Source organism: Vulpes lagopus, chromosome 7 (assembly GCF_018345385.1).
Source record: "Vulpes lagopus strain Blue_001 chromosome 7, ASM1834538v1, whole genome shotgun sequence".
In the NCBI taxonomy this organism is placed as follows: Eukaryota; Metazoa; Chordata; class Mammalia; order Carnivora; family Canidae; genus Vulpes; species Vulpes lagopus.
In genome coordinates, this window is record NC_054830.1 from 113316784 (window position 1) to 113388872 (window position 72089).

The 72089-nt window shown below is 36.0% G+C and overlaps 1 pseudogene; it reads right to left on the reverse strand.

The window, feature by feature from the left end:
- Positions 1-20357: 20357 nt before the first annotated feature.
- LOC121495244 lies at positions 20358-35629 on the reverse strand (annotated as a pseudogene).
- Positions 35630-72089: the final 36460 nt, after the last annotated feature.

Sequence of the window (72089 nt, forward strand, 5' to 3'; positions counted from 1 at the left end):
ACAAAGGCAGAAAAAATGTAGATAAAATTAAATGTCCATATAACCTGCAGCCCCTTGGCAAACACTTGAGGCAGGCTGAGTATAATGTTCCTCCAGGAAGCTCCTGTCTGAATGTTAATGCCTTGCTAGAGGGAAAAACAACCTTGGTTTGACAATAGCAAGGCCTCTGTGTCTTCTTTAGCATATGAAGATCCTTTTGAAACTTTCCTTATTTTTACTTCCCTCAACCCCAAAGTATAGAATCATTAGCTCCTAATAATCCTGAGGAGCAGAAGTGTCAGAGAGCAACAGGAGCAGCAGACAGCAGCAGCTCCTTCTGCCCAAGGAGTCCTGTTTCCATGCTTTAATAAAACCACCATTTTGTATCAAAGATGTCTCAAGAATTCTTTCTTGGCCATTGGCTCGGGACCCCACCAAATCTCACCTATATATTCAAAAACTACAGTATGAGGTAGGCACGTTGAAGTCTCACTTAAGGGTAATCTCTTAAAGGACATGCTACAAGTCAGTGACTTATGGTGAGAGTGCCAAGAGGATACCTTCTGGACATTTAAAAAATGTGCTCTGACATATTTGCAAAAAGTCTAAAGGGTCATTGAACAGTTTCAACAATAACAACGAAAAAAAAGAGAAAAAGGACATGATTTATTTAGGCTGCAGATTTAAAAACTGTTATTAGAACACATGTGACAAAAATTATAATAGAAATTACTGGGGGGGGGCAAGATGGCAGAGGAGTAGGGTCCCCAAGTCACCTGTCCCCACCAACTTACCTAGATAACTGTCAAATCATCCTGAAAACCTATGAATTCGACTTGAGATTTAAAGAGACAGCTGGAACGCTACAGAGAGGAGTTTGTGCTTCTAACAAGGTAGGAAGATGGAAAGAAAGAAAGAAAGAAAGAAAGAAAGAAAGAAAGAAAGAAAAAAAAGAAAGAAGAAAGAAAGAAGAAAGAAAGAAGAAAGAAAGAAAGAAAGAAAGAAAGAAAGAAAGAAAGAAAAAAAGAATCCGGGGGAAGGGGGGGGGGTCCTGCAAGGAGCCAGGCTAAGGGGGGATGGTGAAAACCCCCAGGACAGGAAAGCCCAGTCTTGGAGAAGCAGGAACTTTGAAAATCTGCACTGGATTCTTCCTGGAGGAAAAGGTGCTCACAGGGAACTCTGGCAGGATCCCAGGAGGGGCAGTGGAGCCTCCAGGTTCCAGGGGTCACTAACAGATGAAGTGTGTCTGGGGGGAGGGCGCCCCACACCCCACGGGCTGAGCGTGGTAAAGGGCTGGAGCGCCCGGCAGGGCCTCAGGGAGCAGCTCAGGCGGCGGCTCTGGGCGGAGGGGGCTGCGGCCCAGGAGCGCGATTCCAGCAGCGCAGGACCCAGATCCCAGGGTGTTGGGGGTCACAGCCCAGGATCCCGCGCTCCCCTCGGGACAGGCAGAGGTCAGGAGGGCACAGGACAGTGAAGACGCAACTGCCACCAGCACCCCTGAGATGTGCTGGTCAGCGCCCCCCGCCCACAGAGCATCCAGGCCAGTGCAGACAGGGAGCTGCGGTAGTTACTGCGGGAGCTGACTCCAAGGCTGAAGGCTGGCTGCCGCCTGTGGGGTTGTTCCTCCTGGTGTCACCCTGTGACTGGGACAGAGTGGGGCGCCAGGGAACAGGGACCTCACGGGGTAAACAGCTCCCACTGAGCCCGGCACCTGGCAGGGGATGGGGCAGCTCCCCCAGGTACACACATCTGAGAACCAGCACAGCAGGCCCCTCCCCACGAAGACCAGCTGGAAGGACAAGGGAAGAGCAAGTTCTTAAAGATTTATTTTTTTTTTAATTTTTTATTTATTTATGATAGTCACACAGAGAGAGAGAGGGAGGCAGAGACACAGGCAGAGGGAGAAGCAGGCTCCAAGCACCGGGAGCCCGACGTAGGACTCGATCCCTGGTCTCCAGGATCCCCCCTGGGCCAAAGGCAGGCGCCAAACCACTGCGCCACCCAGGGATCCCGGAAGAGCAAGTTCTTGATCCAGCAGTGCTGGAAAGCTCCAGGAGAAGTCCAGGGACTCACAGTATATAGAAACAGAGGATACTCCTCCTTTTTTGTTTGTTTTGTTTTTTCTTTTTTTCTTCCTTTTTTCGAGTACAACTCGTTTTAGCCACTCGGCACTGAGCAAAATGACTAGAAAGAAGAACTCACCACAAAAGAAAGAATCATAACCAGCACTCTCTCCCACAGAGTTACAGAATTTGGATTGCAATTTGATGTCAGAAAGCCATTTCAGAAACACAATTCTAAGGCTACTGGTGGCTCTGGATAAAAGCATAAAGGATTCAAGAGACTTCATGCCTGCAGAATTTAGATCTAATCAGGCCAAAATTAAAAATCAACTAAATGGGATGCAATCCAAACTGGAGGTCGTAACGATGAGGGTTAATGAGGTGGAAGAAAGAGTGAGTGACATAGAAGACAAGTTGATGGCGGGGAAGGAAGCTGAGGAAAAAAGAGAAAAACAATTAAGAACCCTCGAGGAAAGGCTTAGGGAAATAAAGGACAGCCTGAGAAGGAAGAATCTACATTTAATTGGGATTCCAGAGGGTGCTGAAAAGGACAGAGGACCAGAAAGCATATTTGAACAAATCATAGCTAAGAACTTCCCTAATTTGGGGAGGGAAACAGGCATTCAGATCTAGGAGATAGAGATTCCCCCTCTAAAATCGATAAAAACCATTCAACACCTCGACATTTGGGGCAGCCCTGGTGGCTTAGGTGTTTAGTACTGCCTTCAGCCCGGGGTGTGATCCTGGGGACTCAGGATCGAGTCCCACGTCAGGCTCCCTGCATAGAGCCTGCTTCTCCCTCTGCCTGTGTCTCTGCCTCTCTCTCTCATTCTGTGTGTGTCTCATGAATAAATAAATAAAATCTTAAAAAACAAACAAACAAAAAACTCCAAAACACCTCAACATCTAATAGTGAAACTTGCAAATTCCAAAGATAAAGAGAAAATCCTTAAAGCAGCAAGACACAAGAGATCCCTAACATTTATGGGGAGAAATATTAGATTAACAGCAGATCTCTTCACAGAGTCCTGGCAGGCCAGAAAGGGCTGGCCTAAAGGAGAAGAACATGCAGCCAAGAATACTTTATCCAGCAAGGCTCTCATTCAGAATAGGAGAGAATAAAGAGCTTCCAAGATAGGCAAAAACTGAAAGAATATGTGACCACCAAACCAGCTCTGCAAGAAATTTTAAGGGGGATGCTGTAAAAGAAAGAGGAAGTCCAAAGACATAATCCCCAAAAACAGGGACTGAATAGGTATTATGATGACACTAAATTAATATCTTTCAATAGTAATTTGAATGTGAATGGGCTTAATGATCCCATCAAAAGGCATAGGGTTTCAGACTGGATAAAAAAGCAAGACCCATCTATTTGCTGTCTATAAGAGACTCATTTTAGACCTAAAGACACCTACAGCCTGAAAATAAAAGGTTGGAGAACCATTTACCATTCAAATGGTCCTCAAAAGAAAGCAGGGGTAGCCATCCTCATATCAGATTTAAAGTTTATCCCAAAGACTGTAGTAAGAGATGAAGAGGGACACTATATCATACTTAAAGGATCTATCCAACAAGACAACCTAACAATCATGAATATTTATGCCCCGAATGTGGGAGCTGCCAGTATATCAATCAATTAATAACCAAAGTAAAGACATACTTAGATAATAATACACTAATACTGGGAGACTTCAACACCGCACTTTCTGCAAATGACAGATCTTCTAAGCATAACATCTCCAAAGAAATAAGAGCTTTAAATGATACACTGGACCAGATATTTACAGAACTTTACATCCAAACGCAACTGAATACACATTCTTCTCAAGTGCACATGGAACTTTCTCCAGAATAGACCACAAACTGGGTCACAAATCAGGTCTTAACCAATCCAAAGGACTGGGATTGTCCCCCGCTTATATTCAGACCATAATGCTTTGAAACTTGAACTAATTCACAAGAAGAAATTCAAACACGTGGAGGTTAAAGTCCATCCTGCTAAAAGATGAAAGGGTCAACCAGGAAATTAGAGAAGAATTAAAAAGACTCATGAAAACTAATGAGAATGAAGATACAACTGTTCAAAATCTTTGGGAGACAGCAAAAGCAGTCCTTAGAGGGAAATACATCACAATACAAGCATCCCTCAAAAAACTGGAAAAAACTCAAATACACAAGCTAACATTGCACCTAAAGGAACTGGAGAAAGAACAGCAAATAAAACCTACACCCAGCAGAAGAAGAAAGTTAATAAAGATTCGAGCAGAACTCAATGAGATAGATGCCAGAAGAATGTAGAACATTCAACAAAACCAGGAGTTGGTTCTTTGAAAGAAATAATAAGATAGATAAACCATTAGCCTCCTTATTAGAAACAAAAGAGAAAATAATTAATAGAATCATGAATGAAAAAGGAGAGATCACCACTGATACCAAGGAAATACAATTTTAAAAATATATTATGAGCAGCTATACACCAATAAATTAGGCAACCTAGAAGAAATGGACACATTTCTGGAAAACCACAAACTACGAAAACTGGAACAGGAAGAAATAGAAAACCTGAACAGGCCAAACACCAGGAAGGAAATTGAAACAATCATCAAAAACCTTCCAAGACACAAAAGTCCAGGGCCAGATGGCTTCCCAGGGAAATTCTATCAAACATTTAAAGAAGAAACAGTACCTATTCTACTAAAGCTGTTCTGAAAGATAGAAAGACATGTAATACTTCCAAACTCGTCTATGAGGCCAGCATCACCTTAATTCCAAAACCAGGCAAAGACCCCACCAAAAAGGAGAATTATAGACCAATATCCCTGAAGAACACACATGTAAAAATTCTCAACAAGATACTAGCCAATAGGATCCAACAGTACATTAAGAAGATTATTCACCATGACCAAGTGGGATTTATCCCCAGGGTGCAAGGCTGGTTCAACACTCGTAAAGCAACCTATGTGATAGATCATATCAACAAGAAGAAAAACAAGAACAATATGATGGTCTCAATAGATGCTGAGGAAGCATTTGACAAAATACAGCATCCATTCCTGATCAAAACTCTTCAGAGTGTAGGGAGAGAAGGAACATTCCTCAGCATCCCAAAAGCCATCTATAAAAAGTCCACAGCAAATATCATTCTCAATGGGGAAACACTGGGAGCCTTTCCTCTAAAATCAGGAACACGACAGGGATGTCCACGGTCACCACTGCTATTCAACATAGTACTACAAGTCCTAGCCTCAGCAATCAGACAACAAAAAGAAATAAGAGGCATTCAAATTGGCCAAGAAGATGTCAAACTCTCCCTCTTTTCAGATGACATGATACTGTACATAAAAAACCCCAAAGACTCCACCCCAAGATTGCTAGAACTCATACAGCATTTTGGCATTGTGGCAGGATACAAAATCAATGCCCAGAAATCAGTGGCATTTCTATACACTAACAATAGGACTGAAGAAAGAGAAATTAAGGAGTCAATCCCATTCACAATTGCACCCAGAAGCATAAGATACGTAGAAATAAACCTAACCAAAGAGGTAAAGGATCTCGACCCTAAGCACTACAGAACCCTTCTGAAAGAAATTGAGGAAGACACCAAGAGATGGAAAAATATTACATGCTCATGGATTGGAAGAATTAATATTGTGAAAATGTCTATGCTACCCAGGGCACTTTGCACATTTAATGCAATCCCTATCAAAATACCATGGCCTTTCTTCAGAACGTTGGAACAAATCATCTTAAGATTTGTGTGGAATCGGAAAATCACCCTGAATAGCCTGGAGAATATTGAAAAAGAAAAGAAAGAATATTGAAAAGAAATATTGTGATGCCCCCATAGCTGGGGGCATCACAATGCCGGATTTCAAGTTGTACTACAAAGCTGTGATCATCAAGACTGTGTGGTATTGGCACAAAAACAGACACATAGATCAATGGAACAGAAAAGAGAACCCAGAAATGGGCCCTCAACTCTGTTGTCAACTAATATTCTACAAAGCAGGAAAGACTGTCCACTGGAAGAAGGACAGTCTCTTCAATAAATGGTGCTGGGAAAATTGGACAGCCACATGCAGATGAATGAAACTAGGCCATTTTCTTACACCATACACAAAGATAAACTCAAAATGGATGAAAGATCTAAATGTGAGACAAGATTCCATCAAAATCCTAGGGGAGAACACAGGAAACATCCAAGTTTTTGAACTTGGCCACAACAACTTCTTGCAAGATACATCTATGAAGGCAAGGGAAACAAAAGCAAAAATGAATCATTGGGATTTCATCAAGATAAAAAGCTTCTGCACAGCAAAAGAAACAGTCAACAAAACTAAAAGACAGCTTGCAGAATGGGAGAAGATATTTGCAAATGACCTATCAGATAGAGAGCTAGTATCCAAGATCTATAAAGAACTTATTAAACTCAACAGCAAAGGAAGAAACAATCCAATCATGAAATGGGCAAAAGACATAAACAGACATTTCACCAAAGAAGACATAGACTTGGCCAAAAAGCAAATGAGAAAATGCTCTGCATCCCTTGCCATTGGGGAAATACAAATCAAACCACAATGAGATACCACCTCACACCAGTGAGAATGGTGAAAATTAACAAGACGGGAAACAACAAATGTTGGAGAGGATGTGGAGAGAGGGGAAGCCTCTTGCCCTGTGGTGGGAATGTGAACTGGTGCAGCCACTCTGGAAAACTCTGTGGATGTTCCTCAAAGAGTTAAAAATAAAACTGCCCTACAACCCAGCAGTTGCACTGCTGGGTATTTACCCCAGAGATACAGATGCAGTGAAACGCTGGGATACCCACACCCCAATGTTTATAGCAGTAATGTCCACAGTGGCCAAACTGTGGAAGGAGCCTTGGCATCCATCGAAAGATGAATGGATAAAGAAGATATGGTCTATGTATACAATGGAATATTACTCAGCCATTAGAAATGACAAATACCCACCATTTGCTTGACGTGGATGAAACTGGATGGTAATATGCTGAGTGAAGTAAGTCTACCAGAGAAGTATAAACATTATATGGTCTCATTCATTTGGGGAACATAAGAAATAGTGAAAGGGAATAAAGGGGAAAGGAGAGAAAATGAGTGGGAAATATCAGGGAGGGAGACAGAACATGAGAGACGCCTAACTCTGGGAAATGAACAAGGGGTAATGGAAGGGAGGCCGGGTGGGGGGTTGGGGTGACTGGGTGACAGGCACTTAAGGGAGCATTTGATGGGATGAGCACTGGGTGTTATGCTATATGTTGACAAATCAAATTCCAATAAAAAATATACAAAATACAAAATTACTGTATTTTCCTTATGAATAATGTGCATTGAGCATAAGCAGTATACGACCTTATAAATGTGAAAGCTGAAGTTATATTCAAGCATTAAAAATTGATGGCAATTATGTCAACTATACTAAAAAAAATTCAATTAAGAAGAATGATGGAGATCAGAGGTTCCGACCCCATTGAATTTTTAGGCCTTAGCAGATTTTAAAAAGTTTATATCATTAAATTGTTTTTGTTTCATTTTGTTTTAATAATTCAGATGAATACAGTTAGGCTCTTATTTTTTTAAAGATATGTATACAGTCCCAACTCTGGAAGTAATAGATGTTTGTTCACTGGTGAAAAACTAAAGATCAAAAAGATGCAGTAACTAGCTGAAAGTCATCTAGTAAGCAAGCAGAAAATTCTATATGTGACTATGACTTTATTTGAAGTCATCTTGTCTTAATCCACTACATAAAGCTGCTGACAAAGCTGAGTTATCTCAGCAAATCTCTTTCATGAACATTAGTGCAAAATTGCTTAACAAAATATTACTAAATTAAATTCAGTACTACAGAAAAAACATGATCAATTTGTGTTTTTCCTAGGGATAAAAGCCTGATTTAACATATCAGAATCAACTAATGTAATTCACCATCACTATATCAACAGATTAAGGAAAGAACCCATATAATCATTTCATTAACTGCCAAAAAAAGCATTTGACAAACACAACATTAATTTATAATATAAGCTCTCAGACCTGGAAATAGAATAAAACTTTCTCAACTTCAAAAAGGCATCCAGGAAAAATCTATAGGTAATACTACACTTAACAGTGAAATAATCACTTCTCTCTAAACATTAAAACATCAAACATCAATACCAAGGTGAAATCTTTGTTCTCACTATTCCTGAATTCAGTATTGAACTAATGATGTCCTAGATGTCCTAATCAGTGCAATGAGACAGGAAAAGAAACAAGTACAAAGATTAGAAAGGTAAAATTTCCATTATTTCACATGATTTGGTTGTGTATTAAAAAAAATCCCGAGGAAGAAACCAGAACACTACAAAAAAATTTTTTTTTTCACTACAAAAATTAATAAGCAAATTTAGCAGGGTGGTAGAATATAAAGTCTCTATTCAAAAATAAATGACTAAATCAATCAAACAACCAACCATTCATCTGAAAATGAAATTTTAAATATTTTATAATAGCATCAAAACATCAAATATTTTAAACTTCTGAATTTAGAAATATTTAAAAATATTAAGAAATTATGTACAAATTTCTGCCTGCTAAACTATAAGGCATTCCTGACATAAATTAGAGAAAACTTAAATAAATTAATAAATATTATATTCAGGAATCAGAAGACTCAGTGTTGTTAACATATTAGTTCTCTATAAATTTATCTGTAGGGTCAACGTAATAGTAATTAAAATCCATAAAAGGGCAGTCCAGGTGGCTCAGCGGTTTAGCGCCACCTTCGCCCAGGGCATGATCCTGGATCCCAGGATTGAGTCCCACGTCGGGCTCCCTGCATGGAGCTTGCTTCTCCCTCTGCCTGTGTCTCTGCCTCTCTCTCTCTGTTTCTCATGAGTAAATAAATTTTAAAAAATCCATAAAAATTGTTTTTAATTGGCAAGACAATTTGTAATTTGTAAAGGAAAAAGGGTGAAAAATAGCTGAACATTTTGACATAAAAAATAAAGATAACAAAAACAAAAACAGACAAATGAAACTATATTAAACTAAAAATCTTCTGCACAAGATAAGTAATATTCTTTTTTTTTTTTCAAAGATTTATTTATTTATTTATGATAGACATAGAGAGAGAGAGAGAGGCAGAGACACAGGCAGAGGGAGAAGCAGGCTCCATGCACCGGGAGCCTGACGTGGGATTCGATCCCGGATCTCCACGATCGCGCCCTGGGCCAAAGGCAGGCGCCAAACCGCTGCGCCACCCAGAGATCCCAAGATAAGTAATATTCTACAAAATGAAAAGGCAACCTATGGAATGGGAGAAAATATCTGCAAACCATATATCTATGAAGAGTTTAATATCCAGGGGCACCTGGGTTGCTCTGCTGGTTAAGTGGTTAACTCTTGATTTTGGCTTAGGTCTTGATCTCAGTGTTATTGGATCAAGCCTTGCATCTGGCTCTACCCTGAGCATGGAGCTGGCTTGCAATTCTTTCTCCCTCTCTGTACTTCCCCACTACTTGTGCTCTCATTCTTTCTCCCTAAAACACATAAATAAATCTTTAAAGAAAAAGAGTTTAATACCCAAAATATAGAAAGAACCCATAAAACATATACCAAAAAAAATTCTGAATAAAAAAATGGGTGGAGGAATGGAATAAACATTTTTGCAAAGCCATACAAATAACCAACGGATACATGAAAAGGTGCTCAAAATCACTGATCATCAGGGAAATGCAAATCAAAGCCATAATGAGATATATCATCTGTTATTATCAAAAGATAATTTAAAAGGATATTATTGAAAACACAAGAGATATCCATCAGAGTTGGTAAAGATGTGGAAAAAAAACCCTTGTGCACTGTTAGTGGGAACATAAACTGATATAGACACTTTGGAAAATAGTATGTGGATTCCTGGAAAAATTAAAAAGAGAACTCTCATATGATCCAGTAATCCCATTTATGGATACATATTCAAAGGAAATATAAACAGGATATTGAAGATATAGCTGTACTCTCATGTTTGTCACATTACTCACAATAGTCAAGATATGGTAACAACCTGAGTGAAAAGATACATAAATGGATAAAAAAGTATATATATATATATATATACACACATATACACATTTATATATATATATATACACACACATATACACATTTATATATGTATACAAAATATTCCATTTATATATATACATAAATATTCCATTATATATATACTATATATAGTATATATATAAATAATATTCCAAAAAAGGAGGAAAAAAGACAGAAAAAAGAAGGGAATCCTCTTACTTTCAACATGAATAAACCGAGAGGACATTTTGCTAACTGAAATAAGTTAGAAAGAGAAAGATAAACACTAAATGATCACACATGTGGACTCTTAACAACAACAAAAAAGGTAAACTGATAGAAACAGAGACCATGAAGCTGGTTGCCAGGAGGTAGGGGATAGGTGAAATGAGAAGCTCATAAAAACAAAAACAAAACAAAACTATATTTAGTTGTAAGATGAATCTGTTTTGAGGATCTAATATATAACATGTAGCTACAGTTGATAACACTGTCCTGTATAAGTGAAACTTGCTAAGGCACTATAATGTATATGCCCTCACCAGTCAATCAATAGGATGTTAATTAAGTAGATGGGGTAAATCCTTTCCCACAGTCTATGTATATCAAGTTATCTTGAGATACACTTTAAATATCTTATAGTTTTGTCAATTATACCTCAATAAAGCTTAAAAAAAAGTTTTAAAAGGAAAAATAGCTAATACAAAAATAAAAGAATAAAAATGTAGGACTTATGCTACCTAACTTTAAGATTTATTATAAAGTTACAGTTACTAAATGAGTACAGTGTTGGCAAAAGGACAGACCAAGAAATCAATAGAACTAAAAAGATATCCCACAAATAGATACTTGATTTTTAACAGAAGTGCTAAAGTGAATTAACAGAGAAAGGCAAATCTTTTTAATAAGTGACATGGGAAAAACTGAATATACCTTTGGAGAAAAAAACTTCAATATCTACTTCATACTATATTCAAAATTAAATCAAAATGCCTTACAGATTCATATATAAAAACAAAAATAAAAAAGATATTAAAAGAAAATATAAGGGAAACATTTTCTAACCTTGAGGTAGGGAAAGATTTCTTGACAAGGACACAGTCAATAAAGCTGAAATTTAAAAAAAATTAAAAAGAATCTCCTACATTCTTTCCTAGAGGGGATCTATGACTTTGAGCATTTCAAGCTTTTGACAAAATAATCTTTTCTTTTTTCAATTTAAATTAAAGTTCATTGACAAACAGTGTATTATTAGGTTCAGGGTGGAGTTTAGTGATTCATCAGTTACACATTAACACCCAGTGCTCATTACATCAAGTGCCCTCCTTAATGCCCATCACACATTTACCCACCTACTTCTTCAGCAACCCTCAGTTTGCTCCCTTAGAGTTAAGAGTCCCTTATGGTTTTCTTCTCTCTCTGTTTTTTATTTTATTTTATTGTTTTCTTCCTCTATATTCATTTATTTTGTTTCTTAAACTCAACACAAGAGTGAAATCTTATGGTATTTGTCTCTTACTTCACTAGCAAAATACACTCTTGGTTCCATCAATGTCATTGCAAATAGCAAGATTTCATTTTTTGATGGCTGAGTAATATTCTGTCACATCATGTCTTCTTTATCCATTCAATCATTGATGGACATTTAGGCTCTTTCTACATTTTGGCAATTGTGGACATTGCTGCTATATAGATTGGGGTAATGTGCCCCTTCAAAACATGATTTTTGCATCCTTTGAATAAATACATAATAGTGCAATTGCTAGATCATAGGGTAGTTCTATTTTTGAAGAATCTTCATATTGTTTTCCAGAGTGCATTCCCATCAACATACTTGCATACTTGCAACATCTGCTGCTGTTTTCTAAGTTGTTAATTTGAGCCTTTTCGACAGGTGTGAGGTCATAATTGTGGTTTTGATTTGTATTTCCCTGAACATTTTTTTCATGTGTCTGTTACCCATTTGTAGGTCTTCTTTGGAAAAATGCCTGTTCATGTCCTCTGCCCGTTTCTTGACTGGATTTTTGTGTTTTTTCAGTGTTGAGTTTGGTAAGTTCTTTATAGATTTTTGGATACTAGCCTTTTATCTGATAGGTCATTTTGTATACATCTTCTCCCATTCCATAGGCTGCCTTTTAATTTTGTTGGTTTTTCCTCTGTTGTGCAAAAGCTTTTTATCTCAAAGTCCCAGTAGTTCATTCTTGCTTTAGTTTCCCTTGCCTCTGGAGAAATGTCTAGCAAATGTCTAGACATGTCTGGAAGTTGCTGCAGCAGGGGTCAAAGGGGTCACAGCTAGTGTTCTCCTCTAGGATTTTGATGGATTCTTGTCTCACATTTAGATCTTTCATCCATTTTGAATTTATTTTCATGTATGGTGTAAGAAAGTGGTCCAATTTGATTCTTCTGCATGTGGCTGTCTAGTTCTCCACATCATCCCTTGAAGAGACTGTCTTTTTTTTCCATTGGATATTCTTTCCTGCTTTGTTGAAAATTAACTGACCAGAGAGTTGAGGGTACATTTCTGGCTTCTCCATTCCTTCCTCTAATCTATGTGTCTGTTTTTGTGCCAGTACCATACTGTCTTGCTGATTACAGCTTTGTAATACAGTTTGAAGTCTGGAATTATGAAGCCACCAGCTTTGGTTTTCTTTTTCAAATTCCTCTGGCTATTCAGGGTCTTTTCTGGTTCCATACATATTCTAGGACTGTTTGTTCCAACTCTGTGAAAAAAATGCTGATGGTATTTTGATAGGGATTGCATTGAATGTGTAGACTGCTCTGGGTAGCACATTTTAACAATATTTGTTCTTCCAATCCATGAGCACAGAATGTTTTTTCTTTTCTTTGTGTCTTCAATTTCTTACATAAGTGTTCTATAGTTTTCAGAGTACAGATCCTTTACCTGATCTTTCATTAGGTTTATTCCTAGTTATCTGATGGATTTTGGTGCAATTGTAAATAGGATTGATTCCTTGATTTCTCTTTCTTCTCATTGTTTGTATATAAAAATGCATTGACTTCTGTGCATTGATTTTATATCCTGCCACTTTGCTGAATTCCTGTATGAGTTCTAGGAATTTATGGGTGGCGTCATTTGGATTTTCAATATAGAGTATCATGTTATCTGTATAGAGTGAAAGTTTTATCTCTTCGTCTGCCTATTTGGATGCCTTTTATTTCTTTTCATTATCTGATTGCTGAGGTAGAATTCTAGTACTATGTTGAACAACAGTGATGAGAATGGACATCTCAGTTATGTTCCTCATCTTATGGTCTCAGGTTTTCCCCCCTCAGGATATCAGCTGCAGGTCTTTTGTATATGGCCTTTAAATGTTGAGATACGCTTTCTCTATCTCTACTTTATTGAGAGTTTCTATCAAGAAAGGATGCTGTATTTTGTTAAATGCTTTATCTGCATCTATTGAGAGGATCATATGGTTCTTATCCTTTCCCTTACTAATGTGGTATATTACATTGATTGATTTGCAGATGTTGAACAAACTCTGCAGCCCAGTAATGAATCCTACTTGATTGTGGTGAATAATCCTTTTAATGTATTGTTGGATCCAATTAGCTAGTATCTTGTTGAGAATTTTTGCATACATAATCATCAAGGATATTGGTCTGTAAATTCTTGTTTTTAGTGGGGTCTAACTGGAAGGACGACAAATACATGGAAGGGGATGTTCTTTAACCTCCATGTATTTGTGGTCCTTCCAATTTTTTCCTTATGGTTGACTTTAAGTTTCAAGGGATTGCGGTGTGAAAATATGCATGGTAGGATCTCAATCCTTTTGTACTGGTTAACTCCTGATTTGTGACCCCAGTATGTGATCTATTCTGGAGAACATTCCATGTGTACTTGAAAAGAATGTGTATTCTGCTGCTTTAGTATGAAATGTTATAAATATATCAATGAAGTCTATCTCGTCCACTATGTAATTCAAAGCCCTTGTTTCCTTGTTGATCTTCTGCTTAGATGATCTGTCCCTTACTGTGAGTGGGGTGCTGAAGTCACCTGCTATTATTGTATTATTATCAATGAGTTTCTTTAAGTTGATTATTAACTGATTTATATATATTTGGCTGCTCCCAAGGGCATAAATATTTACAACTGTTACATCTTCTTGTTAGATAGACTCCTTTATTATGATATAGCATCTTTCTTTATCTCTTGTTAGTCTTTGTTTAAAATCTAGTTTGTCTGATATAAGTATGGCTACTCCAGCTTTCTTTTCATGTCCATCACCATGATCAGTGGCTCTCCATCTCTTCACTTTCAATCTAGAGGTGTCTTGGGGTCTAAAATGAGTCTCTTATAAGTAGCATCCTGATGAGTCTTGTTTTTTCTTGTTTTTCTCTATTTTGATACTCTATGTCTTTTGATTGGAGCATTTAGTCCATTTACATTCAGAGTAATTATTGAAAGATATGAATTTAATGCCATTGTATTCGTTGTAAAGTCACTCTTCCTGTAGATTGTCTCTGTTCTGTGTTAGTCTTTGTTACTTTTGATTTCTCTTTCCACTCAAAGGGTCCCTTTTAATATTTCTTATAGTGCAGGTTTAGTGTTCATAAATTCTTTAGTTTTTGTCTTGTCTCCTTCCATTTTGAATGATACCCTTACTGAATAAAGTATTATTAGCTGCATTTTTTTTCCATTTAGCACATTGACTGTATCATGCCAGTTCCTTCTGGCCTGCCAGGACAGGTTTGCTGCTAACTTATGATGTGTCTATCCTTGTAGTGAAGGATTTCTTTTCCCAACCTGCTTTCAAAATTATCTCTTTATCTTTGTAATTTGCAAGTCTCACTATAATATGACATGGTGTGGAGTTGTTTTTGTGGATTCTGTGGGGAGTTCTCTGTGCTTCTTGGATATGAATGCCTGTTTCCTTCCCCAGATTAGGAAGTTCTCTGCTATAATTTGTACAAATAAACCTTTTTCTCCTTTTTCCTGCTCTTCCTTTTGTGTGACTCCTATGATACAAATACTATTTCTCTTTATGGAATCGCTGAAGTCCCTAAGTCTATCTTTGTGATCTAATTTCCTTTCTCTCTTCTTTTCAGATTCATTATTTCCCATAATTCTATATCACTGATTCACTCTTCTGCTTCGACCATCCTCATTTTAATGGACTCCACTTGGGAATGCCTTTTGGTTATAGCATTTTAAACTTTGGCCTGACTAGATTTTAGTTCTTCTATCTCTACAGTAAGGGATTCTCTAGTGCCTTCTTTGCTTTTTTCAAGCTCAGCTGGTATTCTTATAGTTGTTGTTTTAGATTCTATTTCATACATCTTACTTATATTTGTATTGATTCAATCTCTGGCTGTACTATATTCTGTACTTTCTTTTGGGGTGTATCTCTCAATCTAGTCATTTTTGTCCAGACAAGGAAAGAAAAGAAAGAAACAACAAGAACAACAGAAACTAGAACAGTGTGTTTTGGTCTTCTCACTAAAAGAAAATAGATCCCAAGAGAAGAAAAAAATAAAATAAATAAATATATAAAATAAAACTAAAGAAAACAAAAAATTAAAAAAATATATAAATTATCTATAAAAATAAAAAGGAATTGAATAAAATAATAAACGAAAAAATAATAATAAAGAAACAAGGAATAAGAGTATAAAGGAAGCTAGATAGTATTTTCCCCTAGAGTTGAAGCTTTGCAGAAAACGGTGCCAGCAAGTTGTGTGGGTCTTCTGGGGGAGGGGCCTGTTGTGTTGATTCTCAGGTGGATTTGCCCTAATAGAAATGCTCCTCCAGTATGTAGGGAGGCAGAGCCTGGTGTAAGTAGCTCTTGACTCCACTAGGTGCCGCAGTTTTGCTCCCTGAAGACTTTTAGCATTGATGGGTGGGATGAATATGACCATGTCAGGCTGTCTAGCCCTCCACTCTTCAGTGAGCCCTTAAGAAGAGCAATCAATCATTCTTGTCTCTCTGGTTTAGTCTGAACTCTGTATTCATGCTGCCTGTGTTGAGCTTTTTTATCTCGGGCATGCAGCTGAGCTATAAACTCTAAAAGCTAGGGACTCCACCCCTTTCCACTACCCGCCCCCAGGTGAACCCCCAGCTATTCCTCCTGGGAAAGGTCTGGCCAGGCTTCTGCCTTTTGCCGGTCCTGTCCCAGGAAAGCGGTCTATGGCAATACATAAAAACTTTTGCTCTTTAGAGATACCATCAAGAAATACATTTAAAAGCTACAAGCTGAAAGAAAATATTCACAACATATAAAATCAGCAAAGGAATTATATGTAGACCATTACAAAATACCTGTATCAACTAACTAAGAAGATAAACAAGAGGATTGCCTGGGAGGCTCAGTGGTTAAGTATCTGCCTTCTGCTCAGGGTGTAACTCCAGGGTGGGGGATCCAGTCCTGCATCAAGCATTGACTAGGAAAGGGTGAGAAGCAGTTTCTGAAATGATAGAAATGTTCTGTTTATTGATTTTGTTGATGGATTTATCAAAATAGATTGAATAGTACACTTAAGATCAGAGTATTTTGCTGTGTGTGATCTTTATTTCAATTTGAAAATGGAAAAATAACATGTATTTGTAAGGCAAAATTAACCGTGAACTCCAAGACTTTTTCTGCTACTGTTTTTTTATATGTAACAATATATTTAATCTCTATGTTACTGGAGAGGATAAAGATACTATTCCTTTAGTAAGGAAATATTGTATAATAGTATATCTATAGTAATACTATATATAATATCTATATATAATAGTATTAGTATTATATGCTTTCAGTATTAGATTGGATAATCCATTAAGCTAATAACATGTGTTTCCATACAGTAAGATCTACACTACTATAGCTTTTTTTCTTTTTTTTTTTGGCCATAAGCATTTTCAAAAATTGAGGACATAAAATGCTCTTCTTAGCTGATAATAACATGTGTTTCCATACAGTAAGATCTACACTACTATAGCTTTTTTTCTTTTTTTTTTTGGCCATAAGCATTTTCAAAAATTGAGGACATAAAATGCTCTTCTTAGCTGATACAGTGTCTTTCTAGTGATACAAAAATTATCCCCACACAAAAAAGTAGAATAAACATAATGTGATAAATAGGACCTTATTATAATGACAAACTATACATAATAGAAAAAATATTTCAGAAATAACACTTTAAATACCCTAATGTACACAATTCAGTTCAATTCAACAATTCTTGATTTGATTCAATTTCAAAGAGTTTCACAGCCACATTCAGGCAAATTAGTTGGGTGACATTTTACTGGCCTGACATTTCAATGGTTCTGGTTGAGTAAAACAAAAATAGACTCCTGGAACTGTGCTTCAGGATCTACTGGAGTCAAGGAAAACCAAAATCAGTGCATTGGCATGGCACCACTAATTTGCCCAAAAGGTCCATTAGTTCCTCAATTTTTGTCTTAGCCTTGGCCTCATGTCTTTCTGGGCCAAGGGATTTACAGGGTAGAGCTCTTATGGAGAGCTAATGAACTAGAATTGCTTTGTTCTGTATTGGACATGCACAGGAATGCCATCAGCTGGTTAGAAGGCTAACGATCAGACTGCATACTCATCACAGCTTGGTCTATGGCCAGGCAATCAATAGAAACATGACCTATGTAGAATGCAACCCCAGTATTTTAAGAAAAGTTATAAGAAATGGTTTTAAATAAAGGCAAATGTTACTCATTTTGTTCACATCAATTTCACAAGAAAGTCAAGCACCACTAAGAAGATCATTCTTATACTGTGGTATCAGTGTTTTAGTATGTTTCAGTAACTTAACCACATTTATAATTCATTAGAAGAAGCCAACAGTAACAATACCTTTTTTATAAAAGACCTTTAGAAGATGAGGTGCCCCAAATACTATATTCTCAAGGGGCAACTGGTATAGAATGCTAAAGATTTAAGGAAAGAATGTAATGTTGTAGGTCCATTTCCCTTATTCATTTATTACCAGTGGAGGTTTTGTATCACTGAAAACATCATGTTTAAGAGTATGCATAGAAAAAATTTATTTGATTCCTTTAACTATCATAATCTCAGTCACTGTCATCCCAAGGGCACCAAAGGATATCACAGGTTTGTCTTCAAACTGGCTATGAAACCTCACACCATTTATATCTGCTTTAGACATCTTGCTCTTAGGATATCCTGAATTTCATCATTTCTGGAAACTGAACATCAAGGAAGTCTGTTAGTGTGCTTTAGCGACCAAGGATTTCAACTGTTACTGCTAGATTTTATTGAAGGCCAAAAATTTTAAGTGCCCAGGGCCAAGCTTCCAGAAAATAGAGTTTTCATTCTGTGTAGCAGCTGAACAATTTACTTTTTAAGGATGCTTCGGTTGCTTGGAAACACCTTTTGTTTCCCAAGCCCATACTAACCTTAGATAGGCACAATTTAAGTCATGAAGTTGCAACAAGTAGAAGCCTAGGACCCTAAGGAATCTAAGTCATATACTTTTATTGATGTGTTCATTCATTCAGCTGTCATTATTGAGTACTTACAATGAGCTAGGCATTCTGTGCTCTTTGTCCACCTGCTCCAGGTTCGATTGAATATCTACACAGGGAATTCCTCCAAGGTTAGGAGCAGAGTCTGTCCCCTTTTATATTTGTTGCAGTGTTTTCATTCCTGTAAGTGAAAAAAATACCACCAGTTCCAAAGTTTTCTGTTTCTGCTAGGAAGCCCAGTAAACTGTAAGACAAATATGAGGCTCATATGCTACCTCAACATCCAGACATTCTCTAGGTAAGCATAAACATGAAGTAATCCTCTGCCCCTAGCTATTCTACTGTAAACTTGTAACTGTAATATGAGATTGGCATACAGATATCATTTTTCTTTTTTGCCACCATATATTTTGGAATATTTCTTTTTTGACCAACAAGCTGATTGTTATATTTGTGAAACCATAAAATAATTCTTCTCAAAACTATTATGAAGAAAGTGAAAAGTCAACCCACAGTATAGTAGAAAATATCTGCAATCATATATCTGATAAGAGACTTATAAACAAAATATGTAAAGGACTTTTACAACTCAATAATCAATAGATCAGGAAGGTTTTCTTTTCTAAAGATTTTATTTACTTTTTAGAAGGAGAGAGAGAGAGAGAGAGAGAGACAGTGACAGAGATTGTGAGAGAAAGCACAAGCAGGGAGGAGAGGAAGAAGCAACCCCCCACTGAGCAGGGAGCCTGATGTGGGGCTTGATCCCAGGACTTCAGAATCATGACTTGAGCCAAAGGCAGATGCTTAACTGACTGAGCCACCCAGGCACCCCGAAGCAAAAAGTTCTTAATGGTCCAACAATTTTAATAAGGACTTCTCCAAAAAGGAAACATAAGTGGCCAGTAAGTATATGAAAAGATGCTTGATATCATTTGCCATTAGGAAATGCAAAGCAAAACTACAATAGGATACTTCACATCTGCTACGATGGCAATAATCAAAATGACAAACAATAACAAGTGTCAGCAAAGATATGGAGAAACTGGAACCATTATAAATTGCTGGTAGTAATGTAAAATGTTATAGCTTCTGTGGAAAGTAGCTTGAATACTCCTCAAAAAGTTAAACATGGAGCTCTTATATGATCCAACAATTCCGCTCCTATGTATACACCAAAGAGAAATGTAAACATATGTCCATGCAAAAACTTGTACCTGAACACTCATAGTGTTATTCATAATAGCCAAAAAAAGTAGAAAAATGCCTAGTGGCCAACAACTCATGTATGATTAAAAAGACCATAAGACCATAAACTGTAAGATTCCACTGTTGTGAAATGTCTAGCATAGGTAAACCAATATAGACAAAAAGTTGATTAGTGATTGCTTAGAGGTGGGTGGGGGAAAATAAGGAATAATAGCCAATGGTTTCTTTGGCAGGAGATGAAGACATTTTATGATTAGACTTATGATAATTGTACAACCCTATGAATGTACATTGAATTAGATGCTTAAAATGATTAATTTTATGGTATGTAAATTATATCTCAATAAAGCTTCCCTCCCCCCCCGCCCCCATAGCTGGCTGGCCTACCAGGTCCTTTATGCAGTTGAATTTATAAGGTGACACCAAGGTAAGACAAGTTTGACGGCCTCCATCTCCCTCTCCTGAATCCTGATCCACTGGCTACCAAAGCCGGAAGGGTTTTGGGATAGTGTGCTTGGTCACGGGAAAAGCTGCTATGGTTGGCCCAGCAGGTGGGCAGAAGGGAAGGTTTCACTTCTTCACAATCTAAATTACATCCTTGTCCTCCAGCGTATGGTCTTTACCCACTTTTTGAGGATTATGTTTCACAGACAGACCCCAGACCAGAGCGTATTTAAATTCTTTGATAAGATTTTTGTGAATTTTCATGCAGAAATCCTCCACTGTAGTAGTGGATAATTGGGCAACTGGCCTTTGGGTTTGGTGTAAATCCTCACTAGTTTCAGATCGTATTAGATTTTTTCCAATAGGTCATCAAAATTCCAGTGGTGATGGGCAGAAATGGGTACACAGTGAGGCACCTTATAGATGATATCCAATTCTTCAATGGAGATCTGATCAATCTTATTCAACATATAGATACAAGGGATATAAACTCTGTTTCCTTCCACCATATCGATGAGGCCGTCTGCTGTGGCATCACGCAGAGTCACATAAACATTGTGAATTTTGTATTCAGCCAGAATACAAAAAATCTTCATAGTCTCAGCATCCAGCTCACTCTGAGGGCAAGTGGCCGTGAGATTAATGCCTCCTTTATCCTTCTTCTTAAAGCCAATGTTGGGGGGTTTGCTGTTCAAACGAATGCCAAAGCCTTCCAGCTCATTTTCAATTATCTTTTTATGTCCCAAGGGTTTCAGGACATCCAGAACAATCAGGATCAAGTTACATGTTTGGGCCACTGTAATGACTTGATGGCCTCTATCTTTCCCATCCTTGGCACCCTGAATGATACCTGGAAGATCCAGGAGCTGGATCTTGGCATCTTTGTATCTGATGACACCAGGCACAGTGGTCAGAGTAGTGAACTCATAGGCTGCCATCTCAGAATATACATCTGCCAGGTTACTAAGCAGTGTTGACTTCCTCACTGATGGAAAACCCATAAACCCAATTTGAACAACACCTGTCTTGGCCACATCAAAACTTTTTCCTGCCCCACCACCACCACCACCTTTTGGGGTAATGAATTCTCTACAAAGTTTAGCAAGGCGAGCCGTAAGCAGCCCTAGGTAGTGTGCTGTGGCCTTGTTTTTTGAGTCGGAGCCATCTTGCTTCCATCTCCGTGATCTTCGCCAAGGTACTGCTCCGGATGGTGAGTCACTGGGAGGTCGCTGGGGAGCGTAGTGGCCTCCGCACAAATTACCACCCCCAATAAAGCTATTTTTTAAAAGATTTTATTTATTTATTCCTGAGAGACACAGAGAGAGAGAGGCAAAGACATAGGCAGAGGGAGAAGTAGGCTCTCTGTGGGGAGCCTGATGAGGGACTCAATCCTAGGACCATGGGATCATGTATTGAGCGGAAGGCAGACGCTCAACCACTGAGCCACCCAGGTGTCCCTCAATAAAGCTATTTTTAAAAGTTAAATTATTCTATTTCCAGAAGTTAGATTATTTATAAAAGAAAACATATTTGTAAATTTTAAAATAAACAATTTTAAATTTGACACCAGAAGCAAAGACAACAAAAGAAAAATAAATAGGTACTACTACATCAAATTAAAAAGTTTCTGCACAGCGAGGTGCTCAGTTGACTATTGATTCCAGTATAGGTCATGATCTCAGGGTCATGAGATTAAGCCCAGTGTTGAGCCCACTTCAGATTCTCCCCACCCCACAAAAAGAGATTCTCTCTCTCTCCCTCTCTCTCTGCCCCTCTTAAACAGAAGCTGAAGGAGTTCATTACCAGTGGTCTTGTCCTATAAAAATAATAAAGAGTCCTCTATATTGAAGCAAAATGATGCTAAAGAGTAAATAAAAGTCAGAAAAATATAAAGCTCCCCAATAAAAATAAATGCATGCAAAAATATAAAAAGCAGTATCATTGCAATTTTGAGAGGGGGGCAGAGCTGTAAAGGAGTATAGTTTTTATATATGGTTGAATTAGGTTTGTATCAGTTTAAAAGGGACTCCTTAACCTTAGCATATTATATGTGATCCTCATGGTAAAAAAACAAAGAAAATGTCTACAAAATGTATACAAAAGGAAATAATATGGAATCCAAATGTGTCACTATGAAAGATCAATTAAATGCAAAGAAAGACAAAAATGGAGTAAATGAAGCCCCCCTTCCAAAAAAGGGCATAGAGAAAATAAATAATAATGGTAATAGTAAGCTATTCCTTACCAGTAACTGCTTTAAATATAAATGGACTTAAACTCTGTAATTTAAAAGATACAGATTGGTTAACTGAATTAAAAATAAAACAAAACAGGATCTGTTTCTAACTTGTGTCTGCTGCCTAAAAGACACTCATTTTAGATTTAGGACATACTAGGTTGAAAGTGAAAGAATGGAAAAAGATATTTCATGCAAATAGCCAAAAGAGAGCAAAGGTGTCTATACTAATCTCAGATAAAATAATCTTTTTTTAAAAGATTTTATTTATTTATTCATGAGAGACGAGAGAGAGAGAGAGAGAGAGAGAGAGAGGCAGAGACACAGGCAGAGGGAGAAGCAGTCTTCATGCAGGGAGCCCGACATGGGACTCGATCCTGGGTTTCCAGGATTACACCCTGGGCTAAAGGTGGCACTAAACCACTGAGCCACCCGGGCAGCCCAGATAAAATAATCTTTAAGAAAAGAACTATTATAAGAGAGAAACAACATTATATACTGATAAAAGGGTCAATTTACAAAGTTGTAATAATTAAAAATACATATATATCAAACATCAAATTTCCTAGATATATGAAGCACACATTGAAAAAACTGAAAGCAGAAATAGATATCTTTAGAAAAATAGGACACTTCAATCCCCCACTTTTGGTAATGAATAGAGCAACCAGACAAAGGGTTAATAAGGAAATAAGACCTTGAATAACACTACAAAACAATTAGACCTAACAGACACACACAAAACACTCTATCTAACAGCAGAATACACATTTTTCTCAAGTACACATGAAACATTTTTCCAGCACAGATCATATGTTAGGCTGGAATGAATGAAGTGAAAATCCAGTTGGGATGGCTTCAGACAAAATTAAGGGGAATATTTGGAGAAAATGACCATAGACTCTCTTTTAAGAAAGAGATCATAGACTCTTTATTAAAAAGAGGCAGAAGGATGCCTGGATGGCTCAGCGGTTGAGCGTCTGCCTTTAGCTCAGGGCATGATCCCTGAGTCCTGGGATAGAGTCCCACATCAGGCTCCCTGCATGGAGCCTGCTTCTCCCTCTGCCTGTGTCTCTGCCTTTCTCTGTGTCTCTCATGAATAAATAAATTAAAAAAAAAATTTTTAAATAAAAAGAGGCAGAAAAAACAAGCCACAGCTAGAAGAAATACACTAGAACTATATTCTCAGAATTCCATAATGAAATGGAGAAATTTATTATGCATAAGGGACAACTGTGGAAAACAGATTCTTAAGAGACTAGAAGGAAGAGTTTCAAACTACATGTGTTGTGGTTAACAAGTGAAAAGCAGAGAATGTGGGTACAGATGCAGAAAGGATGATAATAAATCTGTTGGCCAGAAGATGAGGGAGTTTTCCTTTGATATTTTCTATTTAACTTTAGATTACTAAAATGAAGTTATTAGCTAGATTGAGGGAAGAGGGAGCCTTAAACGTTTGAGCAGAGAAAATATGATGGGATTGATTATTAGTGTTGAGTGATCATTGGTGTTCAAAAATCTGTGCTGAAACCAGTTAACAGTTTTCTGTAATTTTCTTTACATTAGTCATTAATAAGATACAGGAATGGAGAGAAAAGATTGTTGGGTTCAATCAGAGGCAAAAAGTTACAAGATAAAGGAAAGAATAAGCCAGATACCAAAGCCATCACTGATTGAAGATAGTGAACTAGAAGTCAGCAGTGAACAACAGTAAGTAGTATTAATTGGTGGCATAGACTTTTGCAATAAACTCAACTGAATGATGTTTTTTAAGCATGTAGGAGGAGAAAAAGCTTGAATGTGGCAAGCAGAACTAAAGTGTACAACTACACAAACCTCATGCCCTTAAAATCCTAAGATATGAGGGAAAGGAATCCCCACTTAAGAGAGGTGAAAAGGAAGTCATATCCTCAGGAAACACTCTGGTTACAGTTAGTGCAAGAAAACCAATGTTTCACCAGGGGAAGTTGAGATAGTACAGAAATCCTGCAGATGCATGCTCAGTTGCAAGATGACAGAGGAAGACTTGGGAAGATGGGAAGTTGAAGACTGGGTTGAAGAAAGATTTGTAGAGAGCTACGCAAAAAAAAAGGATTTGCACGGGTATTGAGGGATAGCCTTGGATGTGTAGCTAGATGCCAATGGTTTTCCGAGTGATAATTTAAGACCAGAAAATGCTCTGTAGCAGGGTTAAAGTAGAGATTATGGAAAATATTATTTTTTTTTATGGAAAATATTCTAAGTAAAATGGAGGCTTAAAGATTAAATCACAGGAAGAAAAATATACCAGGGTGTCAAATTTATTGAGCTCAGTATGAATAACACATTTATATAGGGTTGTGAATGATTTATAGAGAATGATTTATAGAGAACTACTGTATTTATAAAATAAGTACAGAAACTAAAACAGAAAATAAAAATAGAAAGGAAAAATACTTTTCCCTTTTTTTTCCACTCTCTTGCTGTATTTTTACATGCATATTTCCACTTAGTAGTAAATTAGCCTTGTGAAGAATGTAAAGAGGATCAATATATTTCATTAGAGGGGATGTCCAGAGCTTGAAACAGATCCATTAGAAATCCCAAGGCTTATAAATATATTGGAAGAATCAACCAAGGAAAAAATGCTCTCCTGGGCTTTGTTTTGTTTTGTTTCTTCTTAAAAAGCACAAGCTTTGAGAAGCCTTAACAACCAAGTGTGAAAAATGATGTCTAGGTTAGAAAGCAGCAAATTTTTCAGCTGTATGTAGGGAGATGTACACCAGGACAAACTGCCCCTAAATAAATCAGGATTACTTTTTACAGTTATGCGTACCTGTGCAATAATTTGTTGTAGAATTTACGGTCCATAAATCCAAGGAGCTATGCCATCTATTCTATAGGAGCATTTTTATCCCTGAGAAACAAATCTAGGATTTATAAACATAAGGTAGGAAAGTATATATTCACTTAGGATATTAGAAACTTGGGAAACATTAGGTTAATCTTATAAATTATTACTATTACAGATTTGTAGGAAATGGATAAAATCTCTAGCTCAGTTTACTCTTTTAAAGATTCCTATTAATTAAACCAAAGAATGTTTATTAAATTCTACTAATAGCTAACAGTGAAAATACACTGCTTTGTCATAGTTTATTTTCTCCATTCTATCTCCTCATATTATTGATACAAGATAGTAATCAAATGCCTGTTACTCAGTATATTATGTTAGGCATAACATATAGTAGTATCTGACTGCACGTGCTCAGATAATCCTATGGGGAGAAGAAAAAAAATTCAGGTAATAGCTGATTCTTTATGCCAGGCATTCATTGTATCATTTAATCTTCACTCTACGAGGTTAATATTATTATACCATTCTTGTTGTTTTACAGATAAAGGGGAAATATTTTAAAGGAGCCTATCAAAGTTTTAGAACATATGCTTATGCTTAATTTTATGGAAGTCAGGCAGGTAATCATGTAAACCCTTAAGAATTCCCGACTTATGCAGCATTATGCATTTGCAGAATAAATCAACTGCAAATTCTGAGGACTTCATCAGCTAGTCCTTCAATTTTTATTAAACCAAGTGTGACAATCATTGTCAGTCAAAGGTATGACCAGAAACATTCTGAATGGTTTCACAAATGAATACAGATCTAAATCAACACTGTGATTATTTCCTTCAAAAATTGTATCTTTTGCCCTATCCTGAAACACTCCAGATTCAGGTAATATTTAAAATAAATGATCTTCTGCGCTAATCATATAGCAAGATATTTTCCATTCTCAAGAACACTTTTTTATTTTATTTATTTATTTATTTTTTTAAATTTTTATTTATTTATGATAGTCACAGAGAGAGAGAGAGAGGCAGAGACACAGGCGGAGGGAGAAGCAGGCCCCATGCACCGGGAGCCTGATGTGGGATTTGATCCCGGGTCTCCAGGATTGCGCCCTGGGCCAAAGGCAGGCGCCAAACCGCTGCGCCACCCAGGGATCCCTCAAGAACACTTTTTTAATTTGGAGGAATGAGGTGGCTACCGCAGGAGTGGAAAATCCATTTCTATCTTTTTTATACGGCAATGTAGATTTCAAGTCACATCAGCAGTTTGACATTTGGCTTCTCAAGCATCCACCATTGTGCTAAATGCATCCTTTAACCATCAAGATATTCTGGAAGACTTAAAAAACTATTTTCCTCACTTGTCAGGATGAGCACTGGGTGTTATGCTATATGTTGCCAAATTGAAATCCAATAAAAAAATTAAAAAAAAAACTATTTTCCTATTGACATTTAACATTGTTTTGGACAGTTCATAACAACCAAGAAACAAGTGTACTATTTATTAACTTTATTAAACCTCCCTAAAATTTATACATAAATTTAAAGAGAAAAAAAGCTATGATGCTTTAGAGCTAGTTGTAATTAAAAAAAAAAAAGCCAACTGGTTGATTTTTTAGAAAGGGAAAAAGATACAATGTACCAATTCCAGATTTTTTTTCCTGTGTTTTAAATATATTCAAGTAAGATTTCTAAAAATTACAAAGCATTTCCTTAAACTTCTAGTGTTGAAGCATTAAAAACTTCATTTTTTACATTAAGTGGATTTAAATTTCTTCCATCACAAATAGAATCTTTAAAGTACTTAAAATTCTAAATTTCATCAATGTTCTGGATTTCACTGAAAAGAAACTATTCTATGGACTGGATGTGGAAGAATTCTAATGTAAGATATTCCTTTTTCAAAATTATGCCAAAATATGACTTTAGTTACACTTGGAAGGTGAAAAATGGTTGACAACTGCTTTCAAGTTTAAAATATGAGGCTTTAATTAATGTTTTAGACTATTTAACCTGTGCATTATGTCTTAATTTAAAAAAATTACACACCATTTTGAAATTTCAATAACCTTGTGAATAATAAGGTAACTTTATTGTAAGAACTTTATTTTATATTAATACACTAAACTTTTAAATAGGGGGAGTTAATAGGTTTCTTTTTACCATAGAAAGTGAAATTGATCTTAAATTTTAAATACTGATAAGCCAAGCAAATTTTAGAAAAAGAAACACAATCTAGTATAAGCCAAGTACAGGAGGCCTCCAAGATTTTGAAAAATTGTCACATTCAAAACCATCTAGGCATTACCAGTCATGATTTCATTTACAATGTATGATCTGTTGGCTATTTGTTAAATATTATTGTAAACATGATAGCACAGGTCAGATTGTTTCACTCTGGTCACACAGGAAATGTTTTACAAAGAATGCCAAGTCAGCATTTTCATATTCATAGGTAAGGACCCTGGGAAACAGTAACATATGCACATACATTTTCAAAGAGCAAATTCAGGTCTGCCTGCAGGGTTCACTCATAGTTCCCTTAGTTTATTACCAGGTCACAGGTGTATCATTTTGAATTTGTTGGGTGGAAAATAAAGTTTGGTTATTTAAAAGTTAGAAAACTACTTTTCGACTTTTAAAATCTCCTCTTTGTCTTTTGGAGTTCAGTAAGGAGTCTTCAGAAAGCAAGAAGAGCCATTATAAGGCCAGATATGTATTATGACTTTATTCCTTAAGAATTAGTTTGCGGGGTAGAGGAGGGGCAAGACGGCAGAAGAGGAGGGTCCCCAAATCACCTGTCCCCACCAAATTACCTAGATAACCTTCAAACCATCCTGAAAATCTACGAATTCGGCCTGAGATTTAAAGAGAGAACAGCTGGAATGCTACAGTGAGAAGAGTTCGCGCTTCTATCAAGGTAGGAAGACGGGGAAAAAGAAATAAAGACACAAAAGGCCTCCAAGGGGGAGGGGCCCCGCGAGGAGCCGGGCTGAGGCCGGGGCGAGTGTCCCCAGGACAGGAGAGCCCCGTCCCGGAGGAGCAGGAGCTACACCAACCTTCCCGGGTGGAAAGGGGCCCGCAGGGAGTTAGAGCAGGACCCAGGAGGGCGGGGATGCCCTCGGGCTCCTGGGGACACTAACAGGCACCTGCGCCCCGGGAGAGTGCGCCGAGCTCCCTAAGGGCTGCAGCGCGCACGGCGGGACCCGGAGCAGCTCGGAGGGGCTCGGGGGCGGCTCCGCGGAGGGGGCTGCGGGGCGGGAGTGAATCCAACAGCGCAGGCTCCGGAGCACAGGGCGCCGGGACACAGCCCAGGATCCCGCCTACCCCGGGACAGGCAGAGGCCGGGAGGGCCCAGGACAGCAAGGACGCTCCTGCCTGGAACTGAGCAGATCAGCGGCCCCGCCCGGGAGCCCCCAGGCCCTGCAGACGGAGAGCCCCGGAGCTACTGTGGGAACTGAATCCACTGGGGTTGTTCCTCCCGGGGCCTCACGGGGTAAACAACGCCCACTGAGCCCTGCACCAGGCAGGGGGGCAGAGCAGGTCCCCAAGTGCTAACACCTGAAAATCAGCACAGCAGGCCCCTCCCCCAGAAGACCAGCGAGACGGACAAGTTCCAGGGAAAGTCAAGGGATTTACATGTACAGAATCAGAAGATACTCCCCCGTGTTTTTTTTTTGTTTGTTTGGCTGTTTGTTTGCTTTTGATTTGTTTGCTTCCCCACACCCTTTTTTCCTTTCTTTCTTTTTCTTTCTCTTTTTCTTCTCTTTTTTTCTTTTTTTCTTCCTTTTTTCTTTTTCTCTTTTCTTTCCTTCTTTCTCTCCTCTCTTTTTCTCCTTTTCCCAATACAACTTGCTTTTGGCCACTCTGCACTGAGCAAAATGACTAGAAGGAAAGCCTCACCTCAAAAGAAAGAATCAGAAACAGTCCTCTCTCCACAGAGTTACAAAATCTGGATTACGATTCAGTGTCAGAAAGCCAATTCAGAAGCACTATTATACAGCTACTGGTGGCTCTAGAAAAAAGCATAAAGAACTCAAGAGACTTCATGACTGCAGACTTTAGATCCAATCAGGCAGAAATTAAAAATCAATCGAATGAGATGCAATCCAAGCTAGAAGTCCTAACCACGAGGGTTAACGAGGTGGAAGAATGAGTGAGTGACACAGAAGACAAGTTGATGGCAAAGAGGGAAACTGAGGAAAAAAGAGACACACAATGAAAAGACCGTGAAGACAGATTAAGGGAAATCAACAACAGCCTGAGGAAGAAAAACCTACGTTTAATTGGGGTTCCCAAGGGCGCCGAAAGGGCCAGAGGGCCAGAATATGTATTTGAACAAATCCTAGCTGAAAACTCTCCTAATCTGGGAAGGGAAACAGGCTAACAGATCCAGGAAATAGAGAGATCCCCCTCTAAAATCAATAAAAACCATTCAACACCTCAACATTTAATAGTTAAACTTGCAAATTCCAAAGATAACGCAGCAAGAGACAAGATACAACCGTTCAAAATCTTTGGGATGCAGCAAAAGCAGTCCTAAGGGGGAAATATAAATTAGGCAATCTAGAAGAAATGGACGCATTCCTGGAAAGCCACAAACTACCAAAACTGGAACAGGAAGAAATAGAAAACCTGAACAGGCCAATAACCAGGGAGGAAATTGAAGCAGTCATCAAAAACCTCCCAAGACACAAGAGTCCAGGGCCAGATGGCTTCCCAGGGGAATTCTATCAAACGTTTAAAGAAGAAACAATACCTATTCTACTAAAGCTGTTTGGAAAGATAGAAAGAGATGGAGTACTTCCAAATTCGTTCTATGAGGCCAGCATCACCTTAATTCCAAAACCAGACAAAGACCCCACCAAAAAGGAGAATTACAGACCAATATCCCTGATGAACATGGATGCAAAAATTCTCAACAAGATACTAGCCAATAGGATCCAACAATACATTAAGAAAATTATTCACTATGACCAAGTAGGATTTATCCCCAGGACAGGCTGGTTCAACACTCGTAAAACAATCAGTGTGATTCATCGTATCAGCAAGAGAAAAACCAAGAACCATATGATCCTCTCATTAGATGCAGAGAAAGCATTTGACAAAATACAGCATCCATTCCTGATCAAAACTCTTCAGAGTGTTGGGATAGAGGGAACATTCCTCTACATTTTAAAAGCCATCTACGAAAAGCCCACAGCAAATATCATTCTCAATGGGGAAGCACTGGGAGCCTTTCCCCTAAGATCAGGAACAAGACAGGGATGTCCACTCTCACCACTGCTATTCAACATAGTACTGGAAGTCCTCGCCTCAGCAATCAGACGACAAAAAGACATTAAAGGCATTCAAATTGGCAAAGAAGAAGTCAAACTCTCCCTCTTCGCCGATGACATGATACCCTACATAGAAAACCCAAAAGACTCCACCCCAAGATTGCTAGAACTCATACAGCAATTTGGTAGCATGGCAGGATACAAAATCAATGCCCAGAAATCAGTGGCATTTCTGTACACTAACAATGAGACTGAAGAAAGAGAAATTAAGGAGTCAATCCCATTTACAATTGCACCCAAAAGCATAAGATACCTCGGAATAAACCTAACCAAAAAAAAAAAAAAAAACCTACCAAGAGGTAAAGGATCTATACCCTAAAAACTATAGAACACTTCTGAAAGAAATTGAGGAAGACACAAAGAGATGGAAAAATATTCCATGCTCATGGATTGGCAGAATTAATATTGTGAAAATGTCAATGTTACCCAGGGCAATTTACACGTTTAATGCAATCCCTATCAAAATACCATGGACTTTCTTCAGAGGGTTAGAACAAATTATTTTAAGATTTGTGTGGAATCAGAAAAGACCCCGAGTAGCCAGGGGAATTTTAAAAAAGAAAACCAGAGCTGGGGGCATCACAATGCCAGATTTCAGGTTGTACTACAACACTGTGGTCATCAAGACAGTATGGTACTGGCACAAAAACAGACACATAGATCAGTGGAACAGAATAGAGAACCCAGAAGTGGACCCTGAACTTTATGGTCAACTAATATCGATAAAGGAGGAAAGACTATCCATTGGAAGAAAGACAGTCTCCTCAATAAATGGTGCTGGGAAAATTGGACATCCACATGCAGAAGAATGAAACTGGACCACTCTCTTGCACTATACACAAAGATAAACTCAAAATGGATGAGAGATCTAAATGTGAGACAAGATTCCATCAAAATCCTAGAGGAGAACACAGGCAACACCCTCTTTGAACTTGGCCACAGTAACTTCTTGCAAGATACATCCACGAAGGCAAAAGAAACAAAAGCAAAAATGAACTATTGGGACTTCATCAAGATAAGAAGCTTTTGCACAGCAAAGGATACAGTCAACAAAACTCAAAGACAACCTGCAGAATGGGAGAAGATATTTGCAAATGACATATCAGATAAAGGGCTAGTTTCCACGATCTATAAAGAACTTATTAAACTCAACACCAAAGAAACAAACAATCCAATCATGAAATGGGCAAAAGACATGAAGAGAAATCTCACAGAGGAAGACATAGACATGGCCAACAAGCACATGAGAAAATGCTCTGCATCACTTGCTATCAGGGAAATACAAATCAAAACCACAATGAGACACCACCTCACACCAGTGAGAATGGGGAAAATTAACAAGGCAGGAAACCACAAATGTTGGAGAGGATGCGGAGAAAAGGGAACCCTCTTACACTGTTGGTGGGAATGTGAACTGGTGCGGCCACTCTGGAAAACTGTGTGGAGGTTCCTCAAAGAGTTAAAAATAGACCTGCCCTACGACCCAGCAATTGCACTGTTGGGGATTTACCCCAAAGATTCAGATGCAATGAAACGTCGGGACACCTGCACCCGATGTTTCTAGCAGCAATGTCCACAATAGCCAAATTGTGGAAGGAGCCTTGGTGCCCATTGAAAGATGAATGGATAAAGAAGATGTGGTTTATGTATACAATGGAATATTACTCAGCCGTTAGAAACAACAATTACCCACCATTTGCTTCAACGTGGATGGAACTGGAGGGTATTATGCTCAGTGAAGTAAGTCAATCGGAGAAGGACAAACATTGTATGTTCTCATTCATTTGGGGAATATAAATAATAGTGAAAGGGAATATAAGGGAAAGGAGAAGAAATGTGTGGGAAATATCAGAAAGGGAGACAGAACATAAAGACTCCTAACTCTGGGAAACGAACTAGGGGTGGTGGAAGGGGAGGAGGGCGGGGGGTGGGGGTGAATGGGTGACGGGCACTGAGGGGGGCACTTGACAGGATGAGCACTGGGTGTTATTCTGTATGTCTGTAAATTGAACACCAATAAAAAATAAATTTATTTAAAAAAAAGAATTAGTTTGAGGGTACCTAGATGGCTCAGTGGTTGAGCATCTGCCTTTGACTCAGGGCATGATCCTGGGGTCCTGGGATCTAGTCTCCCATCCCTCTGGGGAGCCTGCTTCTCCCTCTGCCTGTGTCCGCCTTCTCTCTGTGTCTCTCATGAATAAATAAATAAAATATTAAAAAAAAAAAGAATTAGTTTGAGTGATGTTACTGCTTTAGGATTCTTACAGACATATAACCACATTTTTTTCTCTGTTTTTCCACGTTATAATTTTTTCTGATTATAATCAGATGTTTTAAATAGAAAATTTGGAAATTACAAAGCATAAAATATGACATTTTATAGGAAATGGAAGGAAACAAAATATAATTAATATAACATAGCCCATCACCCACTAATACAGAAATAGTGTGATTAGTGTGAAATTTTTATTTACTAAAGATCCTTGTTCAGGGGCACCTGGCTGGCTCAGTTGTTTTAGCATGCAATGCTTGATCTCAAGGTCGTGAATTCAAGCTCCATGTTGGGTGTGACTTAATTAAAAAATCCTTGTTTAAAAGTCACTGGTTTGTAACTATAGTATTTTTCTTACCAAGGACAAACTTATTCTCCCTGTTTTTCTAGATGTAATTCCAGGTGAACAGGAGAAGCTGGCAGAGTAACAGAGAAGCCCAGTCCTAGAGAAAACATGCCACTCCACATGAATCTAGTTACAGATGGGAAGTCACGATATTCAAAGAAAAATTCCATGCTTCCTTCCCAGTCTGTGAATGTATCCCAGTTAACCTGGAAAGATGTACATTCTCCAAGTGATTTTTCAGTAATTCTTTTTCTCTAGTAAGAAGTCTTGAGTTGAATCCCATGGGCATTTCTTCCATGATCCCTGGGTCCATATACATTCTTTCATATTTATGGAGAAATGCTGGGTATCTGATTTTGTTACAGATTTAAATGCTTTGGATTTAATTTAAATAAAAAAATAAACACTTTGGATTTGAGATGATGCTTTACACAACTCTCCAAAATTTGACAAGAAATTTAGTATTAAAAAATGTTGTAGGAAAAATATAGAGGAAGTTAAAGGATTACTTTTGAATACAGCAATAATTTAAGGAATAAGGACACTGAAGTTTCCTTTGATGAAAGTCATTGTTAACACACAAAACCCAAGAAATCAAATGAAACAGAGTTGTCTGAATATGTGACTGTGGCAACTTTTTTTCTGACTTGTATCAACTGAAGATAAACTGGGAATAGCCTTGGAAAAGACAATAAAGTTGGAATGTTTGTTTTCTTTTTTTTAAAGATTTTATTTGTTTATTCATGAGATACAGAGATAGAGATTGAGAGAGAGAGAGAGAGAGTGTGAGAGAGAAAGGCAGAGACACAGGCCAAGGGAGAAGCAGGCTCCACAGAGGGAACCCAACGTGGGACTTGATCCCGGGTCTCCAGGATCAGGCCCTGGGCTGAAGGTGGCGCTAAACCGCTGAGCCACTTGGGCTGCCTGGACTATTTGTTTTCTTTCTTTTTTTTTTTTTTAATTAAAAATATTTGTTTTCTTGAAAACAGCCTCCTCCTTTTCTCTGTCAGACTCCTATTATCATTTTAATTTCCTCACTCTAACATGAAGCAGAGATAGTATCACATAGACCCATTTATGTTTCTTTATTTACTATTAGTGATAATATTTCAGTGTGATTTTTCCTATTTTATATATTATATTAAATTATTCTAGAGTTTACATATTAGGTCTTATAACTCTACTTGTGGAATAAAACTTATCAAGTAATAATTTTAATTAGCAGTCAGGGAGCTATGTAAGGGAGATGGAGGGGCAAGTAGCAATTCTCAATTCATGGATGATGTGCTCACATGTGCTTTCCTAAAGATACAAATAATCAGAGTTTTCAGGATGGCTCCATTTTCTGCATGATTGAAAGGCCCATTTTAAATGATGGTGCCAGAAAACTGTTTGGGGGAACTGCTAGTGGCAGAAGCAGTATAACTTTCTACCATGTACTTCTGTGAAGATGTGGATCTCTCACCACTGTGATGCCCGCCCCCATTCCGCCCCAGGGTACTCATTCCTCCAGATCTCCAGGCTACTTTATCTTGGCATCCCCAGAGGCTGGCATGTGGAAGGCTCCTAATAACTCTTCTTCAGATTCATATTTGATACCTTTCCAAATATCTGGGTCTGAAGATGTACTTACTGCCCTGCCACTTGTCTCCGTGCCTAAGCCTATTGATCTATAGAACTCAAAGTATTCCCTTGAATCCAGTAGAGGCATCTCTATGGCTCTTGGCTTATAATGGCATCTTTCTTCTGTACTTTTGTTGTTAAAAAGACAATGGGGAGCGGTATTTAAGGTTACAAACTTTGGAGTCAGTTAGGCTAGGCATGCATATAGTAAATAGTTGGTAAATGGTAACAAATTGTGTAGTGCTTTTATAATATCTAGCTTACACTGCACCTTGCATATGCAGAGAAAATTTACTTTATTTATTTTGCCAGAAAACATTCTGGTTCTTTATCCCCAAGTTACTACCTTCCTGTTAATGAGGACAAACCCCAATCTATAACTAGTCCAAGCTTAGTCTAACCTATTAATTAAAAAGACACTCTACATAGTAATGTTTAGACTCTTTTAGATTAAATTCTTGGATTCTCTGAGAAGACTCTCCACTTAAACTATAAGATGGCTTCAGAGAGGTAGAGAAGAGTTCTGCTTATGAGATCCTCAGTATTCTCTGGTTTTCTGGATGAGGGTTCACCTGGATGTACTTGCCCTGGTGAACAATCATCAATCAAGCCCAAGCTGGGCTCTCTGGTTTGGTCAGGGCCTGGTAGTCATTACCTGCCAGCCTCAGTCTCAGTTTCCAATGGAGCCACAGACTCTTCTAAAGTCTGGCTGGGGCTTCCAAGCCCTAATGTGGTCTGTCGTATCACCCTCATTGCATCCTGCTCCAGGATACCACCACTCTGATATAAGTGTTCCAGCCATACTTCTATGCTGCTTCATACATAGCTGCTTCTATGTCACATTGGAAACAAGTGTAATAGTTCCCTCTGTCTGACCTTGCTGATCTGCTAAGTTGATGTGGCTGTAACCCAGGTTGCAACAGCAGCAGCCTGTGATAGGACCTTTTGTGTGTAGGGTCTTTAAAGACTGTATGTGATGTGAAATTGTATGGGATATGTGTGTGGTATGTGCATACGTGTGGTGTGAGCTGTGTGTGTGTGGCATGTGGGAATGTGAGGTATAAGTCCATGTTTCTCACTCCTCTCTTTCCCTTTCTCTTCCTTTGCCAAAACCAAAAGAGTGGTCTTTCGCTATTTACTCTGCCTTGCTTGCCTACCATATCTTCTTCTGAAACAACAAATAAAAATATTAAGGAATTCTGAACAATACTTTTACAATAAACTAGCTTACTTGCAAAATTCTGTTGCTGAGTGTTGGAAGCTGAATAATACCTTGGTCTTTCACTTTGTATTCCTTTCTAATAGATGCTCATCTCCATTCTGATGAATGGATGCTTCATATGGTCATGTGCTCATAAAGACAATAGAAAAAGTACATTAACAATTTTCAAAATTTTACTTCCTTTACCCTTATGATTCCAATCTTCAACGCATACTACTTCATTACACTACTTTGGGTTACATTTTCAGTAGATGAAACAGAACACTTTCATCTTTTAGAGTGGTATAGAAATAGAGTTGTTTGCAGAAAAAGCATTTGGATAGGAGAATTGGAGACTACATAAATAATCTTTAGGCTACTCTTAGTCTAAAATTCTACTGCTATGATTCCAAGATTCAGAAATTCTCTATCCAATTTCTACTCTTATTGATCCAAAACTATGTTCCATTTTAATTTCAGTCCTTGCTCCCATACAATCTATTTTGATATAGCAGCCGAAATGACCCTTCTAGAATGTAAATCAGATTATGTTTACTCTGCTCAAAACTCTCAAATGGCTTCCCATTTCACTTATAATAAACCAAAAATTTTACCATGGCTCATAGAGCTCTGTAGGTGTCCTGGTACATTCCCAGCTCTGATTTCATTTCCATCCACTTTCTCCTAGTCCTTGATCACCTGCCTTAGTGGCCACCTGGCTGGTTCCCCAGAGTGTCAAACAACAACAAGAAGAACAAAATAATCACCTTTTAAAAATGACACATAGAAAGAAATATGAATGACTTTATGATTCAGTACACATAAACATGTATTCACAGTGAAGGAAATACCTTATGAAAAACTATGTTTACTTTCTGCAATGAACTCTGACATCTTGTTTTCAAGTTGAATTTATTCTATTCTACATTTTGTTTAAAAAATGTTCTTGATGGACTAAATTCATCATATTATCCACAGTTTGAATGGCAACTCATGTATCAAAAATAATATCTTCCCTCTCAACTCTAAAATAGTAGCCTCTTTTAGACTCTATTTCCCTATTCTGCTTATTTTTTCCCTCATAACACTTGCCAGTCTATTATATCATACATATGTTTACTGGCTTAGTTTTATCTCCTTACCTGACAACCCCAGTGTTAACCCGGAAATAAGCTCTATGAACATAAGGGCTTTCAATATTTTGTTCAGTAATGTATCTGTAGTGCGTAAAACACTGCTTGGCTTATAGAAGGTGCAAAATAAGTTTGTGAAATAACAAACTGTAGAGAATTCATGTAATAGTTAAGAGCTTGCAACATGGAGCTGAAGCGCCTGGGTTTAAATCTCAGTTTTGCAACTTCCCAATGCTTCACTTAGAACAAGATATATAAACCTTCTGTATTTTAGCTTACCCATTCTAGGGATAATAATGAGCCATTACATAGGTTATTGTGCGATTATGAACATTAAATTAATTTGTGTAACATACCTAGAACAATGCCTGACATAGTAAGTGGTAAATAAATTTTTGCTATTATTATTGCCATTGTTTACAAAATGAGATTAATACAGAAAGTCCTAGATCTGGAAGTGACTTTAGAGATGTCATTATTAACCATCTTGATTAATTAATAACACAAATACTTGACTAAGATACAAAACTTTTGTGGAGTGTTTTGATGATAAATGATGCACCTAACACAGACATAACTCCAATAATTCTCACATGTAAAGTGATAGGTAAGTACAAATCTAAGTCCTTGTAGAAAGAGCTTTCATTAAAAAGACACAAGAGGAAAAAGGAAGTTGTGCAGAAAAGAGGCTTCACAGCCTCTTAGTAGGTCCCTGTAGAGAAATAAAATTGCCTTTACTTTCTCAGCATTCCAGTAAAAAGCTCTAGCTCCCCTGAGACTCTTCATATACCATGAGAATTATATCTGTAGCCATTTGTCTAGTAAATTGCTCTGATTCAAAAGGATAATAAAACTCTTATCTTGGCAAGAGGTCTGATGGCTACAACTTCGAATAGTTTCCTGTCAACATTTCAATGTTCCATAAAGCCTGGAACTGCTATCTTTCTGTGTTTTCATTTCAAGAAGGAATTAGGCAGTCTCTGGAGATAGTCTCTGGCTTCTCCAAAGGTTTCATTTACATACCAAAGGACTGGAGCAGGAAGGAGACCCTTTCAGGACATGAATAGTCATGTGTCTCCTACCACTTTATAAGCAGAGAAAAGTAATTTTCTCCTTCCTTTTGCCTATGGATGAATCTGGCCAGTCAGGTAAGACAACTGACTTGGCTCTTATTTTGTCACTCTAGGGGTAGCGAATAGGGCATAGGGAGAATAACTTACTTATTTACAATGAAGTACCTAATAAGAAATCTATCTTTGATCCAGAACATCTCATGTATGGATTCAGGAGAATATGAATAAATGTGAAATAACAACAGTATTGGGGTGAGTGGGTGGCTCAGATGGTTAAGTGTCTATTTTTGGCTCAGGTAATGATCTCTGAGTCCTGGGATGGAACCCCACATTGGGTTCTTGGCTCAGCAGGGAGTCTGCTTCTTCCTTTCCCTCTGCCTTTTCCCCTGCTGTGCGCACACTCTCTCTCTTTCTCTCTCTCTCTGTCTCAAATGAATGAATAAAATCTTTTAAAAAACGAAAACAAAAAACCAGAACATTCAATTTTTTTCCAGATGAGTGAAGGAGCTGGGTTCCCCTTTAAAGTAAATGTAGATTTCATTTTCTTTAACAGAAGTAATCACTGTAAACACCTCAAAATTATTTCCATTCACTAGGAGACTTAGCCATAGTTGATAAAATCAAACACAATGGCTTCAGATTAGAGTTGAGTTCCTCATTAGGCTTGTTTCCACATCTGTAATATGAGAACATTAAGATTACATACCTAATAAATTTATTGGAGTATTAAATCAGATACTCAGCTGTATGAGTGAACTTGGAAGCAGATCCTCCATCCTTCAAATGACTGCAATGCTGAGAGTTTTATTCCAAATACAAGAGAGATCCTGAGCCAGAATCAGTCAGCTAAATGGCTCCCAGATCCTTGACCCTCAGAAATTTTAAGACACAATAAATTTCATTGTTTTAAGCTACTAAAATGTAGTATAACTTATTACACCATAATAAATAAGGAATACAGATACTATATGTAAAACCATTTTCATAATATTTGGCATATATTCCAATAAAAGTTGGCCAACAGCAGCAGGAGCAGCAGTGCCTAGAGGGAAGAAATGTGATTACATAGCTGGGTGCTCATGAATACAAAGAAAAGAGCTGTTTGTATTTAAAAACAAAGCCATTCTAACAACTGCATAAAAGCCAAAGACAATTTTCATAGCATGATAATAGTTTGACCTCTACAAGCAGATACTGCAGATACAATCCCTTGTTTGAAGGACAATGAGAATATAAACTCTCACCTGGCTCTCACCCAAAGAATCACTTCTCTAAAGTACTTTATATTTCTGACCTACTCCTGAAATGCAAAACAGAGAAAGTTTTTCCTAAGGAGAAAAGATCAGAAATCCTTTAGACCAACGAGTAAAAAAACCAAGCTTTTTTCTTCTGTGACAGTAATAAAAACAATAATGTCTTACATGCAAACATACATATATTACATATACCAAACTGGCACAGAGGAGAATCTGTGTTCTAGTGTCATAATTAATAAGTTCAAAATGCCTTTTTTGTGCCAGTAAGTTTATATATCCATATATGTAAAGACTAATAACATGGGGGCGACAGAGGACAGAGACCAAACTGCAGTGTGAAAAAGATAATGCACAAGCCCATGATATTTCTTAACAGAGACATGGCAAAGTCAAAAGCAATACCCATCAATCACTATTTGTCTAGAACTTCAGGTTAGTAAAAGTGACTAGGACAGATGAGCAATGGTTTATTTATTTATATGTCACTTCATTTGCACAGTACACCTGTGATAGATCATCAGTGTCAAAGAAGTTTGCAGTTTAAAAAGGAATGAAATATTTCCATGCCTGTCAGTAGGACCATGAGTAATAACCATTTTTTCTCCTGTTTACTCATTTTAGAAATCACTTAATCCACCACAGTCATTTCCAATAGCCCAAAACAATATTCAACAAATCATAGACTTGAACTGCCTAAAATATTATAATGCTTGACATTTTTCCTTTTTTTAGAGGAATATTTGTGATATTTCCTTCTTAGACTGGTTTGAAAACTGGTTCTAACTTGCCTTTCTTCCTACCATATCACCTTCTGCACACCATTTCTAGGTTAATGGAAATACTTGCCCTTAATTGCACTACTCTATCTGATTCTATTTCAGGTCTGCATGTTAAAGACATCCAGTATTTCAAGAATGCCACATTCAACCTCTGAATTGCCACAGACAACAGGATTCCTAAGTAGAAAATCCATTAGAATTGAGGCACACACACACACACACACACACACCTACAGCTACTGGAACTAATGAGTGACTTGGGAAATGTTACGGGATATAAACTCCATATTTAAAAAAGCAATTCTATTTATATATTTTAATAATAAAAGAAATTGAAATGAAAGCATTATTTATAATACATCAAGAGTATGAAACACTGTGGAATAAACCTGACGAAAGATGTTTAAAATCTTTACATTAATAGTTACAAAACACTGAGATACCATATTCTGAGTTCTGAAGACTCAATACTGCTAACCATAAATTCTTTCCAAATTTATCCAGTTTAAGGTGATCCCAAGAAAAACATTAGCAAGACTTTTTATAGAGTTGACAAGTTGATTCTAAAATTCATCTAGAAATTCGAAGACCCTACAATTACTCAAAACAGTTAAAAAATATTGGGAAGAACTATCTTTATTTGATTTTAATATATACTATAAAACTCTGGTAATCTAGATAGTATGCTATCTGTGTGAAGACAGAAAATATCAATGGATCTAAATTAAGTTTCCAGAAATAGACCCACAAATATATGGGCAAGTGATTTTCTTAAAAAATGAAATTCACTAGAGAAAGGATAGCCTTGTAACATATGGTACTGGATCTACTGGCCATCTATATGCAATTAACTTCAATCTGTATCTTCTACAATATACAAAATCTACTCAAAGTGGATCATAGATCTAAATGCAAAACCTAAAAGAAAACAGCTGAGAATATTTGTGCCTTGGTCTGGCAAAGATTTATTAATGGTGACACCAAAAACAAGGTCCATAAAAGAAATGATAAATGAGACCTCAAAATTAAAAATACTTGCTTTATAAAGGAATGAAAATACAAGGCAGAAATTAAAAAGAAAGTATTTTTAGTCATGTATTTGATAAAAGATTCTACGTACAACAAAGAGCTCACAAAACTCAGTAAGGAGAAAATCCATTAAAAAAACAATTTTAAAATTTGAAATCCATTTTTTAAAGATTTTTAAAATTTATTTATTCATGAGAGACACAGAGAAAAGCAGAGATATAGACAGAGGGAGAAGCAGGCTCCCCACAGGAACTGGATCCTGGACTGGGATCATGCCCTGAGCCAAAGGCAGATGCTCAAGCCACCCAGGAGTCCCTTGAAATCCATTTTTAAATGAGCAAAATATTTGGGAAATTCAAAGAAGAGAGCTAAACTACCAATTACCAGTAAATAATCTCAGTGTCATTAAAGAAATGCAAAATAACTCCACAGTGTGACACCATTAAAAGTCTATTAAAATGCCTAAAATTAAAAAGTCTGACCATTCCACGTTTTGACAAGATGTGGAAAAAATGGCACTCATGCCTTCTGGTTGGAATGTAAAATGGCATGACCAATTTAGAGCCAGTTTTGGCAGTTTCTTAAGAAGTTAAACATACAACTACCATAGGACCCAGTTATTCCATTCCCAGTTATTTTCCAAGGGCAATGAAATGTGTACACAGAAAGATTTGTGGCTGAATATTATAGCAGCTGTATTAGTCATTAGCTCCAAACACAATGTAACTAAAATATTTCTTAATAGGTAGATGAATAAATAGATTGTGATATATCTATACAATCGGCTCAAAGAGACAACTGCATGTAACAACTTGTATGAATCTTAATTATGCTGAATGAAAGAAGCCAGATAAAAGAAAGTATATAATGTAAGATTTTTTTAATATAAAATCCTAGGAAATTCAAATTAATTTATAGTGACAGAAAACAGATCAGTGGTTGCCTGAGAATCAAGCCAAAGGAAAAATGGATTAGGGAGAAAACTCAAATTTTGAGCATTTAAAAATGTACATTATCTTTATTATACCGGTTTCACAAGTGTAAGTATGTATGTGAATTCACAGGACAATATACTTTAAATGTGTATATTACACACTATATCAGTTGTATCTCAATAGAATTATAAAATCAAGAAAGACACAGGCGGTCTTTCTAATCCACCTATATGCTATTTATGAGATATATTTAAAACATTCACACATGGAAAGTTTGAAATAAGAAAGAATAGAAAAATATACCTTGCAAGCAATAACTAAAAGACATTCACATAGGCGGAATTATAACTATTCTGTATCTTGACTATGTCAATATCAATAGTGATATTGTAATTTTGTAAGTATAAAGATGTTATCATTGGGTAACATGAGGGAAGAGGGTTCCTGAGGTCTCCTTGAATTCTTACAACTGCATGTGAATTTATAATCATCTGAAAATAAAAAACTTAATTAAAAAAAAAGTCACGTAGCCATGTTACTATCAGGCAAATTGGCTTTAAGGAAAAAAAGAATACTAGAGGAAAACAGGTAAGCTTTAACAATAATTAAAATTATGTAAAGAAGACACAAAAATGTAAGTTTGCATATACATAATTAATGAGTCTAAAATTTCAGAGCACAAGGAGAATGAGACTAATCAGTAACCACCGCTACATTTTTAGTCAATGATAGAAGAAGCAAAAACCAGTAAGAATGTGGAGAACTTTAAATATGGCTTAAACTATCTCGAAGACTGGTCACATTTACATTTATATGTGACTGTCCTCAGATAATTTATTCAATGTCTATGAAGAAGAACCCCCTTTTTGGCATTGTTATGTTTTGTATGCTTGCGGAATAAAAACCTAGATGGTAAACAATGTGCATATGCTAGGGAAAATGCTTCGTCTGTGGGGAGGGGTTTGGGTGACTTTTAAGTATTACAGATTTAAATGAATAGTACTGTTATTTTCAGCTATACTTGTTTCCAAGAGTCATCATACTAGCCTCTTCAACAGTCTTCTGGACAGGTGCCTCCTCTTGATTTGAAGCTCTCACCAAGAGCATTCTAGATGCTTATCTCTTTCACTATGCTTTATACCTACTTTAATCCATAAATATTTTAATGTCACTCATTTAGCTGTGCTTCTCTCTTCCTTTGTAGTTGTGTGGTTATACTTTTAATAACATCATCCAGAAAAGAGCAGATATAGTATGTTCTTTATATGTTCTTATTAAGTGGAATCCAATTGATACTTATGAAATTTAGTCATGATGTCAGATTTGTAAAAAAATTAATTATTTAAAGATCTCTTTTATGGTCACTAAACATCACTTCATTGCTAATTTCTTGTATTTCTGCCCCCGAACTTCAATAGGAAAACTGAGTGCAGATGTGTGTCTATCACTTGCCATGTGATTTTCTTCATATTGTGGGGAAGAAAACTTTATCTATTTTAAATCATAATTTCCATAGATTAAAATCACTTAGATAGGTCCCTGATAATCTATAATCAGCATGTAATCGGAGAGCATATGAGTCATCATAAAAATCACACACGCAAATGGCAAACTGAAATGAAACTGGGACAGATATGGAAATGGCAGCAGGCAAGCACACAGGGAACGAGTTTACAAGCACAAGTGCTCATTAGTAGGAAATAATAAGTAATTAGATTAAGTGAAGCAAAGAAAACATAGTTGAAGTATTAAAAATCCATTAAACTATGAGAATACTTGTGCAAGATGAGACTGTCAGGAGAGGGGCTATGGAAGTTCCAGTTATTCAAGGCTAAGAGGTGACACCTGTCTCCTGGGAGAAATAATTAAAAACTAATGGTATCGATGTTGCCCATCCACTGTGTGAGATGAGCCTCCTAAGAAAACTTACATGCCTCAGATGAGTCTATATTTATTCACAGCTGTCACCTTTCCTCTACTTTAGAGGAACTCAAGTCTTACTGGCTGAGTCATGTCAGATCAGATCAGCTCCTGAATGACAGATGCCTATGATGCTGCCTGTGTTTCTACAGATGAAGGAGACATGACATAGCAGCAAGTGCTGGTCCTGAGTGTAGAAAACGCTGAGTGAGGTGTTCTGCTTTTCCAAAGTGAAATCTATGGAGCAAGGGAGTTCGAGTTTCCTTCCTTCCTTCCTTCCTTCCTTCCTTCCTTCCTTCCTTCCTTCCTTCCGTTTAACCCCTCTCCTTCTCACTTAATAACAATGTAACTGTGACTGAGGACTGGTTCTAAATGCCATTTTATTGGTGTCCATTTTACATGAAATTCTCACCTAACTCTAATGACTCATCTTAAAATACAAAAATGGGTTAGTAATATTCAAATTCTCTTCACCCCAACAGAAAATGGTAAAAATATAAATAAAATGATGATCCCATGGAAGCATACACAAACATCATGACCCTGTATTTGAAACAAGTATGTGAATTAATAGTGACCCAAATTTGCACATGAAAAAACATTTTTAAAGCTAATTTACTGGGGCGCCTGAGTGGTTCAGTAAGTTAAGTATCTGCTTTGGGCTCAGGTCAGGATCCCAGAGATCCCTGGGATCAATTCCTGATATTGAGCTCTGTATCGGGCTCTGTGCTCAACAGAGAGTCTCCTTCTACTCCTCCCCTCAGACTCATGCTTTCTCTAATAAATAAATAAAATCTTAAAAAAAGATTATTTACTATTTAAACTGTGTTAAAGTGAGTGCTTAAGCAAAAATTCAGATCCAGATGGTGGTGATTTATGGCCCAAGCCCAAACTTTCTAATATTCTAAGGGCCTGGGGTGTTAGACAGCACTTATACAGCATGTCAACCTTTTGGGGTAGACATATAAATGGATAATAAAAAGAGCTGGAATTCCAGAGGTTTTGAGATCACAAGAAGAGATTTACAAAATGAGGAAGATAAAGCAGTTTAAGAGTGCTTAGAAGGGACTGTTGAAAGCTTTACAAACTGCAAAAGAGCTTGACTAACATAAATAATTCAACTATATTTAGATAGTACCATGGTATTTACTCATAATCTAGTAAAAAGTCAGGATTAATTTTTTTTTGGTAAAGTTAGAATGCCATACATTCCTCCTTTTTGGAGGAATAAGAAAATCTTATGAACCAAGTTTCATAAAGAGAACACATCTTATTTTATAAAATTAGTGGTAGAAATGAAAAGCTAACCCAAGGCAAATAGTCAGAAAGACCTGTATGGGTGCTTTCCACAAGTGAAGTCCCCATGGTATCAACGGACAGAGTGCTGGAGGGTTCTGAAATTGATGATATGACTGGAAGAGGGTACTAACTCAGCCTCAAGCAATGTACTGCTCAACTCACAAAATGTGAGCAGAGATGATTTCCCATTGTTCTACGAGAGATAAGATTTTTTCCCTTAAGATCATAGCAAATATTCCTAAATATAGATCTATGAAATTGGTATTTTAAAAGTCTTAGGTACAGGCAGTCAGTACTCACCATTAGCTCCTAGCATATAGTTGCACATGTACATGGTGGATCTGTTTGCACTGGCATGACCACCTTTTTTAAAACCTTACTTAGAGCTCTTGATTAATTTCTACAGGGTTTGGCTTTGTATATATGTCTGCATGTGTATCAGGGACCTGTGATCAAATTTCCCAATACTGGATTGAAAGTTCACATGCTCAGTAGTGTACACCAGCTCAGAGAATTCATTTGTACCTCCTCACTCAAGGACATAATCAATGAAGATGGCTAATGAGAAAAGATATTATTAGAAGTAATACTAGATACTAGTATTACTAGAAGTAATACTAGTAATGCTAGTAATACTGTTAACTTTACTAGAAGTAAGTAATAATCGGAACCTTTATTCTTATAAATTTTCTTCTTCCCTCCTTGGTCCTAATATGTGGAAAAGATGAGGTACTCTGTCTGCTTAACAGATGCCAAAAATTTTGCCTCACGGGTGATTAGTGTCATACCTGCCATATACTCTAAGCTACAGAAATCTATAGATGCTGAACCAGTGCTGATTCAGTCTATTGTAGTGATCAGGCTTTCTGTACAGACACACACACATACACATATATATGAATATAATATACGCACAACACAAATACATACACACACTGGTGATTGAAACTGACCTTAGGTTAAAATGCATGGAAATGAACTCCAAATCTGCTCGTTTCCTGGATGATGCCAGGAGCCAGAATATTTTTCACATTACTAGGGTGCTGAGTTACATCATGCCTAAAATGGGAAGAAAATAAAAGCCATAGTCAGCAGACTGCCCATCTGAGAAGAAATGATCTAGGGCTGTTCGATAAACCTGATGTAGATATATTGAATCCATTCTTCATTTTTAAAAAATATTTTTCTGAACCAAATTAGTAGTCTGAAAAGTAACTCAAAGAATTGTGATGTTTTCTTTTATACATTGGGGGTGCCTGATATGTAAAATAAATAGATACGTTTTTTAAAGAGTAAAAATTTTACTATGTAGTTTTTCCTCCTCATAAATTAAGATTTTTATTTTTTTAAGATTTTATTTATTTATTCATGATAGTCACACACACACACACACAGAGAGAGAGAGAGAGAGAGAGAGAGGCAGAGACATAGGCAGAGGGAGAAGCAGGCTCCATGCAGGGAGCCTGACGTGGGATTCGACCCCGGGTCTCCAGGATCACGCCCTGGGCCAAAGGCAGGTGCTAAACCGCTGCGCCACCCAGGGATCCCAAATTAAGATTTTAAAAAAACATTTTTGGCACTCATCTGGAGAGAATTCCTACTTATTGAACAAAATATTTTGTATCATAATAACTTTGAAATTGTGTATGTGAGCAGCATAAGAATCATATAAAATGTTCCATGTCAACTGTACAGTGAGTTTATCAAATCTATTACCAAAAATAATGAAGGAGCATGAAATATGGTTAAAAAAGAACCAGTATTCTGAATTTTCTTGCCTCAAATCATCTTTAGTCCCCTGCAGACACTTTTAATCACCAAAAGACATTAGAAAGATTGTTGGCTGAAACTTCTGAGCAATAAAGCCAGAAATAAATGGCTAAAGGTCTAGCTTGCATTCTCATCACTATGTGTGCAACCATTTATCACTTATGTGGGGACCGAATAGTTCATCTTCTCTTGATGGCATCTATAAATATAAAGATGTTAATAGATGCTTAGGGAGCATGTTTATGAAATAACATAAACTGTTTGTAAAAATGTCCCAAATACATTATTTCAATTGAATTTTTTTTCTCCAGAGTGACTTTATCCCACTAAGATATTCATGCCTCCAGGTTCATTAGTTTTATTTATTTTTTAAATTTAAATTTAATTAACATAGAGTGTATTATTAGTTTCAGAGGTAGAGTTTGGTGATCCATCAGTTGCATATAACATCCAGTGATCGTTATATTATGTACTTTCCTTAATGCCCTTCACCCAATTATCCTATCCCTCCACCCACCTTCCCTCCAACAGCCCTCAGTTTGCTTCCTGGGTAAAGACTCTCTTATGGTTTGTCTCCCTCTCTAATTTCGACTGATTTTATTCTTGCCTCCCTTCCTCTATGATCCTGTCTTGTTTGTTTGTTTTTTTTAACTTCAACATATGAGTGAAATCATATGAGAGTTTTCTTTCTCTGATTTTTTAAAAAAGATTTTATTTATTTACACACACACACACACACACACAGAGAGAGAGAGAGAGAGAGAGAGAGAGAGAGAGAAAGGGAGAAAGGCAGAGACACAGGCAGAGGGAGAAGCAGGCTCCATGCAGGGAGCCCAACATGGGACTCGATCCCAGGTGTCCAGGATTAGGCCTGGGCTGAAGGCAGCGCTAAACCCCTGAGCCACCCAGGCTGCCCTCTGATTGACTTATTTCACTTAACATAATACCCTCTAGTTCCATCCAAGTTGATGCAAATGTTTTCATTTTTTTTGATGGCTGAGTAATATTTCATTGTATATACAAATATATACCATATCTTTATTCATTCATCTCTCAAAGGACATTTGGGCTCTTATCATATTTAGGTTACTGTGGACATTGCTGCTATAAACAGTGGGGTGCAAGTGCCTCTTTGGATCACTATGTTTGTATCCTTTGAATAAACACCTAGTAATGCAACTGCTGGAGCATAGGGTAGTTCTATTTTTAACTTTTTGAGGAACCTTCATACTGATTTCCAGAGTGGCTGTTTCAGCCTGCATTCCCATCAGCAATGTTTTCTAAGGTCCCCTTTCTCTGCATCCTTGACAACATCTATCATTTTATGCCTTGTTAATGTTAGCCATTCTGACTGGGAAAAGGTGGTATCTCATAGTGGTTTTGATTTGTATTTCCCTGATACCTAGTGATATTGAGCATTTTTTCATGTGTCTGGTTCCATTTGTATGTCTTCTATGGAGAAATGTGTGTTCATGTACTCTGTCCATTTCTTGACTGGATTGTTTTTTGGGTGTTGAGTTTGAGAAGTTCTTTATAGATTTTTGATACTAGCCATTATCTGATAAGATATTTGCAAGTATTTTCTCTCATTTTGCAGGTCATCTTTTAGTTTTATTGACTGTTTCCTTTGCAGGGCAAAAGCTTTTCATCTTGATGAAGTCCCAATAGTTCATTTTTCCACAGATAATATATCATCTGCAAAGAATACAAGTTTGATCTCTTCTTTGTCCATCTGTATGTTTTTTATTTCTTTTTGTTGTCTTATTGCTGACGTTAGGACTTCTAGTACTATGTTAAACAACAATGGTAAGAATAGACATCCCTGTAGTGTTCCTGAAGGGAAAAGTTCTCAGTTTTTCCCTGCTGAGAATGATATTTATGGGCTTTTTTGTACAAGGCTTTTATGATATTGAGGTATATTCCCTCTATCTGTACATTGTGAAGACTTTTAATCAAGAAATGATGCTGTATTTGTCAAATGCTTTTTCTGCATCTATTGAGAGGATCATATGGTTCTTGTCTTTTCTTTTATTAATGTGATGTATTCCATTGTTTGAACTGTGGATGCTGAACCATCCTTGCAGCCCAGGAATAAATCCTACTTGGCCATAGTGAATAATCTTTTTAATGTACTGTTGGATCCTACTGGCTAGTATCTTGGTGAGAATTTTTGCATCCATGTGCATCAGGAATATTGACCTGTAATTCTTTTTTTTAAGATTATTTATTTATTTATTCATGAGAGACACAGAGAGAGGCAGAGACACAGGCAGAGGGAGAAGCAGGCTTCATGCAAGAAGCCCAATGTGGGACTTGATCCTGGGACTTCGGGATCAGGCCCTGAGCCAAAGGCAGACGCTCAACTGCTGAGCCACCCAAGCATCCCTGTAATTCTCCTTTTGGTCTTTTTCTGATTTGGGGATCAAGGTAATGCTGGCATCATAGAATGAGTTTGGAAGTTTTCTGTTTTCTCCAGGTTCATTTATAGTAACCAACACAAATGGCAGTGAAGCCAGGCTACAAAAGTGTCACCAAATTGCTCTCTTCAGATTACCTACACTATTGTGTTAGAATATTGTTTGCCTTTGCAAGACAGGGGCTCATCTCGGAGTCCAGAAAACTTCTTGAACTTGGGCTCATTAGCATTTATGTCAAGATCTAGGAGAAAAATTCCATATTTAGAATTTCTGTCAGGATCAAAGTAAAAGTTACTTGACCCATTGTTAAACATGATGAACTCCCATATGACAAATAATGTATTGTCTAGTTCCCTTCCAAAATTTTAAGGTGGCCTTTAGTAAGTGTTTAAGTATACTTTTGCAAATATATACCACTTATTTTAATCAAAACTTTTTACAAAAATTAATGAAATCTTGATATGGAATTTCTCTTGGATAGAGATTGCCACAAGCTGATTAAATTTTGACAAAGTTTCTATGAACTCATATTGGCAAATGACACATCAGCTGATATCAAGAGACACTGACTTTTGGAACTGAATTCTGAAGAATAAATGGCTTATAAAATTTTAGAACTGAAATCACCTGAGAGACCACTGGACGCTGTCTTTTTTTATATAGGCAATGGAACTATGGACATGAGCAGACCACTAGGCAGACTAGTTACAGACATGTAACTCAGGTTACATGACCTCCAATGTACCACAAGTACAGTGACTTCAGAAAAGAAGACAAGTAGTATCTAACTCCAAAAACTGATAGGCATCAGTTCTTCAATGGGGGTGCCTGGACCAACAGCATCTCTATCACTTGGGAATTTTTTAGAGATGTAAATTCACAGGCCTCACCTCAGAGTACTGAATCAGATACTCTGTAGATGGGGTCTAGTGAACTGTGTTTTAATATGCCTTCCATATAAAAAAATGCCTTCCATATAATTTGGATGCACACTGAAATGTGAGAATCATTTTGATAGGAGATTGTCAGTTCAAGAATTTTTACATTGTTTTAAATTTTAATTTTTTGTATTTACATTTACAAAGCATTAAAAAAAAATACTGATTGAAATTGAAAAATATTCTGATAAAAGATTTATAATTATGTTGACAAGATTTTTTATATAAAAAAACTAACTGGGAATAATGCTTAATAGATACACTTAACTTAGTTCACAATTCTTTGCTAAAATAAATAGGTGAGGAAGATTAGGAGATACAAATTTCCAGTTATAAAACAAATAAACCATTAGGATGAAAAGTAGAGGACTGGGAATACAGTCAACAATACTGTAATAATGCTGTATGGTTACAGATGGTGATGACACTCCTCCTGTTGAGCACTGAGTAATGTTTGGAACCGGTGAAGTAGAAGGATGTACATCTGAAACTAATGTAACTGTCAATGTCAACAATACTTCAATAAAAATAAATAAAAGTAACACCTTAAACACTAAAATATATCACAGTCCTATAATAAAACATAGGTCTTCAAAAATGCTTATTTCTGATGAAGACTCCCTCCTTAACTGAATGCTATAGTTTATTTTGCTGATGCTGTATTACTTTGGTATTTTTTTGTTCTTCCAAGTAGTCTATGGTGTGCCACGTTCTGTCTTCACCAGCCAGGCAAAGATACAATTACCAGCTACATGTCATTTTCTGTTTTTGTCAATTATAAGAAAATACACTTTAAAACTCCAGATGTCTAAAATAAGAGTAACCGGGGATCCCTGGGTGGCGCAGCGGTTTGGTGCCTGCCTTTGGCCCAGGGCGCGATCCTGGAGACCCGGGATCGAATCCCACGTCGGGCTCCCGGTGCATGGAGCCTGCTTCTCCCTCCGCCTGTGTCTCTGCCTCTCTCTCTCTCTCTCTCTGTGACTATCATAAATAAATAAAAATAAAAAAAATAAAATAAGAATAACCGTATATTTCATCATATTCATTATACTAAAGGATGAAATATATCAGAAAATCTCTTACAATTCAAAAATTTCTAAGATACATCCATATTGTGCATAAAGGCATAGTTAATTCATTTTTGCTGTTGCATAATATTCCATTATGTGAACACACTATCATTTACTTATCAGACTTCGATTGATAGGTATTTGGGTTATTTCTAGGTTTTGTTTTCGCAAAGTGCTGCTGTGAACGTACTGTATTATATCACAGCTTACAAGATGGCCTTTGTTTTCTTTCTTATCTCTGGGAGAGAGTCTGGGGAAACATTTTTTCCTCAAACTCCAATGTTTTGGCAGCTGATTCTCAATGAAACTTAAATAAAAAAGAAAAAATCCCATACACATATATACATATATGTGTATATTTGTATGTACATATTATGGAAGAAGATTCCTGGGTCATCCATTTGCTGGCCACGCCTCAGAAGCCATGAAGGACAATGGGTGATGGATTTCAGTTTGAGAACTGCAAATTGCTTTTGATACCTTGAAAATAAATGGCTCAGAAGTGTTTATACTCTCAAAAAAGCATGATACCATTCCTAAGATACCTTTTAATGAGCCTCATTTTGAGAAAATGATGAAGTTGGCCAGCTAGCCTTCATGTAATGCTGTAAGGCATTGGAAAATGAAAAATTAGTCCAATTCACTTCTCCTTGCAAAATTTTCCTTCTTCCTTAAACCTTCTTTAAGGTTATTCTGTTAAAATACAGTTTTCAAACACTATAGAAGATAAGAGAAATCTTAGGAGGGATAAAAATCAGATAATAAATCCAAAACTATTCTTAGATACTAAAACATCATAACTTAAGGGTGAGGAGGACGCCGCCATGTTTTTCCCTCCACAGAGCAGTTACGCATAAGATAACTATCCTCAAAAGCAAGAATGGAAAAGAACAGACAAAAACTCAGCTACAAAATGAAGATTCAGTCTGAGCAGTTTAGCTTTTAAGGTCTTTAAAAATGGGCATCAAGTATCCTTTTTTTTTTTTTTTTTTTTTATTTTTGGCATCAAGTATCCTTTTTCAGAAAAGGTATAAAAAGATAAATCCAATTTGGACTTTTAGTCAGCTATGTGGACAGCAGTTCATGGAGGGGTAACACTGTTATGGGAATACACTCAATTTTTCCCATTCCCATCATAATGCTTTCATCCACTGGATGGGGGAAGATATACAGGTTTGCTTATTTGAGGTCTGCTTATTGATCCTGTAGACTCCTATATCTCTACCTAGCACAGTTATTTAAATACCAAATAAAACATCTTAGTGCTTAAATGTGTAATGGTTGCTTGCAAAGTAATCAAAAAATAAAAACAAAAAGAATCTTCCTTTGTGTGTTTATCATCTTCTCTGCTGGTCTTTCATAGGTGGTCTCCTCTAGAAAGGCTTGGTCACCTCAAGTTCCCATTTTCCTCAAATGCATTAAATGAATATGTTTTCCAACATTCAGGATCTAACTGAGGTAGTGGAGGTCAAACTGGCTTGGTCCAGCATGCAGGCCATGACAAATGCAGAGCCAGGTATATTCCAGTAGATGGGGAGTCTCAATTCAGACTTGGGCCAGGCTTGGGGACACTGCCCAGAGCTGGAGGCTGGTGAGTCCTGCATGCTGAGTGTCCTCTTTATTCCGGTCTCACCTTCTTGTCCTTTCTCCTCCTTTGCCTCCTCCATCAGAAGTGTCTAGTCTATTAGTGGATCTTTTAATCTTCCATATAACCATTAGAAATGTCTTCCCAACATCCAAGAAAAAGAAAAGTTCACAAGCTTTTTACTGGAATTACTGATTCTACAAATCAAATTGGAAAAAAAAAAAAAAGGTCTCTTCAGAAGTCTTCCATCCATGAGCAAGATATATCTTAGTTTATTCAGCATTTTTAGTTTATTTCTGTAAAATTTTATAATTTTATGCTTGTAAGTCTTAGACATAGTTGCTAAATTTAATGTTGGGTATAATGTAACTTTTTTGCCATTATGAATGATGTTCTTAAAACTTAAATTTTTGAGCTCTTGATTTATAGAAATGTAACATCCAGTCAAATTGCTAAAATACTACTTTTCTGTATATTATTTTTGTTTTCTGATTTTTTTCTTTTGGCTTTTTAAATTTTCATCTTAATTCCATTTAGTTGATATATAGTCATATTAGTTCAGGTGTACAAAATTCTGATTCAACAATTCCATATATCGCCCAGTGCTCATCACAAGTCTATTCCTTAATCCTTAACCACCTATTTTACCCATCCTCCCATCCATCACCCTTCTGGTTGCCACCAGATTGTTCTCTACACTTAAGAGTCTGTTTCTTGATTTGTGTGTCTCTATTTTATTCCCTTCACTTTTGTTTCTTAAATTCCACATATGAGTGAAGTCATATCATATTTGTCTTTCTCTGACTGACTTACTTCACTTAGCATTATACTGTCAAGCTCCATCCTTGTTGCAAATGTCAAGACTTTCTTTTTTGTGGCTGAATAATATTCCACTGTATATATACACACCACATATTCTTTATCATTCATCAATGGACACTTAGGCTACTTCCACATCTTGGCTACTGTAAATAATGCTGCTATAAATAAAGAGGTGCATATATCCATTTGAATTAATACTAAATTAGTGTTTTTGTATTCTCTCGGCAAATATTTAGTAATACAATTGTTGGATTGTAGGGTAGTTCTATTTTTAACCTTTTGAGGAAACTTCATACTGCTTTCCAGAGTGGCTATACCAGTTTGCATTCCCACCAACACTGCATGAGGGTTCTTTGTTCCTCTACATCCTCACCAACATCTGTTGTTTCTTGTGTTGTTGATTTTAGCCATTGTGACAGGTGTGAGGTGACAGGTTATTATAGTTTTGTATTTTCCTGATGATAAGTGATGATGAAGATCTTTTCATGTGTTTCTTGGCCATCTGGATGTCTTCTTGAAGAAATATCTGCTCATGTCTTCTACCTAAATTTAACTGGATTATTCAGTATTTGGGCATTGAGTTTTAAAAGTTCTTTATATATTTTGAATACTAACCCTTTATCAGGTATTTCATTTGCAAATATCTTCTCCCACTCCATAGGTTGCTTTTTAGTTTTGTTGACTATTTCCTTTACTGTGAAAATGCTTTTTATTTTGATGTAGTTGCAATAGTTTATTTTTGCTTTTGTGCACTTTGCCTCAAGAGACATACTAGGAAAAAAGTTATGGCTGATGTCAAAGAAGTTACTGCCTATGTCCTTTTCTAGAATTTTTATGGTTTCAGTTCTCATATTTAGGTTGTTAATCAATTTTAAATTTACTATTTTTGATTTTCTATGTAGATAATTATATCATTTGCAAATGATGAGAGTTTTATATTCTTCTTTTGAATTCTAATACTTCACAATTTTAAATTGCCTTATTGCACTAGCTAAGACTAAGAAAAATAGTAAGCAGGTGTGGCAACAGTGGGTTCTTTGTTCTGCTCACAATGCTTTAAAATACTATTTAAGATTTTATTTTGATCAAATTCAAATGTAAATAAAATCTGAAGAATGTACTAAAACCCTTTATGTGTCTATGTATATTTTTGATCCCTGAAATATTTTTTTCCCCAAACCATCTGGGAATAAGTTGGTGACATCATGACTTCTCACCCTTAAATACTTTGGCTGTTACTCTAAGACAAAGATATTCTCATAAAAAAACAACGTGAAATTATCAAATTGAGAATATCCAATAGTAGTCATACAATGCTATTATCTGATGTATAGGCTGTATTTAAAATCTCCCCATTATTACTGCACTGTCTTTATAAAAATTTTTCTTGATCTAAGACCTAGTTGAGGGTCACATGCACCATGTGGTTTTCATCTCTTTAGTCTCCTAAAATATAGAACACTGATTCTATATCGTTTATGGTATTAATTTTTTTAAGTTTACAGGCAAAGTTTCTGTTCTGTTTTATAATATCCTCCAATTTCCCTTTAATAGTGAATAAGTGAACTTGGGGAGATACTTTGAGACTTTGTAAATATTGTTGCCCCCCAAAAAAAAAAAAAAATATTGTTGCCCCACAAACTTTCACCTAATTATTGAACAGTCATTGATGATTCTTGCCTGAATTTGGTTATAATATTATTGAGTGAAAAATGGTGATTCATTATTAAATTTTAAAAATTCGAGTATTATTAATGTATAGGGTTACATTAGTTTCAAGTATGCAATATGTTTCAACAGTTCTATACATTTCTGTGCTCCTCAAGGTAAGTATATTCTTAATCCCCTTTGTATATGCAGTTTTTATCAGTTGTTCATTTTCCTACTATTGAGTTTAAAAGTTTTCTGTATATTTTAGATAACAGTCTTTTATCAGATATGTTTTTTGCAAGTGTTTTCTCCCAGTCTGTGGCTTGTATTCTCATTCCTTTGACATTATCTATTGAAGAGCAGAGTTTTCAGCTTTAATAAAGTCCAGTTTGTCAGTTCTTTCTTTCATGGATCATGCATTCGATGGTGTTATCTAAAAAGTCAACACCAACAGTAAAAAACAACAAAAAAGTCCCAACAAAAATCCATTTTAAAAAACGAGAAAATGAACACAGACACCTTTCTAAACTTATGAATAGATTCCTCAGCTATAATCATTTGCAATTCTAACAATAAAAATGAAAATTAAAATACCAAGATATGATTTTTTACCAGGATTAAAAAAATTAAGAGTTTGACAACACAGTATTTTGGCAATTCTGTCAGGAAACAAATATTCTGACATAATGCCAGTGAGAATATAAAATATTTCAATTAGTGTGGAGGAAAAACTGGTAAAATCTTAGAAAATGTAATTGTAAATTTATTTTTTACCTCAGTTTTAGAAATTTATCTTTAAGTTAAACCTCCAAAAACGTGAAATACATATGCAAAAAAATTTGCTTTGTAGTATTATTTGTAATTCCAAGATATTAGATAGTAACAACCTAAATGTTCACATATGAAATTATGGTACTTCTACAAAATTGGGTATTATAATCCTACAAAAAAGAATGACAAAGCTCTATCAACTAATAGCCAATGATTTCCAGAATATATTGTTAAGTGAGGAAAACAACACATAGAGTATAAAACGAATTCTACCTTTTGTGTGAAAAGGAAGAAAAATAAGAACATACACATTTTTGTGAAGCAAAACTCAAAAAAGATAAGCTGGAAACTAGTGAAATTGTTTTACTTCTCCCTTTAAAAGGAGTACTTGTATCACTGTCCCATTTACAAGGGTGTTAATCATAATATTTTCTAAGTACCTTTTTTGCAGAGTAAAGAGTCCTACTTCCATGCTTAATTTGTTAAACATTTCTATTATGAAAGAGGATTGAATTTCATCAATTATTTCTCTATATTTGTTGGAATTATTTTTTTTCATGTTCTCATTCTCATAAACTGATGGATTCAGTTTTCTGTTATTCTGCTTTTCATTTTTAGAACCATTCTAGAAGATGTTGCTAAAATCTTCCCTGCTCATATTCTGAAATGGAGGCACTGTTACCTCCATTTTTTTCTACTAATTCTTTGTCTTTCTTTTCTTGCCTTCATTTAGACCAGTTGAATCATGTTCTTTATCATTCCTCCTTTGTACCTCTGTTTGGAAATGTTGTTTGTTCCTACTTTTTCAGTGAATACACTAGAAATTAAAATATGCATACTTACTTACTGATTTCTGAATCAACCAGATGTTCAAAATATGCAAGGTAATGATTGTATAAAAATTTCAGGGAATGGGGTAGAGAAACAAGTTCTTAACAAGTTCTCTGGATAATTTTTATACATGATAAACTGGAGAACCAGATTAAGAAACAATTACACCAGAAAAAATAGCCTAAATTAGGCTAACACAAGCTTTATTTTTATCTGTTTATTTTTGATAGTCAAAATGGAAGCATTACTGAATTTCTCATTATTTAGCAGAAAGAAATATACCACATGTTAAGGAGAGGCATATTTTGTGTTAGCAATAAATTTGAAGAGTAATTTTCTCTGTCAGATTTTAAATATACTTTCAAATAAGTTTTTAAGTAAGGAGATTGATCAACATAATGGACTGTGTCATCAGGAGCTTTTACAAAAGATAAAAAAATATTTTTCTATATTATCTATTGCTTAAAGCCAAGATCATTATGTTTAAATCACATTTCTGCAAAGATTTTTTTTTTCACAGCTAAAGTAATTGCTTTTGCATGTGCCTTTTTGAACTAGTGCAAGAGTAGAAGACAGAAGAACTCAGGATTATCATGTCACTGTTATATGGAACAATTTTAGGCTTTATTCTGTACTAAAAACTATGATGCAATGAGCATACAGAAATGAGTAAAACATGGCCTCCATCCTTAAAGGATTATAGTTTAGAAAGAGAGACAGAGTAGTACACAAAAATAGTATATTGTACCGATAACTGCTCAGTTAAACATGTTCCAGAGACATCTCAAGAGAACAAGTGACTGATTTTACCTGCTTCACTAAGGAAGGCTTCACATAGAGAATAATACTCCTTGCCTCTTGAAGGATGTGTTCACAGAGTACAGAAATATTTTTGGTTGTTCAGCCTCCATTTCCCTTTTCTTTTTCTTTCTTTCTTTCTTTCTTTCTTTCTTTCTTTCTTTCTTTCTTTCTTTCTCTTTCTTTCTTATTTCTTCTTTCTTTCTTTTTTTATAAGAGAATTCCTTTACTCCTTATGAGAACTGGTCATTTTACATCTGAATGGAATGACAATCACTGAGTCTTGCATCTGCACCAAAGGGGTCATCATGGAACCACAGCTTCAATGGGAGTACCTTATTTCCACAGGTTCAATCCAGAAGTGGGCATGACTTAGGAATCGTCAATTAGTTTTTTTAAGGAAATATTTTCAATACAGGGAAGAGTGAAGGCAGCTAGCTCTCTTTCTGAGAGTTCAAGAATACTAAAAAAACCCACTTCTCTGAAGCTGTCCAGCATTATCTTTGCTGACATTTGGAGAGAGCTTGCTTGAATACAACGATGCAAACTATCTGGACTCAAAAATCTAGGTTCACATCTTACAAAGATGAGAAGAAAGACTATGCCAGGGAAAGATAATACTCTTTATCAACTGCATGTCAAAAGAACTTGAGAATTTTGTTTTAGCTAAGGACAGTTTTCAGAATGCAAATGGAAAACTACAAAGGAAGGTCTTACTATGCCATAATCAGGAGTACAAAGTTTATTTTGCCTATAATTGAAAGCTCCAATAAACTGTTCAGATTTTGAACAGGACTCTATGTTGATAGGCCAATCAAGAGGACAGTGCCAGAAAAAGCATGAACAGATAACCAGTTGGGGAAAGTATGGAAGTTGTTTAGTATTATCCATCTGCAAGTGAAAGGATAAAAGCCACAGACAACAGCTTGAGTTTGGCATAACTGACATAAAAGTATTCCTAATGATATTAAGCATATATGGTACAAACCATGTATGTTAACATATGATACAAAACTTCCCTCTGTTTACTAATATAGGACAGTGTGAGAACATTTATCCCAAAGTTGTTTCAAATATTTAGATGGAAACCAAAAAATAAATATGTTTGAGATTTATGCCAGGTTAAGATATGCAATATAAAGATAGCTTTAATATAACAGAATATATTTGATTGTTAATTAGTAAAAAAAAATTTCCTGGATTTGAAACTCAGGTGTGAGTCTTTTTATTATTTAAACTCTCTTTCCTTACACCTAAAATGGATATATTTAAATGTATCCTCATAGGTTTATTATAAAGCTTACAAAGAGATAATATTAAATCCTTTTGTAAATTATGAATATTATGAAGCATTAGTAACATTTTTGTTAATGTATTACTATACAATTTTATATATTTAAATAGAGAACTGACAGTGTTAGATAAAAATAAATGTCCTCCCCTAAAATGTGAGCAGTGGTTTCATTGTATAGAATATTCACCCCTACTTTGCTTTTTAAAAATTATTGCTGAAGGGGCATCTGGGTGGCTCAGTTAGTTAAGTGTCTGCCTTTGGCTCAGGTTATGGCTCTGGGATCCTGGGACTGAGCCCCATGTTGGGCTCCTGGCTCAGCAGGGAGCTTGTTTCACCATCTCCCTCTGACCCTCTCCCCGCTCATTCTCTCTCTCAAATACATCATATTAAAAAAAATTATCACTAGAAGTTTTATTCTTTGTTGCTTTTTCTCTTTTTCTTAACCGGCTAAACCACCGGAGCTTAAAAGAGTTCTGATGATAAATATTTACAATCAAACAAAATAAAAATTCAAAACACAGTGTTTAAACATTTATATGATCATAGAAATATTATGTCTGAAATTATATTTGCTATGGTACTCATTGGTCACTGTGGATCTCAGTTTTGTAGACTGCTGGAGACCAAACAAAGGCCAGAAACATTAAAAGACTCACAAAGCCATTAAATATTGATTTTTTCACAAGGAATTTTTAATAGACCACAACAAATGTCAATAGAAGCTCTCATCAAAACATTTAGTTCAATAACTAATGCTGATTCAGGGGCTCAGTTTTTTTAATGCGTAATTTCAGTGGGAATTCTTGAAGCACAGATTCTGATTTATGAACAGGGGATATATTCTAAGCTATGTTGTGAATCCCATTTATTGTGTTTAGATGTGAGATCATCCATTTATTATTTACCATGTGTCTATATTTGGTCTGAGATCCATCCCTGGGTAAGAATTTCAGAATGCTTCTTACCATATCTCGTCCAATTAACCACCTTTAAATGAAAAATTTCTGCTATCTGAACTGCCTAATTATTAAGTGGCAGATATTCATTACTCTGAAGGCACTTACTATACTGATGCAGAAGTTGTTACATTATTATGATTAATGGTGTGTCGAGGTGAACATAGAGACCTGGGTTTGGGATTTCAATAGCACCAAGAGAAACACACAAATACACACACAACACACAAATATCCCTAAGGTGGCACAACTTTCATTCATTTGTCCCCTTCAACAACCTAAATGGCAGACAAGCAAATGAATGGAAAGGGTAAAAAAGATAATACCTCCCACGTTCAGGGATTAGTCAGTTTCTGCTCAGCCTTGACCCATGTGTCTAGTGATTTATTTATACTTCATAATAAACTGGAGTCGCCTTATATGATTAATGTGTGGAAGGTCTGCTACCAGTTCAACACATTGCTGGAACACATATGCTAAAAAAGACACACATAATACATCTTAAAAAAGAAAAGTTGTCACCTCTTATTTGTACTGTTTATAATTTATATTTGATTTGTAAAGTTCATTTTAAAATGCTTTATATTTTCCTATTATTCTTTGCATTGGAGTTCTGGATATGCACATTCACAATAAACTGTCACCGATATATTTATATTATTGCCTTAACCTCTGGTACCCTGCACATAACACAAGCATATGGAAGCTGGGGGCATGATTTAAAATGCATCAAATATTCTTCTCCATTCTCCTGTGACCTCCCTTAAAAATACTTCGTAGACAAACACAAAAAGAAAATTAACCTATAATATAGCAAGGAGATGGGGAGGAAGTAATCACTGAAGTAGTTTCAGTATATTTGTAGAAGAAGAAAAGTGAGGTAAGGTTGGTTTATAGGCAAAGCTGAGGGATGGAAGAGAGAGAGCCCATGGCAGAAACTCTTACAAGCAGAATCCTAGTTATAAGCATGGTTCTAGGAGTGAGAAGAGGAACAAAAAGTGGTCATTAGTGGAAGGTCTTTCTGAAAGATAGTTCTGTAAGTTTCCACACCTTTCCCCCTCTATTCCAAGCCCCTATTATTAGATTCTCTGGTAGACTTTTATTCTCAGAAGGAAAATGTGAGGAATTCTTCTTTAATGGCCTCTAATGTGGGTATTAGTATCCTCAGAGAACCAACCTCAGAGCATCTTAGAGGTGCTAAGTCTCACATCATGTTCCAGACATATGCACCCTAAGGTGACCTTCCAGAGAAGAAGCCTGTCAGGGACATAACTCTATCCACACAACAGTAGGGGAGGAAATCCTTATCCATTTTCCATAATAATAATAATGCTATGATTCACTAATAATATGAATAATCAAGAATCAAAAGAAATGAAAATAATAATAGAAAAAAAGACCAGAATAAAGAAAAAATAAACTCGAGGGGAAAATCAGATTGATTATTCAAGACCTAGAGGAATCTAGGATGTACTCTAATAAGAACAACAGGATATAATGAAAAGGGAACACTGAGAATATGAAAAAGCTCTCAGTAAGTAAATAGTGACTGGCAAGATAAAATAAATTTTACTCAGTAAGAAAAATACGTAGAAAACTCTCAATATCCAAAATGTAAGAACATTAGAATGTTATTTTCAAAGGATGGGGATTTTTTTTCTGTTTTGTTTACTACCATGTCATCAGTTCCTAAAACAGACACTGGAGATATACACATGTTGAATAAACGAACAAATGAATGAACTGTGCAAAAACACACTATGCGGGGAAAGAAAAAATAAATGCAGATTCATTCCTGGAAAGAAATACACATTCAAAAAAGAACAGAAAAGTCAAAAGCGAGTCCAATATTAATGAAGTATGGAGTTACAATTTCCAAAAAAAGTGAAGCAAAATGCAAAAAAGCATATTAAGAGAGCATAAATAATGAAAAAGACTCACATATAAAGATATTCTAAATTAGTATATTTATAATACCAGAAGTAAATAAAAAAATTTATATCCTTCAGAAAGAAAAATCAAATTAGTTAATTAACTATAAAATATGTATATTATGCTGCAGGCTCAGACCTCCAGCTGCAATCAGTACATATTCCAATTTCTACAAAAGGGGAAGAATGGGTTTCCAAACTTTTGACAGTAAGAAATGAACATCAGTACAATATATTAACTAAGCTACAAACTTAATTTCAATTTCACCAGTCTTTCCATTAACGTCCTTTCTGTCTCAGCGTCCAATCCAGGATCCCACACTGCGCTTAATTGTCATGTGTCTATAGTGTCCTCCAGTCTGTGATAGTTCACAGTCTTTCCTTATTTTTCATGATCTTGACACTTTTGAAGAGCACTGGTCAGTTGTTTCATAGAATGTACCCTTAATTTTTGGTTTTCTGACATTTTCTCATGATCTTTCACTATAAAAATGATGGTCTAGAAACAAACTCATGCACGTACAGTCACTTGACTTATTACAAAAACAACACTGTAGTGCTGTGGACAAAGAAGAATCTTTTCCATATATTTTGTTGGTTTAACTCAAATATATGGTAGAAAAATAAGCCTTAGCACTGTCTTTATAAAAGACAAAATAATAACACATTTAGAAGGAAATATAGGATGAGCTTAGGTACTATTCCCAAAACATAAGACACAAAAGAAATAAATAGGAAAGATCATTTGAACTATATTAAAGAACCTCTGTTTTTAATGAACTTAATGGTATCAAAGGATACTCTTAAGAAGCTAAAAAGGCATGCATGCCACAGGGTAGTAAAAGGTGTCTAAATCGTCATAACCAGAATATGTAAAAATTACTACAAATTGCTAAGTCAAACAACTCAATGGGCAAAAGTTTGGAACAGGTATTTTTCAAAAGAGCACAATCAAATGACAATAAACATGAATGAAAAGTGTTTCACCAACTAAAATTTAAATCACAATATGATACATAAAGCATACATATCATGAAAAAGACATGCATTATCAAATTTGGGGGAAGAAAAATGGCCTATGGACAGGAGCTGTCTCTTCTACATCTTGCTTTCCTTCCATGAGTATTTAGCAGGTATCCTATAGATGGCAGCTACAGTAGGCTTTTGGAAGTTGAACTTTAGAAAACAGTAACTCCTGCCAAGTTTGGAAGGGTAAATTAGAACATACACTTTCTGGGTTATAGAAATTGATGTCACACACTGGAGATACTCTTATTTGACAAAGTAGAGTATGAGCTAAGCCTGTTAACCCTAATTCTGAATAGTGGTGAGGACTGTTAATGCATCTGTGATAAAGAACATTAGAAACGATGCATCAAGTTACATATTAAAACGATCCTGCTGGATCAATTTAAGAATCCTGACTTCAGATGTGATCTAAGCATATGCTAACAGATGGAAAATAAGGGAGCCAAACACATCAAAAGAAACATCCTCTGCTGTGTGCATGTGTGTGTGTACGTGTGAGCATAAACAGAAACTCTACTAACTAGTGCCTTGGACATCAGAATCACAGAATCAGGAGGAAAAACTCACATCTTCACCATAAGCAAATTACTCTTCTGCAGTTTCTTCAATTCATCTCTATCACTTATAACTACCTAAGCAGTCCTAGACCAGTAAATTATTCTGTGCTTCAGTTTCTTCACTTAAAAGGGCAGAAATAATTCTATTTATTTCATAAAATTGTTGGGAGCATTAAATGGGAGAATAAAATTGATAGTACCTAGAAAGTACTCAGAGGAACGTTTGGAATACTGTAAAGGTCCATTAAATAGGTGTAAGTCTAGAGAAATTACTTGAAACAATGAGAGGAAAAGATAGGGGTGGCAAAGAGACGATGGGGAGAAGAAAAGAGAGTAAGGGAGCAGAAATAGGCTCTTCTGGCACAAGGGATATACATGTTATTAGACTGCCAGAGAAGAAAGTACCATGATGGAAACATATAGTTTGATGATAAGACAGAAGAATCAAGATAAAGCAGGCCCCAAAAATGTAAGGGGAGAACAATTTTTTTCTTTTTATTTTTTTAAAGATAGATAGATAGATGATAGATGATGATAGATAGATAGATGATAGATAGATAGATAGATAGATAGATAGATAGATAGATAGATAGATATAGATAGATAGATGATAGATAGATAGCTTTATAAGAGACAGAGAGAGAGGAAGAGACACAGGCAGAGGGAGAAGCAGGCTCCATGCAGGGAGCCTGATGGGGAGAACGATTTCTGAAGGAGCAAATAGTTGACTGGTTTTGAATAGATATACATGTTCATAGCAAGTGACTTACTGTGATAGCCCTGATAAATTTGGAAATTCTTTCTTAGTAATACTCAGCTTTGAATGATGGACAATTTTCCAGAATAAGGAATGAAAATATGTCATACCTTCTAGTGAGTCCCACTGGATGTGCCATAAAGGAGCATTATTTTTGTCCACTGTTCAACTCCATTTCTTAGGATTATGGAGGTTCAATATGATAAGTAGAGCCTTAAAGCGCATAGAATAGCTGTTTGCTATTGACATAAAATAGCTTCTGCAACATTGCTGGTCATTATACCAGTGATCTCCAGCAGTGACTAGTTTCTTACAGCTGGTTGACTCATCGTGTAGGAGTCTTCCTTTCAATGACAGGGTTTTTAAGCTTGTCCCAGAGTACCAGTGCCCACTTCCTGCTCAATACCAGTGGTTCTAGAAGATAAACTTTCCATTACTTCTACCAATCATGTTTGTAGTGAACATGTCATATATTTTGTAGCTAATTTGGAGACATCATTTCACAGATGAACATCTGAATCACAGTTGATGAGTCTGAATCATACAAGTCTTCCCCCCAAATAACATGCCATAATGAATTTAATGACTTCATACAATTCGGATTAAAAAGCATTAAAAAATTAGTGATAATAATAAGACTTCATGTCACACAGGCAGGGCTGATAATATAGCTTAAAACATTTTTGTGATTCTAGAAAAATAATCAAAGTACAAAAACTAATACAGAAGCAGAAGAGGCAAAAGTACTCATGGTTCTATCAATTAAAGGCATATCTAGTGTGTACTTAGACATATTTGCTTTTTAATTTTTTGTATACAATTATTTTAAGTATTTAAGATCATGAAGTATTTGCTATTTTTATGTCCTAACATTATATTTTCCCTGTATTAAAAATCTGTCCATTGTAAATATATCACTTTTAATGACTATATAATATTTAATTCCTTGGTATATATTTTCAATTATTTATTGAATGCATGTTATAGTTTATTGACATTATTCTTGCTCCATCAATGAGCTAACATTATAGCATATTTATTTTCTCCTTTGTTAATTATTCATATTCTTTCCCTTTTATTTTTGTGGTAGGTGTTTTTATTACCATAATCTCTCTATAACTAATCTTGACTTTATATTTCCTTTTTACAGCTACCATTAATTTATCTTTTCTTTTTTCTTAAGTTTAATAAAACTTTATTTCATTCACATTTTTCTAAAAAGATGCTCTTGGCTTTATTTTAAGGTTTCACTGTTTGTATTTAAATTTTTTTTCTGATTCTTTTATTTATGTTTTTATCTATTTCTTTCCAGTAGTACTTTTTTAAATTTATTTTTTGTTTTTTTTTTCAGTTAATTCATGAAATTAATAAGTAGGCTTTTAACAACAGAAATGGTATTACAAAATTTCAAAACGAGTAAAGATACAATTTTATAACTGTTCCAACAACTTATCAAAAATGAATATTTTGTCATATTTGCTATAGACACATTATTTATTTTTAAAGAAAACCCTAAATATCACTAACATTCTTTTGCTATCCCACCTTCCACAGAACAAACTATTACTATTGTCAGTGTGTATCATTTCCATAAACATTTTTTAAAAGTTACAACAAATGTGTGTGATTATAAATGATATATAGTGATGATTTGCTGGGGTTTTTTTTGAATTTTATATATAATATTATTTGTATTTGTGCCACTAGGCCCTTGTGCGTAATATTATGTTTTTGTGATGCAGTCATGTTGATGCATATAATTATAGTTTACTCTTGTGACACAGTTTCTCAACCTCAGCATTATTGACATTTTAGGTCAGATAATTCTTTGTTGCAGGGCTATCCTATACATTTTAGGATGTTTGGCAGCATCCTTGGCCTCTCTATCCAGTAAAAAAATGCTCAGCCTTACTGGTAACCATAGCAATGCAGAATCCTTCCATCTATAGTTGTAACAACTAAAATTGTCTCTAGATGTTGCCAAATGTCCCGGGAGGGCAAATTCATCCCTGGTTGAGAACCACTGATTTAAACTAATATGTTACATTATAGGAAAGATTTATTCACTCTCATTTGCTAATTAGCTTGTTTACAATTTTCAGTGTTGCAAACAATGCTGCAAAAAACAACACAGTGCTTGTCTTCTGTGCACTTATGCTAGGATTTCCTAGGGCACATACCTACTAGTGGATTTGCTAGGAAGTATAAAATGAATATTCAAATTTAAAAGATACACCAACAACTTGAAAATAGTTAAACCAATTACCAGCAATGTATACATTTCATGTTTCTCCATATCTTTGTCATTGTTTTATCAGAATTTAAAAATTCTTATCAGTCTTTTATGTGCAATAGTAACTTCCTGTTCTATGAACTGCCTACTCATATCCTGTGCCATTTCCAAATCAGGCTTCATTTATTTTTTCAATTCGATGTAGAATTTCTTTATCCTAGAAACAAGCTGTTTTCTTAGTCTGTACCTTAGTTGTGAATGCTATTCTACAGTTAAAAATATAGTCAAAATTGTCGCCTTTCAGTTTTGGAACTGTACATATTTGATTTTAAAATCCTAAAGCCATAGAAATTTTTGTTTATTAAATGTCAAAACCATGCTTTCTCTCATTTTGGGTCTGATTCAGCTGAATTAATTTTTAATAGATTATTGAGGTATAATTGAAATATACAACAAACTGCTCATATTTAACATATACAATTTATCATTTTGATATATGTATAGACCTTGGAAACCATTATTGAATTTAAGATAATGAACATATTGTTCATCCTCAAAAGTTTCTGTATATCTTTTTTAATCCTGTCCTCTCTCTTCTTTTTGATACCATCCCCTTCCATCTCTAAGCATCTACTAATATGCTTTATATGGCCAAAGATTTATCTGTATTTTGGGGAATTCTATGTAAACGGGATCATACAGTATGTATTGTTATTTATCTGCCTCCTTTCATGCAGCATAATTACTCTGATATTCACCTATGCTGTGAAACATATCAACAATTAATTCTTTACTCTTAAGTATTTTCTTATTATATAGATCTATCACAATTTGTTTATCCATTTACCTGGTGATGGCATTTGGGTTGTTCCTAGATTCTAATTATTAAAAATAAAGTTCTTATGTACATTAATATACAAATCGTTATACAGACAAACTCATTTCCCAAGAAGTACGACAGCTGAGGTAGGAACACATAAACTTTGTAAAAAACTATCAAATCATTTTCCAAGTGATTGTGCCCTTTCACAATCAAGTTGGGTCAAGTTGCCCCCCCCCCCTTTTTTTTTTGCCACTCACTGGTTTGGTCAGTGTTTTAAATTTAAACTATTTATAAAGATATCTTTAGACGGGCTCAGGAATTTATATTTATAGGAATTTATATTCCTTTTTTTCTAATTTTCTGATATAGATGGTAATCTATGTTGATTATGCATCTACTTAGCTTTTACAATTTTTTAGATTCTCTCCAATTACATGTTAAAAATATTTAAATAGTGCATTTTGTTTAACACTTAAAGAGAGTTAAGTATACAGATGCTCTCACTGATCTGAACTAACTGCAGAGGTAAAAACTTAGAAAAAAGCATTGAGGAAAAATCATTATATATATGCTAAAAAAATATGAATCGTATTTCCAAATTTTCCTTTTGCCTGATCTATTAGACAAATGTCTGGCTTCTTTGGGCCCTTTCTGGAAATTAAATATGTGTACTCTTCTTGAATGTAATGGTATAAAAATATTTTCTTTATACCTTTACATACACTCTGAAATCAGGTCTATTTTAAAAAGTCAGTTCTTATTACACAGGCTTAGTAAATGTAAACTGCAGTATCTGTCTTATATGTCAGTTTCAATTATCAATTAAGGATACAAATTAATGAGGTTTCACTATTCTGATTAGTAAGAGTAATAAGACGTTTATATAGATCACAATTCTACTGTGGAGGATTATAAAACTAATCTAATTTCTTTGAAAAAAAGTTGACAAACTTTAAAGCCAAATGGAAAATAGTTTCATTAATATTGGTTTCTGCATTAGTTTATATGTTAATAGTTCCATTTTCTTTACAGTACCTGAACTATGGTGTATCAGGAGATACAACCTTGAGAAGCAGTGATACTGAGTAGCTACAAATTAAGCAGGAGCCAAAATGGTAACAGTTCTACAAATGAGAGAGAGAAGGTGCTTTCCTGTGCTTTTGGTGGTACCTGGTCATAGGTTACATTTGTAAATCAAGTGTTCTTTGGAATGTAGGTAAACCAAAAATAATTTTAAATACCTAAAACCTGGGGCACCTGGGTGGCTTGGTCACTTAAACAGCCAACTCTTGGTTTTTGGCTCAGATCATGATCAGGGTGGTGACATCAAGCCTTGCATCAGCTCTCTACTTAGCCAGGAGTCTGCTTAAGATTCTCTCCCACTTCTGCCCCTCTCCCTGCTTGTGTGCTCTTTCTCTCAAATGAATAAAAAAAGTCCTTAAAAATAAATAAGTAAAATGAAAATCTGAAACCAACATATATGTACTTCAGAAGACAATGAAACCCATTGTTTTTATTTTATTTATTTATTTATTTATTTATTTATTTATTTATTTATTGTATATATTTTTTATTGGAGTTCGATTTGCCAACATATAGTATAACACCCAGTGCTCATCCCGTCAAGTACCCCCCTCAGTGCCCATCATCCAGTCACCACAACCCCCCACCCTTTCTACCACCCCTTGTTCATTTCCCAGAGTTAGGAGTCTCTCATGTTCTGTCTCCCTTTCTGATATTTCCCACTCATTTTCTCTCCTTTCCCCTTTAATCCCTTTCACTATTTCTTATATTCCCCATATGAATGAGACCATATAATGATTGTCCTTCTCGGATTTACTTACTTCACTCAGCATAATACCCTCCAGTTCTATCCACCTCGAAGCAAATGGTGGGTATTCGTCCTTTCTAATGGCTGAGTAACATTCCATTGTATACATAGACCACAGCTTCTTTATCCATTCATCTTTCGTTGGACACCGAGGTGTGAGTGTAAATGGGATTGACTCCTTAATTTCTCTTTCTTCAGTCTCATTATTAGTGTATAGAAATGCCACGGATTTCTGGGCATTGATTTTGTATCTTGCCACACTGCCGAATTACTGTATGAGTTCTAGCAATCTTGGAGTGGAGTCCTTTGGGTTTTCTATATACAGTATCATGTCATCTGTGAAGAGGGAGAGTTTGATGACTTCTCTGCCAATTTGAGTGCCTTTTATTTCTTTCTGTTGTCTGATTGCTGAGGCTAGGACTTCTAGTACTATGTTGAATAGCAGTGGTGAGAGTGGACATCCCTGTCGTGTTCCTGATCTTAGGGGAAAGGCTCCCCGTGTTTCCCCATTGAGAATGATATTTGCTGTGGGCTTTTTGTACATGATTTTTAGGATGCCTAGGAATATTCCCTCTATTCCTACACTCTAAAGAATTTTGATCAGGAATGGATGCTGTATTTTGTCAAAAGCTTTCTCTGCATCTATTGAGAGAATCATATGGTTCTTGTTTTTTCAAAAGAGAATTATTTACTTGCCATGTTTAACTTATCCTAGTCATAGCAGAAATAGGAAATGTTGTTAGTAAGAGAATTTAGGTTACAATCTCTCAAACTTCCTTTTTGAAAGCTAAATTCAATTATTCTGAGAGGTGGATGACTAAACACTGTTGTCTTCTCCTTTTACTTCCTCTTTGAAATTCTGTTTGGGATCCAAAACTCACCTGTCCTTTGGTTATCTCACTTGTCCCCTCATGTCCCTAAAAGCATCAGTAAGTGATGACCAAGAGAAAGAACATGCCCAGTAGCAAACCTAGTAGAGGAATATTTGAAAGCGGAAATAAAATCTACCGACAGTGTGCTGTGTAATTTATGATTTTATAAACAGATATGAATTATTCCTATCTAAGTTGACAATTTTCAAATTCTTCAGTTGATTACGGCATACAATGTGACTGCTTTTCATAATTTAGCAAAAAAAAAAAAAAATTACCTCATTCTCCAAACCTTTAAAATATATAACTAAAAATCAGGGTAGAATAGGTGGCCACCTTAACTATGGAAATGTTAAAAATGACTCCACAGGTTGCATAAAAAGGAAAACAAGAATGGTTTGAAAATGACAGATGTAAGAATATAAAGAATATGGCATGTAAACAAGTTCAAGAATATATTCACAGGCAAATTAGTCATGTATTTTCATGATGTAGGGGGAATTTTTTTAAAAAAGAATAAATATAGTCATGCTACACATACAAGGTATTCTGGACTACTAAGAACAACTAAAAGAGCTAGACAAAATGAAAAACTCTCCTTTTAAAGATATGAAAGCTCCTGCAGGAACAAGAACTAGAAAGGCCACAACTTAGGAGGGAAAAGGGCAGAGAGGTGAGGTCTTTGGTGTGAGATGCTGAAATTAAACACTGGCATATTCTCTGCTTAGTAAATTTCCTACTACATGTACAGCCAACCAATTCCAATGGACATACATACCAAGAGGTATGTGCCTGAATGTTCACAGTAGAACTACTGATAATAGGCAAAAACTGGAAATACTCACCGACAGTGAAATCAGTACTTTCATGTAATGGAATATTATAAAACAATAAAAATAAACCACAATACAAATGGTAAATCTCACAAACATCACATTGAGAGGGAAAAAAAACCTGACCTAAGAGAATACATGCAGTAGGATTCTAATTATATAGAAAAATTCACAAGTCTGATCAATGAACATAGAAACAGGACTGTGAAAACATTTCAGGAGAGAGATGGAGTGGTAACTGAGAGGAGGCGTGACAAGGTGCTTTGTGGACATTGATAGAGTTCTCTTTCTTAGGCTCATTGGTGGTAGCATGGGTATATTTACTGTGTGATAATTCACCTTTTTTGATTTCTTTGCTTTTTATATGTGTGCCATGCTTTAGTAAAAAATAAAATGACAATAAAGTGATTTTTTTTAAGTAAAAAAAATCTGAATTTAGGTTTTGTTTTTGTTTTTGTTTTTTTTTAGATTTTATTTTATTGTAGAGAGAAAGAGGCAGAGACATAGGCAGAGGGAACCTGATGAGGGACTAGATCCCAGGACCCTGGGATCACATCCTGAGCCAAAGGTAGATGCCCAACCGCAGAGCCACCCAGGCGTCCCTGAATTTAGAAGTTTATATTCAGATATATTTTTATTCAAAATTTAGTTTAATAAAAATATTTAGAGGTGTATGAAGATCTATATAGAAAATTATTTTTGATGAAGTTTTATGTAAGAAGAGAAGCAGATCCTGGAGATACTGTTAAGAAACTCTGATAAAATGTCTTGGTAATGAGGTTTATTATTTTACCATACCAAATAAATGAATAAGCAAATA